Source organism: Castanea sativa, chromosome 4 (genome assembly GCF_040712315.1).
Source record: "Castanea sativa cultivar Marrone di Chiusa Pesio chromosome 4, ASM4071231v1".
Classification (NCBI taxonomy): domain Eukaryota; kingdom Viridiplantae; phylum Streptophyta; class Magnoliopsida; order Fagales; family Fagaceae; genus Castanea; species Castanea sativa.
Window position 1 is genome coordinate 27,120,873 of NC_134016.1, and position 72,089 is coordinate 27,192,961.

The window sequence follows — 72,089 nt, forward strand, 5'->3', positions numbered from 1 at the left end:
CTTAACCTTACTCATCACAAACACGAGTCACAAAACTCACTTGCTTAGTTATGCATAGAGATGTTCATCTAAGTTACAAAAGATACAAAGTTTAGAAAGCTTAGTTTCATTGGCCATTCAAGGTACACAAATACTAATGTACACAAACACACACTGTTTTTGTATTTTTCTAATTTTTCAATTTTTTTTTTAAATTTTTATGAATGAAAAAAAAAATGAAACTGAAAAAAAACCAAACAAAAACATGTCAAATAAAGCAATGCATAAAAACCAGACTATCTCAAAATAAGAAAGCAAAACACACAAGTAATGCAAACACAACAAAAAGAGGGACAAAAAGAGAAAAAGTGACAATCACTTGGAGCCTTTTTTCTTCCGTACTTTGGAGGATCCTTTCCTTGGAGCAAACCCTTGAACCGGTGGTGAAGGGGAAGAATTGAAATCATTCAAGTTTGAAAGGAACATGAGGGCTTTGAGTAGATCTCCAAAAGGAGAAAGGGAGGATGCAAGCTGATTCTGGTTTCCCGACGAAATCATGCTATTGCTTTGTTGAGTGGCTAACCACTTATAGCAATTAGGCCAAGTATGTCCAGCTATGCCACAGTGATGACAGAGATGCTGCTTCTTCTCTTTAGACTTTTGAGCATTACTCTTCTTAGCCCTAGGGTTTTTGGTTTCTTTCTTAGCCCTAGGGTTTTTGGTTTCTTTCTTAGCAAGTTTAGGGGGTGCTTCTAAAATAGATGTACCCTTGTCTATGTTCTCACTAGCTATCACAGTTTTAGCATCATTATTCTCAGATTCAATATTATTAGTAGGAGAAACAAAAATAGTAGTACTAGAAGAAGCAATAATAGGAGAAGAGAAATCATACACTAAACCAGTTCGATCAGAGCTAGATTTCTGCATACTGAGCATCTCATCAAGCTTTGCACTTGAGGTCATTTGCAACTGAGCTCTAACTTGGAACAGTTTTGCCTCAAGCTTCTTGATCTTCTCAGCCAAGAAATTGTTCTCAAATCTCAATGCTCCAATAGTTTGATTTGCTTCATCAAACTTTGTGGAGAGTTATTCTCATTTAAGCTCCACATCACTAAGCTTCTTGGTGGCCAACATATACAGCTTCTCATGTTTTTCTAAGACCTTATATAACTTTGCATAGGCTATGTGGATGTTATCTTGCTCATCCATCTTCTCAAACTTTGATTCCACCAAGTCTTCTTCTTCATCCACATCTTCCACAATCCCCTCAGTAGGAGAGATAGTGGCGGTAAAGGCATTTAGGATTTCGTCATCCTCATTTTCAAAATCATCCTCAGGTTTGGTGTCGCTCAAAGTTGCAACAAGTGCCTTGCTTTTCCCAATAGACTTGAGATAGCTAGGGCGCTCTTATTTCATGTGACCGAAGCCTTGACACCTGAAACACTTGGGTCCTGAGGGAACAGTGTACTGACCGCTATTCCTAGCATCCTTCTTCCCTTTGTCTTGGCTCTTAGACTAAGAAGAAGTTGATTGCCTTCGGCGTCGCTCAAAGTTGCGGCAAGTGCATTGCTTTTCCCAATAGACTTGAGATAGGTAGGGCACTCTTATTTCATGTGACAGAAGCCTTGACACCCGAACCATTTGGGTCCTGAGGGAACAGTGTACTGACCGCCATCTCTAGCATCCTTCTTTCCTTTGTCTTGGCTCTTAGACTGGGAAGAACTTAATTGTCTATGGTCCTTTTTGAAACCCGTTGCATTGGCATTTTTCATGAATTTCTTGAACTGCTGGGTGATGTAGGACTGTTAGAATTAGTGCCCTTAAATCCTATTATATAATGCTATGTAAGATATAATGTATGACATTATGAATAAAATTGTGTATGACTTAATATTGTGATTAATAAAGTTGTTTTATTATTATCTAAAATAATGGTAACATGAATATGAGACATTATCATATAGTCCATGAAATGCATAATATGTGAAAAGTCATAGAAGATATAAATCACAAGTTCTTTGTAAACTCAGAATTTTAGTTAGTAGTCAGTGATGAAATTGGGCATTTCATTTGCGAAAATTATAACATATCAACTAAGATGATTTGTCTTAATCATGGAAATGGAGATTTCTAGTTGGTATTTTGATATGTTTTAAGAGTTAAAACATATTAAACTGGACCGCTGTGAGGTTTATTATTCTCCTAGCGACTATCAAATGAATAATAAATTCACGACTTCTATTTACATGAACTCTTAATCCTGAGAGGATAATGGACCTGATCATGAGGTGTAGGTTGCTTTGATATATCAGGAGTGAGAACTAATGTAACGGTCAAAATCGCAGTATGTTGAGCAGCCACATTTAGTGTTGATGGAACATATATTCTCAAGATGGAATTCATAGTTTCTTAACGGAGATATAAAATATTCCCTTGAGATAAGTTTAATGGGTTCAGTTATTCAGAGTGTTAGGCCTAACCACTTTGGTAAGAAGTTACTTAAGTATATATTTATGAAATTGGATTTCATAAATATATGTTGAATAATTTTAAAGGATTAAACCGGGTACTCAAGGATAAGATGTAGTAATTTACAAAGTGGCAGTCTACATTTATGATTTTGTATTACTACGAATATTTTATGAAGGGGTTCCATGTATAATAAAGTCTTCGGATATAATTTATAAATAAGTCCTAGAGTGCAACTATATTTATATACTGGTATTAAATATAGTTAATGGTAACTTTGGACTTGTTAAGAGTTGACAGAAAAGCCCAAAGCCCATTGGAGCTAGTATCTTATTGGTCCCTTTTGGTCCCACCCCAAGCCACATACTAAAGCCCAATTTGAAAGGCCCAAAAGGCTAGCCCAATTAGATAATTAGTTATAAGGAGAGAAACATACAGAATTTTAATATATGAAAAAGAGAGACATCATTGTGAAATGGTGTGTATGTGAGGGTTGGACACTCTCTCTTTCTCCCTTGAACAAAAAGTGATTAAGAGACCACACATCTTGGGCGTAAAGTGGAATTGGAGTGAAGATTAAAATTATTCCCAGGTGCTTCCGATCTTTGTTTTGAAATTCACCACACCAAGGTATGCTCTCTTGTTCTTGAATTTTGAAACTTACATAGTGCATGTTATTGATTGCGAATGAAGTAGATCCGTTAAATTTCCGTTGTGTATGTTTTGTATGAGGTACAAACCATGATAATTCCTACAAGGACTTTATTTTAGAATCTTCATTGTCAGAAGACTCATTCGGGTCACTGTTCTTGGCCTTTAATGCCTTGCTCTTGCCCTTACCCGACTTGCCAATCCTTGTCAAACCTAACTCATAGGTCTGCAAATTTCCAACAAGCTCTGTCAAAGGAATCTTGTTAATATCCTTTGATTCCTAAATAACGGTGACTTTGGCGTGAAATCTCTTGGGCAAAGATCTGAGCACCTTTTTCAGAATCTTGGGTTTAGGAATGGTTTCTCCAAGATTGAAAGCTGAGTTCACTATGTCCTTGAGCCTGGCATAGAAATCATCAAATGACTCATCCTCCTTCATCTTGATTTCTTTGAAGCTAGTAGTGAGCCTCTAAAGCTTCGAATCCTTGACAGCCTTAGTTACTTCATAGGTTATTTGGAGAATGGCCCATGCTTCCTTTGCAGTTTCAGTGGAGGATATCTTCTTAAACTCCTCATTTGTGACCGCACTGAATAAAGCATTCAATGCCCTGCTGTTGAAGTTTTCCACCTTGATCTTTGCATCATCCCAATCGGCCGGCACTTCCTACGGCTTGGTCCAGCTTATCTCCACAGCTTGCCACACTTTCTCATCTAAAGATTGCAAGAAAGCTCTCATGCATACTTTACAGTATGCATAGTTAGTACCATCAAATAAATGAGGTACAATGAGTGACTGTCCTCTATCCACGACAAACAGGGGTCAATGGATCACACAGCAAAGATTAAAACCTAATCAGAGTGTGCTTGTTCTGATACCACTTAATAGGCCAAGAATGTATTAACCCCTTGTGAAATATTAATTGATTAATTAGCCAAGTTTATTAATTAATCAGATTAACATGCAATGTACATGGCAGCACAACAAATCATCAAATAACTGAATATGCAACAGAAATTAAATGACACGGTGATTTGTTTATGAATGGGGAAAATCTACATGGCAAAAACCCTACCGGGTGATTTTAAGGTTACCACTTCCGAGAATTCACTATTATCACAACAAACCTACCAGTACTTCTATAGTGACAATCTTTCCTTGTATTGCACGGCTCCCAGTACGTAACTAACCAAAAGATGCGCGGGTCTCAGTACGCGACTTGATCACCAACTTGAGAAGGATGTTAGCTGCAAAGCTCTTCTGTTCATCACACGATGAATATCACGAAGTTACTTGGTCACAAAACCCTACGATGTACAAACATAGCAGCTTCTTCAAGAAAAAGGTGAACTAGGGCAAACTCTGCCTCCAGTCACAATTTGCATGAACAAAACTTTGCTCTACACTCATGCAACTTGTGTCACCTTTGATGGCCCTCAAAATAATCCTTATATATGTTTAAGGTTTTGAGAAAAGAAAGCCTAAACACATACTCACAGATTGGATGAAAAACAGCTTTGAAAAACTGAGTTTCATAAACCTTGATGGATAGCCATTTATCGAGATAGCTGTCGAGCCACGAGCTTCAGCACATTTTAAACCTCGATAGATACTAGCTGTCGAGATTTAAAATCCAGCACTTTCTTACTTGATTCTTTGACAGACTTGCATGGCTTTAACACTTGAACTTGAAACCTTATTCCTTGAGGTATTAAACACATCCTAGATCTACCCAATTACAAGTAAAGTGTGTTTTGTCAAAAGATTAGCCAATTACATAAAATGTTGACATATGTTCCTAACATGAATCACATATGTCCTAACAAGTAGGATACAGGTTTATGCTTAAAAATATAGATGAATGGTTGAGAACTTGAGATTATAACAATTGAAAGGAAATTTCAAGTCATTGAAAGTACTATACCTCCAAAAAAATCATGTAAGTATTGTGGAATTATATAGGAAACTAATAAAGACATTTTGGAAGATACTTCTTACGTCTTCACCTATTTATCATCAAAGCTATGTCATTCTTACCTCTATAATTTTTTTAGAACATGTTATAACCTACTATAATTATAAAGAGCAAGTTGCTAGTGTGATTGCACAGATAATATTGTAATGTTTTATATAAGATGATTTTGGAGAATATTGTACATATATTATAGCATAATTATTATAAAACTTTGTGAGCTATGAGTTTATCATAAGAAGCAACCAAACAACAAAACAAAACAAAATTACACATAGGGGTTTTGGAGTCTTAATGGTGATGGCAGGTCAGCTTGACGATGGTGGCGGCTTCTTGGAATCTTCTCCTTCCTTCTCTTACAAATGTTTTATCAATTTCAAGTCTTTTATTTTGGTAATTGTTGACCCCTTGCAAATTAATTAATTACCCAAGTTAATTAATTAGTGAAATTACATGTAATAGCATGATAGCATAAACAAATTACCAAATAACTAAATGCAGCGGAAATTAAATTTGACGCAGGAGATTTGTTTACGAATGGGAAAAATCATCGAGCCAAAACCTCACCGGGTGAATTTAAGGTCACCACTCCCGAGAATCTACTATTATCAATCACAAGTGGTTACAAGTATAAGGAATCTTACCAAACCCTTTGACTTATCCTGAAATACCAACCTACAGTTGAACCCTTACCATAATACCCAATTGGACATGTATTGTAGCAGCACTCTCTCCGTTCAGTGCACAAATCCCAGTACGTGACTAACCAATGATGCACGGATCCCAATACGTGACTAACTCCACTAACTTGAAGAAGATATTTGGCTGCAAAGTTCTTCAATTCATTAACAATGAAGATCAGGAAGCTCCTTGGTTACAAAACCCTTGGCGTAAAGATGCAGTAGTTTCTATAGAAAGAATGATGAACTAGATCACTTTTTGCATTCGGTCACACAATGCATGCATGACGGCCTTTAAAATAATCCTTATATATGTTTAAGGTTGTGAGAATAGAAACCCTACACAAATACATAAGAATATGCGTGTAATCAGATTTGAAAAATCTTATTTTGTAATTCTCTACAGATACAGCTTGTGTCGAGCTTCAACATTAAATTAAATCTCGATAGAAAGGATTCTGTCGAGACTTCTGTCGAGCTTTAATGAACAGCAATTCCTTCACTTGTTTCTTGGTCAGACTTGCATGGCTTTAATACTTAACTTGAACACTTATTTCTTGAAGTACTAAACACATCCTAAATCTACCCAATTACAAGTAAAGTGCGTTTTGTCAAAGGATTAGCCAATTACATAAATATGTCCCTAACAATCTCCCTCTTTGGCAATCTGTGACAAAACTACAACAAAACAAATAATCATGAGAGAAGTCTTAAATCACTAAACTCATAACCACTTGTTGTATTACAAAGTAAATCTATCCCTACTACAAACTCTTGAAAAACTTTGCAAGAAGAGAGTTCTTAGCAAGATAAACTTTTACAACCTGTCTTCTGAAACACATAAACAAAACTCATCAAGGCATCATGTGTGAAACAGAAACAAAGATTGCGTACATAAAGAAACATGTGTATAAAGAGAGAAAAGAAACAACACATGTAGAGATAGGTGAAGAAACACATACATCATCATCATATATATAAAAATAAAGTACAATGTATGTCATAAACGGTCACAAGACCAATAAACAAGAGGCTAATGTAAAACAAAGAAAGAAGAAAATACATGTAAACCTCACAACTGGTGGAAATATGCAAGTGCGCAGAGGAAAAATAACGGATCTACTCCATTCATAAAAGTTAATATGTACTATATAAGTTTCAGAATTTAAGAACAAGAGAGTGTACCTTGGAGCGGTGAATTTCAAAATCGAAGATCAAAATTGCTTGGGAACACTTTCAATCTTCACTCCAATTCCACTAACGCCCAAGATGTGTGGTCTCTCAATCAGTTCCAAAGGGAGAAATGTTAAAGTGTCTAACACTAACATGCACTACTTCGCAATAGTGTTCTTACCAAAATTCTTTATCGAAAATTCTGTATGTTTCTCTTTTTGTGTCTAACCGATTATCTAATTGGGCTGGCCTTTTGGGCCTTTCCAATTGGGCTTAAGTGTGTGGCTTGGAGTGGGACCAAAAGGGACCAATAAGACACTAGCTCCAATGGGCCTTGGGTTTTTCTGTCAACTCTTGACAAGTCCAAAGTTACCATTAACTATATTAATACTACTATATAAATATAGTTGCACTCTAGGACTTATCTATAAATTATATCCCAAGACTTTATTGTACATGCAACCCCTTCATAAAATATTCGTAGTAATACAAAGTCATGAAAGAAGACTGTCACTTTGTAGATTACTACATCTTAATTCCTTGAGTACTCGGTTTAATCATTTAAAGTTATTCATTATATATATTTATAAAATCTAATTCCATAAATATATATATATACTTTAGTAACTCTTTACTAAAGTGGTTAGGCCTAACTCTCTGAATAACAATCTCATTAAACTTATCTCAAGGGAATATTTTGTATCTCCGTTAAGAGACCATGATTTCCATCTTGAGAATATATGTTTCATCAACACTAAATGTGGTTGCCCAACATGCTGAGATTTTGACCGTTACTCTAGATCTCACTCCTGATATATCAAAGCAACCTACACCTCATGATCAAGTCCATTATTCTCTCAGGATTAAGAGTTTATGCAAATATAAGTCGTGAGTTTATTATTCATATGACGATCGTTGGAAGAATAATAAATCTCACACGGTCTAGTTCGATATGTTTTAACTCTTAAAACATATCAACATACCAACTTGAAATCTCCATTTCCATAATCAAGACAAATCATCTTAGTTGATATGTTATAGTCTCCGCAGATGAAATGCCCAATTTTCATCACCGACTACGAACTACATTTTGAATTTACAAGGAACTTGTGATTTACATCTTCTTTGACTAAATCACATAAATCACATACAATGCATCTCATGGACTATATGATAATGTCTTAATATTCATGTTACCATTATTTTTAAATAATAATAAAACAACTTTATTAAACACAACATTAAGTCATACATAATGTCATAAATAATTACATACATAGCATCATACAATAGGATTTAAGGGCACTAATCCTAACAACTACATCCCTCAAAAAGATATACACACTCACCCTAACAAAAATCCTATACTAACTCTCCCCCTAAATACAAGACTACTCTCAAACCCAAAACTACTTCCCCTTTTTGTCATAAATGATAAAGGGCAAGTCACTAAAAGGTCGTCATCTTGTTATCATCGGAAGAGCTACCATCATCCTCATCATCATTAGCAGCATCACCCTTATCAGCCGAGGCCTCTGGATAAGGAGAGGGAGAAGGTGCAAAGCTAGCCATACGAGCCTGTCGGCGGGCAATGCGACCAACTCGGGTGTTCATCTGACACATTTCATTTGTGAGATAGTCAAGGCGACCACCAAAGTTAGCCTCCATCGGCTGAAGCTGTGCCATGATGGCCTCGAGGGTTACACCACCATCTGCAGAGGTAGAAGGAGTTGAAGAAGAAGGTGGAATAGCAGAAGTTGTAGGATCATTTGTCTCCACTCATGGCCACTTCGGTCGAAGGTGGGCCTCGCTTTGCCAAATAGAATCAGCGCTAATGGCACCCATGGAGGTGAAGAAAGGAGAGGAAGGAATGGGATGTGAAAGCGCTGCAAGATCCGCGTGATAGTCAAAGGAAAGATGAGTTTATCACAGGTAGCAGTATCCAAATACACATCTAGAATAGATGTGATGAAGTGAGAGGGAAAGTCGATAGAAAGATCCTCCATTAACAAGAAGAAAATGAGCACGAGGTTCAATGATGGAGTTATCGTGAGACAAAGGAGTAAGAGTGAACGTCATCACCATGTTAAGGAACCTTGGGCCCTTGGCAAAGCCCGAGCATGGGGTGTTTAGCTTACCACCCCATGTGGAAAGAGTCTCACAAAAGTGAGAGAAAAGCTCGTCTTTAGACACTGTCTGGAGATGCTAACAGCTAGGGTAGTCAGGATGCGCTACCTTGGGAACATGTAGTACCTCAGATATAAGATCTGGAGTAACTACGATACGTGTACCTTTGAATGTAGTAGAAAATTTAGTTACAGAGGTATTGATACCATGTATATTGGAGTAAAACTCCTATATAAACATGACAGGGCACCTCAAAGATTTCTCACAAAGAGAATCCCATCCTCGAGTCTGAATGACATTGACAAAATTCGACAAGATAACCTGACATTCTAGATGAACGCCACGTTTCTAGAAGTTCTCAAAGAATTCCTTTTAGGCTTTCTCATCACAGAACCAGATGTGAGAGGGGGGAAAAGAAGAAGAAGACCTAGAACCTTGCAGGGGATTGCGAGCCGAAGTGGATTTGCTTTAGATGCCATAGCACAGTCTATCTGAGAGAGAGAGAGGATAAAAGAGAGAACAGAACACATCACAACTCATAATAGGAAAGGAAAGAAACGTATGCATGAAAAATACATGAACATGTGACGTGCAAAAAAATTAAAAACATCATGGGTAAAACCCAACCCAAACCTACCAGCACTCAAACAAAATAATCAATCACACATCTAAAATGCATGAAACATTGTTATAATGCAATGAGAATGCAATGCATGAGCATATATCACCAAATCAACATAACCCAACCCAAAAATTTCACAAAAAACTAAAACACCCCAAAAAATTTCAAAAACCTAAAACCTAGTTCTAAAAATGCATGAATGCATGAAAATGAAGGGATTTAGGATGCTTACCAAGAGATTTGAGCTTGATTTAGGCCGAAACTTGAGTGGGTATAGAGATTTCAGTGAGAGGAGAGTGTTTAGGGTGAGAGAGAATGAGATTTGTCGAGAAAGAATGAGAAGAGTGAAGTCTCAATCGTGCCTCAGCTTTAAATATAAAACGCAGCTCGATGGATTGAAGATTCTATTGAGGATCTGTCAAACACTAAATCTCGACAGAAATGAATTTGTCGAGGATCTATCGATGGCAAAACACCTCAATGGATCAAGAAGCTATCATGAATCTATCGGTCAGATAGAATGCTCATAAATTTGACTCGATGGATCGAGAAGTTGTCAAGAAGAAACACAAAAATCTCGATGGATTAAAGATCTATCGAGATTCTATCGAGGCTGAAAAAAGAAAACTCAATAGAAATTGAATCTGTCGAGGAGTTGTCGAGCTAGAGGAAAAGGAGTTTTTCAAGGGAGGAAAAACACATAAAGATGAATGCAACAAGCAATCTACTTAACCAAAGATCCAAGCAACATATTAAGCTTTCAAAACATTTCTCGACAGATAAGCATAACATCCACAAATCCAAAAACACACACACACACACACACTTAACAAATCTAACCAATTTTATATTTCAAAATTAAGTTAAGAGAGTTTAGTGAGCATATATTAACACATGTATCCTTGTGATGGCCAAATCACATTGTACCTACACATGTATCAAAAGTAGAAAAGAATTTTGCGTGTTATGTGTGAAAACATACAAGTGTGCACAAGTTTCTCATATTATGACAATTTGAGATATGAGAGAATCAAAAACATTCACACACAATCATAACTGTTTGATGGGAACTATCACTTTCGAGGTACATCATATAACTCTCACATCTCCTAGAAACACGCTTGCAACCATATTTAAAAGCATTTTGATTGTTTTTGCTTTATATTCTTTGCATATTTTCTTTTTGAACATATTATGCATGGGCATATATAGAGAGAGAAGAAATACCCAATTATGTAACTCAAAACATCACAATTTTGCTACGCCGAAGCACACGGATGTTATACATGATTGGCGGGCTTAGTGGTGAGATGGTTATTTATGTCTTTCCCTTGAGATTTTCTAATCCTTCCCATCAAAAAGAGTGATATGAGTATTAAATGTAAAAGAGACAAACTTAATCGTACTCATCACAAACACGAGCCACAAATCTCACTTTCTTAGTTGTGCATTAAAGTGCTCATCTAAGTTATAAGAGATACAAAGTTTAGAAACTTTGTTTCAATGGCTATTCAAGGTACACAAGTACGAATATACACAAACACACACTGTTTTTGTATTTTTTTTTTCTAATTTTTTAATTTATTTTTATATAAAAAAAATTGAAAACAAACAAACAAAAACATGTTAAACAAAAAGCATAAAACTAGACTGACTCAAAAATAAGAAAGTAAAACATACAAGTAATGCAAGATTAAAAGAGAAAGAGAAAGTGACTTAATCACTTGGAGCCTTTTTCCTTCCAAACTTTGGATTTGGAGGAAGATCCTTTCCTAGAAGTGAACCTTTGTTCCAGAGGTGAGGGGGAAGAATTGAAACTGTTCAAGTTTGAAAGGAACATAAGGACCTTGAGAAGATCTCCAAGAGGACCCAAAGATGGTGGGATTTGACCTTAACCACCAGATGATAACACACTATTGCTCTGTTGAGTGACTAACAACTTATAGCAATTTGGACGAGTGTTTCCCGAAGCTCCATAGTAATGATAGAAATGTGGCTTCTTTTGTTGAGACTTTTTATTATTGTTCTTCTTATTCCTAGGGTTTCTAGTCTCTTTCTTTTCAACCTTAGGGGGTGCTCCTAGAATAGATTTGCCCTTGTTTAAGTTCTCACTAGCTATTTTAGTTTTAGATTCATTGTTGTAAGAATTAAAATTATCAGCAGGTGAGACAAACACAGTTGTACTAGAGGAGGATATATTAGGAGAAGAGAAATCATATCCCAAACCGAATTTGTTAGAAGTAGCTTTCTGAAAACTTAGCATCTCATTGAGTTTTGCACTAGAAGTCCTCTCCAATTGAGCTCTAACTTGAAACAGCTTCGCTTCAAGCTTCTTGGTTCTTTCAGCCAAGAAATTGTTCTTAAATCGCAGTGCTCCAATGACTTGATTGGCTTCGTTAACCTTGGTAGAGAGCTCCTCTTGTTCCAGCTCCACTTCACTAAGCTTCTTGGTGGTCAGTCTATACAGTTTCTCATGCTTCTTAGAGACCTTGTACAACTTAGCATAGGTTGTATGTGATGGAAATATGCATGTACGCAGCGGAAAAATAACAGATCCACTTCATTCATAAAAGTTAACATGTACTAAATAAGTTTCAGAATTTAAGAATAAGAGAATGTACCTTGGAGCGGAAATTTTCCAAGATCAAAATCACTTGGGAACACTTTCAGTCTTCACTCCAATTCCACTAACACCCAAGATGTGTGGTCTCTCAATCAATTCTAAAGGGAGAATGTCAAAAAGTGTCTTACATTTTTTGCACCACTTCGCAATAGTATTATTACAATTCTCTACTAAAAATTCTATATGTTTCTCCCTTTGTATCTAACCGATTATCTAATTGGGCTGGCCTTTTGGGCCTTTCCAATTGGGCTTAAGTGTGTGGCTTGGAGTGGGACCAAAAGGGACCAATAAGACACTAGCTCCAATGGGCCTTGGGCTTTTCTGTCAACTCTTGACAAGTCCAAAGTTACCATTAACTATATTTAATACCACTATATAAATATAGTTGCACTCTAGGCCTTATTTATAAATTATATCCCAAGACTTTATTGTACATGCAACCCCTTCATAAAATATTCGTAGTAACACAAAGTCATGAATGTAGACTGCCACTTTGTAAATTACTACATTTTATCCTTGAGTACCCGGTTTAATCCTTTAAAGTTATTCATTATATATTTATGAAATCCAATTCCATAAATATATATACTTTAGTAACTCCTTACTAAAGTGGTTAGGCCTAACTCTCTGAATAACAAACTCATTAAACTTATCTCAAGGGAATATATTGTATCTCCATTAAAAGACTATAAATTCCATCTTGAGAATATATGTTCCATCAACACTAAATGTGGTTGCCCAACATATTGAGGTTTTGACCGTTACTTTAGATCTCACTCCTGATATATCAAAGCAACCTACATGTCATGATCAAGTCCATTATCCTCTCAGGATTAAGAGTTCATGCAAATATAAGTCGTGAGTTTATTATTCAATTGACAGTCATTAGGAGAATAATAAATCTCACACGGTCCAGTTCAATATGTTTTAACTCTTAAAACATATCAACATACCAACTAGAAATCTCCATTTTCATGATCAAGACAAATCATCTTAATTGATATGTTATAGTCTTCGCAGATGAAATGCCCAATTTCATCACCAACTACGAACTACATTTTGAGTTTACAAAGAACTTGTGATTTACATCTTCTATGACTAAATCACATACAATGCATCTCATGGGCTATATGATAATGTCCCAATATTCATGTTACCATTATTTTAGATAAAATAAAACTACTTTATTAATCACAACATTAAGTCATACATAATATCATACATAATAACATACATAGCATCATACAATAGGATTTAAGGGCACACATCCTAACAGTATGGATGTCATCTTGATCGTCCATTTTCTCAAATTTGAATTCCACTAAGTCCTCTTTTTATCCTTTATCCACTGCTTCTAAAACCCCCTCAGTAGGATCCACTGTGGCAATGAAAGCACTCAAGATTCCCTCGCCATCACTGTCATCTGACTCAATCTCAGGCTCGATATCACTTAAGGTAGCAGTAAGAGCCTTACTTTTCTCAATTGACTTGAGATATGTTGGACATTCTTGTTTCATGTGTCCAAAACCTTGACATTTGAAGCACTTTGGTCCAGAGGGAATAGTATACTGACCGCCATCCTTAACATCCTCCATCCCTCTATCTTGACTTTTGAATTGAGAAGAACTGGATTGTTTACGGTCCTTGTCAAAACCTTTCACATTGGCATTCTTCATGAACTACCTAGTGATGTAGGAATTCATCTTAGAATCTTCATCATCTGAAGACTCATCAATCTCATTACTCTTGGCCTTCAGTGCCATACTCTTACTTTTGATTCCTTTCCTAAGTCTAGTCAAACCCAATTCATAGGTTTGCAAGTTGCCAATCAGTTCCGTCAAAGGAATGGAGTCAATGTCTTTTGATTCTTCAATCGCTGTTATCTTGGAATGAGATCTCTCAAGGACAGATCTGAGCACCTTTCTCACGACCTTGGGTTTGGGAATAATTTCCCTAAGATTAAAGGCCGAGTTGACTATGTCCTTGAGTTTGGCATAGAACTCATCAAATGACTCATCCTCTTCCATTTTGATCTCCTCAAAACTTGTAGTAAACCTTTGAAGCTTGGAATCTTTAACAGCCCTAGTTCCTTTATAGGTCATTTGGAGAATGGTCCATGCTTCCTTTGTAGTTTCAATCGAGGATATTTTCTCAAGCTCCTCATTCGTGACCGCACTGAATATGGCGTTCAATGTTGTGATGTTAAAGTTTTCCATTTTGATCTTTGCATCATCCCAATCAAACGACGCTTCCTTTGGTTTAGTCTAGCCAATCTCCACAGCTTGCCACACTTTCTCATCTAAAGACTGCAGGAAAGCTCTTATGCGTACTTTCTAGTATACATAGTTAGTGTCATCAAATAAAGGAGGTATAATAAGAGATTTTCCTCTATCCATAACAAACAGGGGTCAATGGATCACATAGCAAAGATTAAACCCAATCAGAGTGTGCCAGCTTTGATACCACTTGTGGGGTTAAAATAAATTAACCCCTTGCAAATTAATTAATTACCCAAGTAAATTAATTAGTCAAATTACATGCAATAGCGTGGTAGCACAAACAAATCATCAAATAACTAGATGCAACGAAAATTAAATTTGGCACAGGTGATTTTTTTACAAATGGGGAAAACCCCACCGGGTGAATTTAAGGTCACCACTCTCGAGAATCCATTATTATCAATCACAAGCGGTTACAAGTATAAGGGATCTTATCAAACCCTTTGACCTATCCCTAAATACAAACTTATAGTTGAACCCTTACCCCAATTCCCAGTTGGACTTGTATTGTAGTGGCAATCTCTCCGTTCAATGCACGAATCCCAGTACATGACTAACCAATGATGCACGGATCCTAGTACGTGACTAACTCCACCAACTTGAAGAAGATTTTTGGCTACAAAGTTCTACAATTTATCAACAATGATACTCAGGAAGCTCCTTGGTCACAAATCCCTTGGTGTAAAGACGCAGTAGCTTCTACAGAGAGAATGATGAGCTAGATCACTTTTTGCATTCGGTCACACAATGCATGCGCGATAGTCTGTAAAATAATCCTTATATATGTCTAAGGTTGTGAGAAAAGAGAAAAGAAACCCTACACAAATACATAGGAATATGCGTGTAATCAGATCTGGAAATCTAATTTCGTAATTCTCGACAGATATAGCTTGTGTCGAGCTTCTATCGAGCTTTAACATTAAATCTCAATAGAAAGGATTTTGTCAAGACTTCTGTCGAGCTTTGATGAACATCAGTTCCTTCACTTGTTTCTTGGTTAGACTTGTGTGGTTTCAATACTTAACTTGAACACTTGTTTCTTGAAGTACTAAACCCATCCTAAATCTATCCAATTACAAGTAAAGTGCGTTTTATCAAAGGATTAGCCAATTACATAAATATGTCCCTAACAATAGTGGAACAGTGCATTTCATTAAACAATCCACAATATTTTCGTGTCTCTCTATCTCTTCCCAAAGCCTTATTTGGTTATTAGTCCTTAATTTTTTTTCTTTATTTTTTAATACTAATGTGGGTATGCTAAAGACATGAAGAAGAGAGAAAGATGTGGTGTAAACTCAAGTAATTAATGAGAGATTAATGAGATAATAGTAAAAATAAGTTAATGTGATCTTTTGGTAAAAAAAAAAAAAACTTAATGAGAAGAGGTAAAAAAAAAAAAAGCATGGTTTTCAAACCCAGACCGTTTAATGAACTGTTAAAGGGAAGAATTTAAGGTTTTGAAGGTTGGACCGAGATTGAATCGTGATAATGTCATAATTAATTTAAGAATTTGTTTTAAAGATAAATAAATATATTAATTAGTAAAGGTAGAAAAATTGACTAAAATAGCCAAAATAAATGTTGAGATTTATCTTTCAAGTGTATTTTTTATATCATAACTTTCATAAGACAAATAAGAAATTGTTAGGTTCTAAAAGTTTAGAACAATTGGCAAACCGCAAACACAAACTTGTCTGGGTATAGTTCTTAGAGTCTATAGGATTTATTATACATTGCTCAAGGTGTTACAAGTCAGAATACAAGAACATACAAGCTGAAGAAAGAAGAATTCGAAAATTTTCCAAGTTCGGCCGAACGAGACTATGGTTCGACTGATCGAGACACAGATTCTACAGATTTTAATTTTGGCCCAACAATCCATAAGCTCATTATAAGCCCAATAAGTGATTAGCATTTCAGATCTGTTTCACATAGTATTTAAAGAAAACCCTAAGCCACGTTTTTTTATGACTTTGGAGCTCCTCTTTTGAGATCTAAAAGGTGTTGTGCCTTCTTTCAAAGTCACTACCAGAATTTCATCTACATATTATTATAACATGTCAATCTAAAGCTACTGCAACAAGATCATACATAGCTGATGATTTTAACCTTCAAGGGTGGTCTTGGAGTCAAAATTGGAGAGTTTGTATTGCTAAACCTTTGAGTGGGATCTCAAAGTCACAAACGTGAAAGTTTGTGTTTAGCAAATCCAAGATAGAAAAGTCCATGGAATCGGAGCTGCATGTGGTCGTGTTAATAAGTTTTACATGAGGTAGCTTTAGATTTAGGGTTTAAATTTATTGTAATCTTCCATTCTATCATAGTGTATTTGTTTACCTTGAGGATAGCTAGGTTAAATCCTCCCTAGGTTTTTACCTTAAAATAGTTGGTTTCATTGGTTTTTTGGGTCATCATATTACTGTATTCTTTACCTTTCCGCACCAAGTAATATGTTTGCATGTGTTTAACCTAGATCTCATAATTAACCTAAGTAAACACTTGGTTAATTCATTAGGTTAAACTAATATGATTTTCAAGGGATCTAAACCAACAAACATGTGGTATCGAAGCAGATTCACTTTGATTGGATTAACATCCTGAGTGAGATCCTTGATCCCTACTGTCATGGAAAATTTTAAGTGTCTTACTGCTTTTATCTGTGATGTTTTGAATAAAAATGACACTAATGTTTCTGGTGTTCTTATTGATGCTTGTGAAACTCTCCATAGGGAATTAACTAAATATATGAAAATTGCTAAGAAATTCAAGGAAGAGTTAAAATTGGCTTATCTTGAAAAAGAGGAATTGATTGTGAGATTGAATGAATCCAATAAAAAAATGATTTTTTTAGAAATCAATTTTACTCTCAAGATGAGGAGATTAAAAGTTTGGAACAAGAGCTAGCTCAGTCTAAAGCTAAATTAAATAATTTTTCTAATACCAAACTTTTTTTTAATAACAGTTTTGTTTCTGTTTCTGTCATACCCTCATGTCAATGTCCGTGCAACTTAGCTTAGACTAGCAAAAATAATTTGACATGAAAAAGTAATTTATTTCACCATTGGAATCTATAGTTATATTTATATTTCCATATTAATTGTTTCTTTTTTAGGAACATATTCATTGTCTTAATTTTTTTTTTCTATACACACTCATATACTTGTATTACCAATAACATATATGGTAATAAATTAATTATCTTCATCATTTGATCATTATGTGATATAATTATAAAAAATTTAAAGATTATATAAAAATTAAGGAAAAATAATACTTCTTTTTAGAATACTAAATATTTTAACACACACACGAGGAGGGGTTTGGCTTACCTCCGATACTTTTTTAACTGGATATGTCTTTTTGTTTTAAATATACAATGACAAGTGGTAGTGAGTTTTAATCTCTACCTTTTATTTAGTTAGTGGGTGATATGACAGTCTCTCATTAAATCAAAATGAGATTCCTTTTTAAAAAGTACTGGAGGTAAATTAAACCCCACGTAAATAGGAGAGAATGTCTTAAAGAAATTGACAATGGTGTATATCCAAAAGGGTCTAACTCTTGAATACATAACACATGCTTTAATACTTATTAATTGTAAGGTTTATGATTCTTAACTTTATAGGACTTATCATTTGAGAAGTTTACTATCTTGGATAGTTTTAGTGGGAACAATCTATCTCTCTATCTATATAATGAGAATACATTCTATCTGAAGCTGGCATAAAGCAATTCTTTTACACCACCAATAATAAAGTGTTACGTCAACCAATAACTTTAAATGTAATACACTTTTTTTTTTGATAAGCTACAATTCATTAGAAGAAAAAAGAGGAACAAAGAGAATAATCTTCCTTACATAGAGCCAACAAGGCGGGGGGAAGATTGTCCTTATAAAAGAAAAAAGAAGACAAATAACTTAGAGCTAATTTGGCTACACCATGGGCAACACTGTTACAATCACGTTTAATCCAAACAAAAGAGCAAGACTCAAGGCTAGACTGAAATGTAAGAATATTATCAATAGAGGTTTGGATGGTCCAAGGAGGTGGTAGATTAGGGGAGTTCACGGCATCGAAGCAAGTCTTTGCATCACCTTCAACAATAACATGGTTCCATCTTTCTGTAATTGCAAGCTGCACAGACCAAAGTAAAGTTTCGGCTTCTGCCAACAGAGGTGAGGCAATCTTTGTGATTCTGGCCCACATTTTGACGGGGACGCCAGGATGGTCCCTTGCAACTGCGGCAAGAGCAGCATGGGAAGAGGATAGTGCTGCAACCACGTTAATTTTGATCAAGCCAGGAGGCGAAGGAGACCAAGTTGGTTGAGGAACACTGATAGCAGCAGGGGGTGCACGTGCAAGTGCTATGGAGTGCTCATTGAATTTTCTCTGAATGGCAAGGATGGGAGGTCCGCAGGTCTGTTGCTGTGAGACTAAATTTCTAATACTCCATATTTCCTCCAAAATCAGTGCCATATTGAGGGAAACCGACCACTTCTCTCTGGTTAGGCAGAGAGCTTTTCGGGGCTCAAGGATGAGCTTGACAATATCCACCGGAGTGGATATATTCATTTCACCTGCTTTGAGGCCCCAGCAGGTAGCAAACCATAAGGCTTTAGCCATTGGACAGGTAAGGAACACGTGGCATGGCGATTCCACCTCTTCATTGCAGATAACACAATTGGGATCATTGATTACCATGCGTCTCGATAGGTTGTCCTTCGTGGGGAGAATGTTGGCAGCAATCCTCCAAAGGAACATTTTGGTTCTTTCTAACACATTGAGCTTCCAAATGTTTTTCCAATGATCCTCTGATGATGGTTGAGGAGTGGATGTTGCTCGGATAGCTTGGTACGCTGACTTTACTGTAATACAACCTTTGGAGTTTGGCACCTAAACCAATTTATCATGTCTATGTCTGATAGGGATTGGTAAGGACAAAATAGCTTGGGCAGAAGGGGGATCAAATAACTCTCTAATAAGGTTAGACTTCCAGCAATGGAGAGTCAGGTAAAAAATCTGGGACACCATGATGGGATTATGAGCAAGATTCTCCTCCCTTGGTGTGGGGATGAAGCCATGAATCCAAGGCACCCAAGGGTCCTTCCATACATTGATAGAGGTGTCATCCCCAATTGTGTAGCATGCTCCTTTGACAATTACTTTCTTGGCATTTTTGATAGCTTTCCATATGGGAGAGGCAGATTTAGTCGGTTCTGAATGGAGCCAATCCTTGCTGGTTTTGTATTTAGCTCTTAGAATATTCATGCAAAGACTATCTCTTTTGGAGGCAATCTGCCAGGCTAGCTTGGCAAGGAGGGCAATATTGACATCCTTAGCTTTTTTAAAGCCAAGTCCACCCTTGTTCCTTGGGTGGCAGAGCTTGTCCCAAGCCCTCAAAGCAAGGAAATTTCCATTCTGGGTTTTTGGATTCCACCAAAATCTTTGAGTGATGGAGTCAAGGTTGTCACAAAATTTGTTTGGGAAATTGAAAGTTGACATGGAGTATATGGGGATGGTTAATGCTACAGAGTTAATGAGGGTCCTCTTGCCAGCCCACGAGAGGCATTTACTTCTCCACCCTGTGAGTCTGGCTTCAAGCTTGTGTTGGAGGTAAGCAAAGTCTTTTGAAAGAGCTCTACACATCAAGAATGACGCTCCTAGGTAGACTGCATCTTTTTTTAGGGCCTTGATTTTGAGAATGTTTTTGATGTTTCTACGTGTGGATCTTTGTGTATGCTTAGAGAAGAAGATCCCAGACTTGCTCCTATTGACTAATTGACCAGACCGCAAGCTGTATTTCTCAAGAATTCCTGATATAGTTGCTACATCTTTTCTAGAAGCTTTGGAGAAAAGAACTATATCATTAGTGTACATCATGTGAGTGAAAGTTGGTCCACTCATGCTGGATGCTGTGGAGGTTTTTGCTTCTGAGCTTTGATTCAAGCAATCTGGAGAGAATTTCTTGCGCCAAAATGAAGAGGTAAGGTAAGAGTGGGTCCCCTTGCCTAAGGCCTCTGGCCGGTTTGAAACTTTCTGTTTTACCACCATTGAATAAAACCTGAAAAGAGATCGAGGAGATGCAAGATATAATCCAACTTGTGAAGGTCTCATTAAACCCCAAATGAAGCAGGACAACTTGTATGAATCTCCAGTTTACTCTATCGTGAGCTTTTTGTAGGTCTAATTTGATTGCCATGAGACCTGGTTGGTTTTTCGAGTCTTAAAACTGTGGAGGATCTCTTGGACAATGACCTGATTCTCTACAATCCATCTATTGGGAATAAAAGCTGATTGGGCTGGAGAAATAATTTTGTCAAGTAAGGGTCTAAGCTTGGCCACAAGGAGCTTGGAGATGATCTTGTAGATGACGTTACAGAGGTTGATAGGTCTGAAATGTTGAGAAGAAGTGGGATTAGAAATTTTGGGGATAAGAACAATTAAAGAACTGTTTACCTCTTTGGGCATGGACCCTAATTGGAAGAAAGATGTGACAGCTCTGATGACGTCGTTCCCAACAGTGGTCCAGAGATGCATATAGAAGATCACAGGGAAACCATCAGGGCCTGGTGCCTTTAGATCAGACATGCTAAAAAGGGTTGATTTGATTTCCTCAGGCGTTGGAGTGCGGCAAAGCTCAACGCTCTCATCTTCAGTGATGCTTGGAAGGATTAGATGATCAAGGTGTGGAGGGACATTAGCTTCCTCTTCCTTGAAAAGATTTTTGAAATATTCAAAGAAGTGACTTCTGATGGAGCTTGAATCAGATATCCATAAGCCGTCTTCAACTTTGATAGCATCTATGTTATTGCATTTCCTTCTAATGATAGTTGAGAGATGGAAAAACTTTGTGTTTTTTTCACCAAGCTTTAACCACAATTCCCTGGATTTTTGGCGCCACAATACTTCACTTCTTAGCAGCCATTTGGAGAGTTCAGATTGTAAGGAGGACTCAAGATTAGCCACATCCTCTAAAGGAGGTTTGTCCAGGATTTCCTTGATCTTTTGAAGTAGGGAGTTGATTCTGTCTTGGCATTTGCCGAAAACTTCTTTATTCCATTTTTGCAAAGCATCCCTGGTAGAGGCTTGTTTTTTGTAAAGTTTCGTAAAATCTAAGCCCTTGACATTATCCTTCCAAGCATCCTCGATGACAAGGATGCAGCGGTTGTCTCTGAGCCATGTCGCTTCAAAGCAGAAGGGGCGATGAGCAAAGCTGGATTGAGGATTTGTCTCAAGGAGGATAAGGGCATGGTTTGAGCTAATAGCTTTGAGGTGGGTAATGGATGCCCTTGGGTAAGCCAACCTCCAAGAAATATTGGCAATGCCTCTGTCTAGCCTTCTTTTGATAGATGTATTCCCCCATTTACCCTTCGCCCATGTGAATTTGCTACCGGTGAATCCGAGGTCGATGGCTCCAAATTCGAACATGAGCTCTTTGAGATAGTTAGAGGCTGAAGAACTTCCTCTTTTGGAGCCTATGGTTTCGTCCTCATTGAGGACAAGGTTGAAGTCCCCCAAGCAGACCCAGGGACCTTGATGGGATTCTAGCAGCGCAATGAGATTTTCCCAAGGTTTTTTCCTTTTGGAGAAATAGGGAGGGCCCTAAAAACCAACAAAGAGCTAGTCACAAGCAGAATTAGACACCATAACAGCCATGAGGTCTTTACTGAATTCGACCTCTCTAATGGATAGCTCCTCTTTCCACATAATGTAGAGACCACCTGCTTTTCTATTTGCTTCCACGACTAAAATATGGTCAAACTTAATAGATTTTTTAACAAACTCCATTCTTTTATTCAATGCTTTGGTTTCGAACAAGAAAATTAAATCGGGCTTGGACCCATTTATTTGAGCCTTTAAGGCTCGAACTTTCGAGGCATTGCAAATGCCGCAACAGTTCCAACCTAGGATCTTCATGGAGAAGGTGGGGGCATGATAAGGCCCGCCTCCTCAGCCAAAATAGGAGAAGAAAAAGATGCATCAGTAGTGGAATTAATAGATTGAGAGAAGAGTTGTGTGAATACCTTCCTGTTATAAGCCTCATCCTCAAATTTTTGTCCTTCCTTTAGGATGAATTGCTCGAGACCTTATTAAGTGAAGGGGATAAAAAATGGAAGATGGATATTCCCATGAAACTTGAAGGGACGGAGCTCATGAAGACGGATAGGGCTTGAAGGGACGCGACTATGACGGTTACTTTTTGCTGAGTACCCGTCATGTATGTATTAATTGTAGGTTCCAGGTGGCATGTGATTTGATATGCTTCAGATGAACTTTTACGTTATCCCCACGCAAACGTGCGCACTTGGACTTCTTGCGGCACACGTTTGAGAAGACTCCTATATGGAAATAAACTTGAGAAGGAAGTTGTATCCTAAAAGAAAGGTGATTTCACTCAATATAAATACCTCAGAAACCCTAAGTATGAAGGTACGCACACTATTCTTAACTCCGGCACTCTAGGGTTAAAGAAACAAGATTCTAACTTGACCTTCGGAGGGTTTTTGGCTGGCACCACACCGGTGCTCTCTTTTAGGTCTTTTATTTTTCTTTTTACAGGTGTTGCTTTCGTTTGAAGAGCGCTTGCAACTCACTGGTGATATTTTCGGCATCATCATTAAGGGATGAGTGTCACTGTGTTGGGGTCAAAGAACAGTGGTTTCGGCCCCGAATCAATTTTCCTGAGCCGCTTCACAAAACACTCCAGCTCTTCATTGGAGATTTTCCTTTTCAAGTGATTGGGTGAAGGTAGGTTGTCTCTTGTGTGGCTGTAGTTAAGATGTGGAGATAATGAGGATTCTGGAGTTGTGGATGTTATGTGTTGGGGGATGGTAAAGTTGTTTATGGCGTCAGAGATGTTTGTGTGGATGTGGGTGTTTTTGGGTTGGGCTATAGTTGTGTTGGGGTTGGGCTTTGGATTAGCGAGAGATTGGGTTGGGTTTGGGTTTTCGGCTTGGGCAAAAGCTGTGTTTGGATTGGGATTTGGATCAGCGGGCAACTGGGTTGGTTGTGATGCTTCTTGGTCATGAGAGTTTAGGCTGACTTGAACAGGGATTAATCTAATGAGGTTTTTAAAGATTTGAGGTGGATTATTATTAGGTGGGCCAACATGGTTGAGTGACTCAGATAGGGAAAGGGGAGGGGATAAGGGCGTGTATCTAGCTCAGCTAAATTGGAATTATTCTTTGAAGTAATATCACTTGCTTTCCTCAGGGCACTTGGACACCCAAATGATTGCCATGTATTACCATTGGAGTGAGGTGCATAGCTATGTACTATTGGTGGTCCCTTGGTAGGTTGAGGGGGTGGTACTGGAGTCTTATCCGTTGGAGCCAATGAAGATGGTGGCGGTGGATTAGAGTTGGCAGGTGTGGCTGTTTTTGACGGTCTCAGTGGTGGAGGGGCGTTGCTACTAAGTATATCTTCGAAAGGTGTAGCATTGTTTCCTGGTCTTAAGCAATGCCCAGCAACTTTAAAGCGAATGCCATTGGGATTACAGAGCAAGAAAGGATTACCTTCACAAGTCTCCTCCTTATGACCGATGATTCCACATTTGTAGCAAATGTTAGCTAGCTTCTTGTATTTTAGCCCAATCCAAGAGTCGGTATTGTTGGGACGGGGTAGAAAGAAACGAGGGGGAAGGGGCTTGTCGATTGGGATCTCTATTTAAACACGCAAGAACCTCTTCCAGGCACCTCCAGAATCCCCTATGAGATCCACATCTAAAACCTTTCCTATTTAGGCACTGCTCTTTTTTAGGTTGTCCTCTGTTCTCTATAAGGTTCAAGGACCATGGACTTGAACCCAGAAAGCTGAGGTGGTGAAATCTACTTCTTGCCAAGTGATATCTGGATTCCAAATTTTTAGAACCAGGTGTCCTCCTCTACAAGACCATGGCCGTTGTTGGAAAACTTTATGTTCATCGACTTCATGTTGGAAGGAGAACATGAAAATGTATTTGTCAATGCGCTTCACCTCCATGGGATAGACTGGTTTCCAAGCTTTGGAGGTGATATCTTTGATGTAGTTGAGACCAATGGGTTTTAAAGATATGAGCTTAGCTAGAAGAGTGAGGTTTGGTGCGAGTTCTTGGCTGGGAGGGAGCTCTAATCTGAGATCTTCACATGAGAGTGTTTTCGAGCGACATGCGAGGTTTGAGAGCTCCATTAGAAAGGTGGAGGAAAGACTTAAACCGATGAAACCAATGAAGAGGGGAAGAGAGGGCCTGCAATTTGGGACAAAATGGAGGAAAAAAAAATCAGGGGAGTGGCGTTATAGGGATGGAGAGAGGGGAGAGAGTACTATAGGAGTACGGAGAGAAAAAAGGGTAAATGTAATACACCTTATTACACACGAATATAACCCACATAATATCCCAAATTTGTTCCCAAACTCAAACACGTCCTTCTCTCTGATCCCTTTCATCTCTGTTTCTCTCTCCCTCTCATCAAAACCTAGGGACGGTCTTCTCCTGCACTCACACCACCTCCGATCTGCCATCACCCAACGATGATGCTCCAACAACCGGCTGTGCATTTCAGCCACCCACCTTTGTTTATTAGATTAGGTAAAATTTTAATATCCCTTTCTTTAATTGAATTTTTCCCTTTCCTTGCTATAGATATCTAGTAATTGTAGTAGGGTATGGGCCTCTCTCATTTCGATTTCTCTCTCTGATGTCTTTTTTTTTTTCCTGAAACCCTTCAAGTCTTATTTTGTTTCAGTTTTGATCCTTTTGATAACTGGGTTTTATTATGGACTGTAAATCTTGATAATTTTTCTTGGGTTTGAAAATTGGGGTTGTTGGGTATAGCCAAACAAAATTATTAAGAATAAATTCCAAATTTTAGAACATTGACAAAATCTTTTATTTTTAAGTTATATGCTAATCAAATTTTATATAAAAGTTCGACAACTATCTTTGGAAGGCATGACTAATTTGAATGCCTAATGCAAGTTCTCTGTTGAATTTAACGCCATATGCAATTTTTTTTTTCCTTTCCTTGATTTCTTGTTTTTGTCCTATTGGTGCTCCCTGTTGCGTTTATCAATTTACAACCATTTATAGGAACTCATGCCTAAGCCAATCTATGAATCTTTGTGCACATGTCCTGGCCAATCTGTTCAAAGGTTGTGTTTTTTTTTTTTTAGTAGACAAACGTTGTGATGTTGATTTAATTGAGGCAAAAAATAATTTTTTATTGTTCCGTTTGACACATCAACTTTTTCCATCCAAAAGATAACGGCAGAGACTAAATTAACACAGCACAGAAAAGGTTAGGGACTAAATTGACCAAATTAAAAGGTTAGGGACTAAATTAAAATATGATGTAAAGGATAAGGACCAACTTTGTAATTTACCCAAAATATAAAGTAAAAAAAGCCAAATTGAGCAACTATATTTGACTAATGAGAGAATTTGATATCAATGACAGTGACTTCTAATGGTCTTTTTAGTGAGAAAAAATAGTTATGCCTCCTAAAATACAAGAAATTGAACAAAGATTTTATTTCCTTAAAGCTGCTGCAGAACTCAATTAGTCCTACTTGCTTCATTGCTTTTGGAAAGATATTACTGTCATGTACTATCACTATAAATTCATAGCAATTGATATATACTGTGATTTCTTGTTTTGTGTTACAGGCCTTGGGTATTGTGGTGAGTGAAGAAAAGAAGACAAAATCATACTCATATTGTTATATCCAAAGTACCAACTCAAAAAAAAAAAAAAAAATCATATTTAATTCAAGCAAGCATAAAATTGTGCATAATCTATGTTAATAAACAGTCATCTCCTACACATTATGCCATGGACTTGAGTATTCAATTAATCTATGTAAGTAATCATATTGAATTAAAATTCAAAGTGTTAGGATTTGTGCCCTTAGATCCTATTGTATGATGCTATGTATGATATTATGTATGACATTATGTATGACTTAATATTGTGTTTGATAAAGTTATTTTATTATTATCTAAAATAATGGTAACATGAATATGAGACATTATCATATAGTTCATGAGATGCATTGTATGTGATTTATGTGAAAAGTCACAGAAGATGTAAATTACAAGTTCTTTGTAAACTTAGAATTTATAGTTCGTAGTCGGTGATGAAATTGGGCATTTCATCTGCGAAGACTATAACGTGTCAACTAAGATGATTTGTCTTGATCATGGAAGTGAAGACTTCTAGTTGATATGTTGATATGTTTTAAGAGTTAAGACATATTGAACAGGACCACTGTGAGATTTATTATTCTCCTAATGACTGTCAAATGAATAATAAATCTCACAACTTCTATTTGCATAAACTCTTAATCCTGAGAGAATAATGGACCTGATCATGAAGTGTAGGTTGCTTTGATATATCAGGAGTGAGATCTGAAGTGACGGTCAAAACCTCAGTATGTTGAGCAGCCACATTTAGTGTTGATGGAACATATATTCTCAAGATGGAATTCATAGTCTCTTGATGGAGATATAAAACATTCCCTTGAGATAAGTTTAATGGTTTCAGTTATTCAGAGAGTTAGGCCTAACCACTTTAGTAAGAAATTACTAAAGTATATATTTATGAAATTGGATTTCATAAATATATAATGAATAACTTTAAAGAATTAAACCGGGTACTCAAAGATAAGATGTAGTAATTTACAAAGTGGCAGTCTACATTTATGACTTTGTGTTACTACGAATATTTTATGAAGGAGTTACGTGTATAATAAAGTCTTGGGATATAATTTATTAATAAGGCCTAGAGTGCAATTATATTTATATAGTGGTATTAAATATAATTAATGGTAACTTTGGACTTGTCAAGAGTTGGCGGAAAAGCCCAAGGCCCATTGGAGCTAGTGTCTTATTAGTCCCTTTTGGTCCAACTTCAAGCCACACACTAAAGCTCAATTGGAAAGGTCCAATAGGCCAACCCAATTAGATAATCAGTTAGTTATAAAGAGAGAAACATACATAAATTTTATCAGAAGAGATTAGAAAAGAAAAAGAAACGGTGTGTGTGAGAGTGTGAGACACACTTTCATTCTCCCTTTGAAAAACTGATTGAGAGACTACACATCTTGGGCGTAAAGTGGAATTGGAGTGAAGATTAAAAGTGTTCCCAAGTGCTTCTAATCTTTGTTTTGAATTTCTCCACACCAAGGTACGCTATCTTGTTCTTAAATTCTGAAATTTACATTGTGCACGTTATCAATCATGAATGAAATAGATCATTGTTTGTTGCTTCCGCTGTGTGTTTTGTATGAGATACAAAACCAGATTTTTTCCTTCAATTGGTATCAGAGCCAGGTTTTCATATCATGATTGTATAGCGTGTGATTGAATTTTAGAATTTAAGAAAACTGTTATCGTCGTGTTTTTCAAATTTCTGCATAAAGATATTGTTCCATAAATTTTGTGTGCATTGATAAATATATGTGATGTATTGTTCTGCATGTGCACGGATTGGTCATTGATTCTATAACCATTAATGGAAGAATATGATTGAATGTTAATGCTTTATAGCCATTGAAATATGTATGGGCACATTCAAAATGATAACCACTTTTTACATTCTATCCATGTTCCATACGTATGGGTAGGTGGTTATTGAAATGGATGGTAGTTATTTAAAAAAATAACTACCATTTCATTCACGGCATGGATTTTTTTTTTAAATTTCTTTGCACCTCTTGAATGGATTGCATGGCTTGGTCTTTTAATTGCATGGCTTGTATATGGCTTGCATGGTTTGTATATTAGTTTTTCAAGGCTAATAGTTTATACAAATTGCATGTGAAGAACATTGGTGCATTTTTTACTTTGTCTTAATTGCATGTTTTGTCCTTTATTGCATGATATGTGCCTTGGTTTATATACAATGCATACGGATTGGCCATTTTGCATGAGACAAAGCCTACTTTATGAATTGTCTTGGAGTACAATTCCTTGATGGCCCACCGTGACATATAATAAGACAATTCAATGGCATATATAAATATAAATATAAATATATATATATATATATAATGTAATAATTATATATTATATATATTAATTTGTATATTATATATAATATAATATAATATGAATTTTTATATATAATAAAGATTTTTATTACGTTATATATATTTATATATGTTAATGCTAGTTTAATGAAATTTATTCCTAATTAGATTAGGATTATTTTTCAACGTGTCTAGCATTACTCTAGTTCTTGACCTTAAAAACCTTTAATTTAAAATATCTAGTGGGAGAGAGATACAAGGGTTGGATCTCACGACCTCCATTGTTGGTTCATAGTAGTGTGAAATAGATACTTTGTCTTTACCTCGAGCTTAGCATTCCATGCGGAGAGTATTTATTTCATGGTCCTACAAGATTGAATTTCTTGGTTTATAGTGGTTTGATAAACACCTTGTCTTAGCTTCGAGCTTTGCATTTCATGCGGAGGGTGTTTTATCATGGTACTACAAAATAAGCCTGTTAAAGGGATGAAATGTGATTACACATGATTCTAGACAATGATATACACTAGACTAAGTATTATAGTATCCTCTATGCTGAGTTCTTATTATTATTATTTAGAGGCTAAATATAAAACGGCATATTATTAGTGTTTGATAAGAGTTATCATGATAGCACTAATAATGAGAATAGTTCTCAATCAATCATAGTATTTTATGTTCACTCTATGCTGAGGGATATTAAATATGAGATTGTGTTGTCTTTGCATATATTATTTTATGGTTTTATTAAGGTTCCATATTATATGTTTTTATGCTAAATTGATAATGTCCAATTTACTTATTATATTCATGTTTATTATTTTCAGATTTTATCATGGCATCATTTAGCCCACTTGTTTCTATTCTTAACCAAAATAAACTGACTGGATCCAACTATGTTGACTGAAAAAGAAATTTGGACATTGTTCTTACTGCTAAAGAGCACAAATATGTGCTTACTCAACCATGTCCTAACTTTCCTTCATTAGATGCTCCTCTTGAGGAAAAACAACGGTATGATCGTTGGCAGAAATCTAATGAGATGGCCAAGTGCTACATCCTAGCATCTATCTCAAATGTTCTACAGTATTAAATGCAGGATGTAGAACTTGCTTCGGACATAATGCATAGTCTGAAGGAGATGTTTGGTGAGCAAGGCCGTTCTGTAAGGCAAGAAACCATGAGGCAAATTTATAATACCAAAATGGCTGCAGGAAGTTCAGTGAGGGAGCATTGTCTTAGGATGATTGCTAATCTGAACACATTAGAAGTTTTAGGTGCCGACATTGATGGAGAATCCCAAGTGGATATGATACTCCAGTCACTACCAGAATCATTCAAGGAATTCAGACTCAATTATAATATGAACAAAAAGATTTATTCTTTCTCTGAATTAATGAATGAGTTAGTGGCGGCGGAAGACATCCTTGGTACTTCTAGTGTTGAGGCCAATGTGGGTGAAGCTTCTACTTCTCAATCTAAGTCGAAAGGCAAGGGTAAGAAGAAGAAGAAGAAGGACTTCACTAAGAAAGATGGTAAACAAATTGCCTTAGGAGTTGCCAACAAAGGAAAGAAAACCAAAGGAAAGTGTTTCCATTGTGGTGAGAAAGGACATTGGAAGAGGAATTGTCCAACATACAAGGCTGCCAAGAATAAAGGTATAAAAAGTTCATTTCTTCTTGAAATATGTTTGGTACAGAATCCAACAAATTCCTGGTGTGTGGATTCAGGTTGTACTAATCATATCTGCAATTCTTTGCAGGGGTTCTAGGAGACCAGAAAGTTGAATGAGGGAGAACTATTTCTTACTTTGGCTGATGGGAGCAAGATTCCGGTTGAAGCTGTTGGAGTGTTTAATTTGTGTTTTAAGTCTAGAGTTTTAATATTGGAAGACTGTTTGTATGTACCTAATGTTCGTAGGAATTTAATTTCTGCAACTTACTTAGGTAAACATGGGTATTGTGTTATCCTGAAAGACAATGTTGTAATAAAGAAGGATAAAGTGTTTATCTGTTCTGGCAATATTGTGGATGGTCTTTCTATTTTAACTCCTGATAAGCATGAATTATACAATTCTAAATTAGATAGTAACTCTCATGTGAAATCATTAAGGTTTCCTTCTACTAGTGATGCATATCTATGGCATTTGCGTTTAGGTCATATTAATTCAAGTAGGATTCAAAAACTAATCAAAGATGGACTTTTACAGCCCATGGACTTTGATGGTTTTCCAGTTTGCGAATCTTGTTTGGAAGGTAAGATGACCAAACGACCTTTTAATGCAAAAGTTAGAAGAGCACAAGATTTGCTAGAACTAGTACATTCAGATGTATGTGGTCCTATGTCAATCCAAACAAGAGGTGGCTATGAGTATTTCATTACTTTTACTGATGATTACTCTAGATTTGGTTATGTGTACCTAATGAAACGGAAGTCCGAAGCCTTTGAAAAGTTCAAAGAGTTTAGGGCTGAAGTTGAAAATCAATTGGGTAAACACATAAAGGCCATTCGATCGGATCGAGGTGGCGAATACTTTTTTGGTGATTTTAAGGATTACTTGACTAAAAATGGGATTATATCCCAGTTGACTGCATCTGGAACTCCACAACAAAATGGTGTAGCAGAAAGAAGGAATAGGACTCTTTTAGATATGGTTAGGTCCATGTTGAATTATTCGACTCTACTAATTTCTTTTTGGGGATATGCCTTAAATACTGCAATGTATCTTCTGAATTTAGTACCTTCGAAGTCTATTCCTAAAACACCTGTAGAGTTGTGGAATGGGCGTAAGCCTAGTATGAGACATCTCCACATTTGGGGTTGTCCAGCACATGTGTTGAAAGGAAAGTCTGACAAGTTACAGTCTAAAACGGAAGTGGTATTTTTTGTAGGGTATCCAAAAGGAACAGTTGGAGGTTTATTCTATAGTCATAAGGATAATAAAGTGTTTGTTAGCACAAATGCCAAATTCTTGGAAAATGACTATATGAATAATTTTACTTCGAGAAGTAGAGTTATCTTGGCTGAAATGAATGAACCTGTAGTTGAAAAACCAATGGATGAAACTAGGGATGATGTGGCTGTATTAGATACACCACAAGATACTACTCATGAGATGTCTAGTACACAGGTGCCTCGTCGTAGTGGGAGAATTGTTCAGCCTCCTATAAGATTCATAGGTTTGGGAGAAACTTATGAGGCTATCTCAGAAGAGGCTGAATTGGATCCTTACACTTATGATGAAGCAATAAATGATATAGATGCACATCATTGGGTCCAAGCTATGAAATCTTAATTGGATTCTATGAATTCAAATCATGTATGGGATCTTGTAAAGGCGCCTAATGGCATTAAACATGTTGGTTGCAAATGGGTTTACAAGAGGAAGAGAGGGATAGATGGAAAGGTTGAAATCTTTAAAGCAAGACTAGTGGCGAAAGGATATACACAAAAAGAAGGTATTGATTATGATGAAACTTTTTCGCCAGTAGCCATGCTTAAATTTATCAGAATTCTCTTATCTATTGCTGCTCATTATGATTATGAGATTTGACAAATGGATGTCAAGACTGCATTTCTTAATGGCAATCTTGAAGAAGAAATATACATGTTGCAACCAGAAGGTTTCATAGCGAAGAACCAAGAGCATATGGTATGCAAGTTGAATAGGTCCATTTATGGACTTAAACAAGCATCTAGGTCATGGAACATCAGATTTGATCAAGCAATCAAGTCATTTGGTTTCAAACAAAATCTTGATGAACCATGTGTGTACAAAAGGCATCGAGACAAAGTAGTAATGTTCCTGGTGCTTTATGTTGATGATATTCTACTCATTGGGAATGATGTAGGGGTAATGTCATCGGTTAAAGTTTGGTTGTTAAGCCAATTTGATATGAAGGACTTGGGTGAGGCTAACTTTATTCTAGGGATCAAGCTTTGGCGAGATCGTAAGAATAAGATGTCAGGCTTATCACAAGCTAGATATATAGATAAGGTCTTAGAACCGTTTAGCATGCAAAACTCCAAAAAAGGATTACTTCCTTTTAGACATGGAGTTCCTCTGTCTGATGACCAAAGACCTAAGACTCAAGAGGAAGAAAATATGATGAGACAAGTTCCTTATGCTTCTGTAGTGGGAAGTCTCATGTATGCCATGCTTTGTACTAGACCAAATATTTGTTATTCAGTTGGCATGGTCAACCGATATCAATCAAATCCAGGACCAAAACATTGGCAAGCTGTAAAGCATATTCTCAAGTATCTTAGGAGAACGAGAGATTATATGCTTGTTTACCATAGTGAGGATTTGATTCCCATTGGTTATACAGATTCAGACTTTCGTCAGATCTAGATTTCAGAAAATCCACTTCAGGATGTGTTTTCACCTTGGGAGGTGGAGCCATAAGTTGGAGGAGCGTTAAGCAATCTTGTATTGCGGACTCCACCATGGAAGCCGAGTACGTTGCTGCTTGTGAAGCAGCAAAGGAGGCTGTTTGGCTCAAGAAATTCCTTTCTAATCTTGGTGTTGTGAGAATGGAGCAAGTTCCCATCACATTGTTTTGTGACAATAGTGGAGCGGTTGCACAATCCAAAGATCCAAGGAATCACAAGAAAGGAAAGCACATTGAGAGGAAGTACCACATCATTCGAGACATTATTGCTCGTGGAGATGTTGTGGTAGCAAAGATTGAAAGTGCAAATAATCTAGCAAATCCCTTTACCAAAGCCTTGCCTCAAAGGATTTTCGAGTCACATTTGGAGGGAATGGGAGTTAGATTAGTGCACAATAGTCTTTAGTGCAAGTGGGAGATTGTTAGGATTTGTGCCCTTAGATCCTATTGTATGATGCTATGTATGATATTATGTATGACATGATGTATGACTTAATATTGTGTTTGATAAAGTTATTTTATTATTATCTAAAATAATGGTAACATGAATATGGGACATTATCATATAGTCCATGAGATGCATTGTATGTGATTTATGTGAAAAGTCACAGAAGATGTAAATCACAAGTTCTTTGTAAACTCAGAATTTATAGTTCGTAGTCGATGATGAAATTGGGCATTTCATCTGCGAAGACTATAACGTGTCAACTAAGATGATTTGTCTTGATCATGGAAGTGAAGACTTCTAGTTGATATGTTGATATGTTTTAAGAGTTAAGACATATTGAACAGGACCACTGTGAGATTTATTATTCTTCTAATGACTGTCAAATGAATAATAAATCTCACGACTTCTATTTGCATAAACTCTTAATCCTGAGAGAATAATGGACCTGATCATGAAGTGTAGGTTACTTTGATATATCAGGAGTGAGATCTGAAGTGACGGTCAAAACCTCAGTATGTTGGGCAGCCACATTTAGTGTTGATGGAATATATATTCTCAAGATGGAATTCATAGTCTCTTGATGGAGATATAAAATATTCCCTTGAAATAAGTTTAATGGTTTCAGTTATTCAGAGAGTTAGGCCTAACCACTTTAGTAAGAAATTACTAAAGTATATATTTATGAAATTGGATTTCATAAATATATAATGAATAACTTTAAAGAATTAAACCAGGTACTCAAGGATAAGATGTAGTAATTTACAAAGTGGCAGTCTACATTTATGACTTTGTGTTACTACGAATATTTTATGAAGGGGTTACGTGTATAATAAAGTCTTGGGATATAATTTATTAATAAGGCCTAGAGTGCAATTATATTTATATAGTGGTATTAAATATAATTAATGGTAACTTTGGACTTGTCAAGAGTTGACGAAAACGCCCAAGGCCCATTGGAGCTAGTGTCTTATTGGTCCATTTTGGTCCTACTTCAAGCCACACACTAAAGCCCAATTGAAAAGGTCCAATAGGCCAACCCAATTAGATAATCAGTTAGTTATAAAGGGAGAAACATACAAAATTTATATCAAAAGAGATTAGAAAAGAAAAAGAAACAGTGTGTGAGAGAGTGTGAGACACTGATTGAGAGACCACACATCTTGGGCGTAAAGTGGAATTGGAGTGAAGATTAAAAGTGTTCCCAAGTGCTTCTAATCTTTGTTTTGAATTTCTCCACACCAAGGTACGTTATCTTGTTCTTAAATTCTGAAATTTACATTGTGCACGTTATCAATTATGAATGAAATAGATCTTTGTTTGTTACTTCCGCTGTGTGTTTTGTATGAGATACAAAACCAGATTTTTTCCTTCACAAAGATCTACAACCACTGTAGGACACTTTCCCTTCAATCACACCACATTCGGCCATACCCAAGAAAAATTATCAAGTTTTATTGTCCATAATAAAACCCAATTATCAAAAGGATCAAAACTGAAACAAAACAAGACCTAAAGGGTTTTAGCCAAAAAAAAAAAGATATTGGAGAGAGGAATCAAAATGAGAAAGGCCCATACCCAACTACAATTACCAGAGATCTTAGCAAGGAAGGGGAAAAAATTCAATTAAAGAAAGGATATCAAAATTTTACTTGATCTAATAAATAGAGGTGGGTGGTTGAAATGCACAGCCGGTTGTTTGAGCATCATCGTTGGGTGATGGCAGATCAGAGGTGGTGTGGGTGTAAGGAGAAGACAGACATTGGGTTTTGATGAGAGGGAGAGAGAAACAGAGATGAGAGGGATTAAAGAGAAGAACATGTTTGAGTTTGGGAACAAATCGTGTGTAATAAGGTGTATTAAATTTAATGTTATTGGCAGAATACCTTTAAAACTTGCTACAAAATCATATATCCATATCTATATATGTTTAGAAATTGAATTATAACCCTATTGAAAATTCTCCTCTGAGTAGGAGTTCTTCTTCTCACTTCGGGTGAGCCATTTTATATCACTCCTCCTTTAGGACAGCAGTAATAGTCTTTTCTTCGCCTTACCTACTATTCCTATAGTCGGTAAGGCTATGAATTCTGATTTTATAGAAAGGTTACAGAACCTAAAACTCACGATGGAGGAAGGAGAGGAAATAACAGTCCGATCCATGCAGAGAGAGAAAATACTGGAGGAGTGGTCGCTTAGTCTTATTGGCAAGTTCCTGTCATCTAGACCCTTTAATCAAAGGGTGGCGAAGAATGTGCTGCGTTCAGTTTGGAAGATGGGGAATGACCTGAGAATAATGGACATCGGTGAGGGATTATACCAGTTTAAATTCTCCATTGAGAGCCAGATTAAATGGGTCCTGGACAACGGCCCATGGAGTTTTGAAAATCAGCTTTTGGTGTTCAGACGATTGGAGAATGGGATGACGCCGAGATCAGTAACTTTCACCACAGTTCCTATATGGGTGCAAGTATGGGGTCTGCCATTCGATCTCATTAACGAGGAAGCAGGGAGAGATATTGGGAGTGGCTTAGGCCGTGTGGTGGCAGTGGATTCAAAAGCTATTACGGCTGACCAAGCCAAATTTCTTAGAGTTCGGATTGAACTCCCATTAAACAAGCCACTTCGCCGAGGCAGTTCGGTGATTAGCCCGGAGGGAGATAAATCATTGGTGGCCTTTAAATATGAGAGACTGGTTGGATTGTGTTTCCGGTGTGGTATGTTGGGCCATGAGGAAAAATTTTGTAAGGTTCTCTTGGAGACAGGGGAAGACGAGAATCCTTATGGTGAATGGATGAAAGCGGGTTATAGGGGTAGTCAAGGGAACATGAGGAGACGTCCACAGGGTGTTCCATAGAGACACGGAAGGGCTGATAGGTCTGATCAAGGAGAAGGCCCACCACCAGCGGCGACAAAACCAAATTCAAACTTAGGAGCATTGGTCATTTATAAGGCAGCCGAAAAATCCGGGATTAATGAAGAAGGAATAAAAAGCCCACCTGTGGGGGAAGAAAATCAATCCGTAACAGATTCGCATTTAGTGTTGATTGACTCTACAAGTAAGGAAGAAGATATATATGGAATGAATGCAGATATCTTTGAAACCGAAAATCAAGGTAATGACCTCTATAGTGTTCCTATTGAATACAACACTTCCTCTACTACTTTCCTAGCAGAAGCACACGTTAAAAGTAATCAGAGTACATGTTGGCCACGTGTCTCACCACGTGATGAGGTGCTATACATGCAACCAACCAACCCCCAATGTCAGAAAAAAATAGTAACAACTAAGAAAGGGCTACGTAAAAGTGAGAAGGCCAAAATGGTGGGTACGTATGGAGTGGAAAAAAAGATAAGGCATAAACGAGAGAGTAGAGCTTGGGAAGATAATGAAGCTCCTGAAAATACAGAGTGCAAGAGGGCTAGGCTGGAGGTCAAGAGTTCAACAACTAATCCAACAGCGGAGGCTGATTTTCAGCCCCGCCGATCACAATGAATGTTATAAGTTGGAACTGCTGGGGGCTTGGGAACCAACGTGCAGTTAATGTACTCTTTCATGTGGTGAGAGAAAAGAGACCCAAAATTATCTTTCTCATGGAGACTAAGCAGACGGTTAAAGAAATGAGAAAGGTGAAGGAGGAGTTACACTATCAAGGAGGATTGGTTGTACCTTGTGACAGAAGTTGGGGAGGAAGACGGGGTGGTTTAGCAATGCTTTGGAAGGACGAAATTCACCTGCATATACATGAAGGAAAAATTCTTGTTTTGTATCTCATACAAAACACATAGCGGAAGCAACAAAAAATGATCTATTTCATTCATGATTGATAACGTGCACTATGTAAATTTCAGAATTTAAGAACAAGATAGCGTACCATGGTGTGGAGAAATTCAAAACAAAGATTAGAAGCACTTGGGAACACTTTTAATCTTCACTCTAATTCCACTTTACGCCCAAGATGTGTGGTCTCTCAATCAGTTTTCAAGGGAGAATGAAAGTGTGTCTCACACTCTCTCACACACCGTTTCTTATTTCTCTTCTTTCTTCTAAAAAAAATTCTGTATGTTTCTCCCTTTATAACTAACTGATTATCTAATTGGGTTGGCCTATTAGGCCTTTCCAATTGGGCTTTAGTGTGTGGTTTGGAGTGGGACCAAAAGGGACCAATAAGACACTAGCTCCAATGGGCCTTGGCATTTTCCGTCAACTCTTGACAAGTCCAAAGTTACCATTAATTATATTTAATACTACTATATAAATATAATTACACTCTAGGCCTTATTAATAAATTATATCCCAAGACTTTGTTATACATGCAACCCCTTCATAAAATATTCGTAGTAACACAAAGTCATAAATGTAGACTGCCACTTTGTAAATTACTACATCTTATCCTTGAGTACCCGGTTTAATCCTTTAAAGTTATTCATTATATATTTATGAAATCCAATTTTATAAATATATACTTTAGTAATTTCTTACTAAAGTGGTTAGGCCTAACTCTCTGAATAACTGAACCCATTAAACTTATCTCAAGGGAATATTTTATATCTCCATTAAGAGACTATGAATATCATCTTGAGAATATATGTTCCATCAACACTAAATATGGTTGCCCAACATACTGAGGTTTTGACCATCACTTTAGATCTTACTCCTGATATATCAAAGCAACCTACACCTCATGATCAGGTCCATTATTCTCTCAGGATTAAGAGTTCATGCAAATAGAAGTCGTGAGATTTATTATTCATTTGACAGTCGTTAGGAGAATAATAAATCTCACAGCGGTCCTGTTCAATATGTCTTAGCTCTTAAAACATATCAACATATCAACTAGAAGTCTCCACTTCCATGATCAAGACAAATCATCTTAGTTGATACGTTATAGTCTTCGCAGATGAAATGCCCAATTTCATCACCGACTACGAACTATAAATTCTGAGTTTACAAAGAACTTGTGATTTACATCTTCTATGACTTTTCACATAAATCACATACAATGCATCTCATGGACTATATGATAATGTCCCATATTCATGTTACCATTATTTTAGATAATAATAAAATAACTTTATCAATCACAATATTAAGTCATACATCATGTCATACATAATGTCATACATAATATCATACATAGGATCATACAATAGGATTTAAGGGCACTAATCCTAACAATACAAACCTATTCACCGCACCATATCGATGCTATTATTTTGACAGACACAAGTGCTCCATGGCGGATCACTGGATTTTATGGTTACCCGGAGGAGTACCACAAACCTAAATCATGGAACTTGTTGCGCCATCTCCACTCTAGGATGGCGATGCCTTGGCTATGCATAGGAGACTATAACGAAATTCTATCCTCTGATGAAAAACAAGGACGGGTTGAGAAGGCATTCCCACCCATGTTGGCCTTTAGGAATGCACTAGCCCACTGTGGGTTGTTTGACTTGGGATATCAAGGAAGCAAGTTCACGTGGAATAATGGTAGACTTGGGGGTGAGTTTGTTCAAGAGAGGATTGATAGAGCCTGTGCAAATGGAGATTGGTGCATTTTATTCCCACAAAGCCAGGTAGTACATCTTCCTGCATCTTATTCAGACCACATCTCGATCATGGTGGCAATCCATGCAAACAATATTGGTAATAGGAAAAAGAATGCTCCCAGGAGGTTTGAGGAGAAATGGGCGTCCCACCAAGAGTGTAGAAATATTATTGAGGGAGCTTGGCGGCAAACAGTAGAGGTGGGTAGCCCAATGTTTTGTTTATTTCAGAAGATTAAAAATACAAGGTTGGCATTGCTTAAGTGGGAAAAGGTGGCTTTTGGCAACATGAAAGCCTCCCTTAAAGAAAAACATCGTGTATTGGAAGAGCTTACTTGTAGAAATGATCCATCACTATTGGAGCAAATAAGAGAAACGAAGGCTGAAATAAATAATATGTTGCACCAAGAGGAGTTGGCATGGCGCCAGAGATCTAGAGTAATATGGCTTCCGGCTGGTGATAAAAACACAAAGTTTTTTCACCAAAGAGCATCCCAAAGAAAGCGTAGGAATCAAATTGTGGGGGTTTTTAATACAGTGGGGGAGTGGTGTACAGATGAAGGCCGAATTGCAGATGCAGCAGTGGAGTATTTCTAGAACTTATTCACTTCAAGCCAACCTGAAGAAGGAGATTTTGCCCGAGTCCTTGAAGCAGTGGACCAAAGAGTCACAGATGAGATGAATGGCTCACTATTAGAACCATATACGGGCGAGGAGGTACGGAGAGCATTATTTCAAATGCACCCCTCAAAGGCCCCGGGGCCGGATGGTATGTCTCCCTTCTTTTTCCAAAAATTTTGGTATATAGTTGGACATGATGTTACTAGAGCTATCCTTTCTGTCCTTAATTCGGGATTTCTATTACAAAAAATGAATTACACTCACATTGTCTTGGTGCCAAAAAAGAATGATCCAAAATATTTAGGTGACTTTCGGCCCATCAGTTTGGGTAATGTGATCTCACGCCTCCTCTCAAAGGTCTTAGCCAACCGGTTGAAGCTGGTTCTGCCACATGTGATCTCCGATGCTCAGAGTGCCTTCATCCCGGATAGAATTATTACAGATAATACTACTGTAGCCTTTGAGTTGCTTCACAGAATGAGGAATAGACGGAGGGGTAAAGATGGTCAGATGGCAATAAAATTGGATATTAGCAAGGCATATGACCGTGTAGAGTGGCAGTTCTTAAGGAAGATGATGATTCGATTGGGGTTTGATGAGAGATGGGTGGCACTTACAATGGAGACAGTTCTTTCCACCTCATACTCGGTTCTCATAAATGGTGAACCCAAGGGCTTTATCAAACCCACGAGAGGAATTAAGCAAGGAGACCCATTGTCCCCTTACTTGTTTCTTCTGTGCGATGAAGGTCTTTCAGCCATGCTAAAGAGAGCCGAGGAATAGCAGAGGATTCCAGGCATTTTATCCTGTAGGGGGGGAATCCATGTATCTCATCTCCTTTTCGCCAACAATTGTCTATTATTCTGCCAAGCTAAAGTTGAGGAATGCCAGAATCTTCTAAACCTCCTCCACACCAATGAAGTTGCCTCCGGACAGGCTATAAACAGAGGAAAAACAGCCTTATTTTTTAGCAAAAACACGAGAGCCAACATCAAATAGACTATACAAAGTATGCTGGGAGCTTAAGTTTTCCATGACTGTGAGCAGTATCTTGGGCTGCCTATGATTGCTAGTAAGTCTAAAACTAGCACCTTCAAAGGCGTGAGGGAGAAAATTGCAAAAAAAGTAACCGGGTGGAAGGAGAGGCTTATCTCAAAGGCGGGAAGAGAAATCCTCATTAAAACGGTCGCTCAAGAGGTACCAACCTATACGATGAGCATCTTTAATATACCTAAGCAAATTTGTGAAGATATCAACTCTTTACTGGCACGATATTGGTGGGGACAACTACGGGATGAACAGAGAGTACATTGGATGAGTTGGAAAAGACTGTGTAATCCGAAGAAGATGGGAGGGATGGGGTTTCGTGATTTGCATGCCTTTAATCTAGCATTACTCGTGAAACAAGCTTGGAGTTTGGTTCAGGAAAAGGACTCTCTGTTTTTCTGTATCTATAAGGCCAGATATTTCCCAACCACAACGTTTTTGGATGCTGAGGTGGGACACAATCCATCTTACGTGTGGCGAAGCCTTTTGTCGGCAAAGGAGATTCTCTTGGCTGGGTCAAAGTGGCAGGTTGGTAACGGCAGAACCATAAAGATTTTGTCCCATAAATGGCTTCCTCACCCCCCGAGGCTAAATGGAGTTGTATCAGAGGATATGTGCGTGCATGAGCTCATTAATCAGGAAACAAGGTAGTGGGACCGAGGGAAAGTGGCTTCTCTGTTTAGTGAGGATACTCGTCAAGAAATTTTGGCGTTACCACTCACGAGGATGGAAGAGGAGGATAGAGTAATCTAGAAGGAAAATAAGGAACAGAGTTTCTCGGTCAAGTCAGCGTACCAGGTGGCTTTAAGGTTAGCCCATCAGTCAATTGGTGAGAGCTCGCATACTCGGTGGAATAAAAAAGTCTGGAAGCTCATTTGGACTATTAATGTACCCCCAAAAGTAAGGAACTTTTTGTGGCGGGCGTGTTCAGACATCTTACCAACCAGGGATAATTGGAAAAGGAGGAAAGTAGCAGTGGACTCACAGTGTGAATTTTGTAAACAACAGCTTGAGACAGTTGGCCACGTGCTGTGGGAATGCCCTTTTGCCCGTAATACATGGGCTTTGGTAAGAGGTAGAATACAAAAATGTCCTAATATGGCTACAGATATTTTTATGCTGCTTAAAGGGCTCCAGGAAAGACTGCAACGGGAAGATATTGAGGTATAGGCTGTCACCGCATGGGCCCTTTGGAATGCTCGTAATAAGTTCTATTTTGAAAAACTGCAGATGCAGCCAAAAGCAATTGTTGATGGTGCTTTAACCTTGCTGTCAGAATACCAGAGACTGATGGAAGTTCAGAACAGTTCCTGATCTTTTGAGTTTTTTAGTCTTATTTTTTTGTTTTGTTTTGTGTGTAAACCCAGCTAGGCCCTACGGGCGGCTTGGCTACATGGGTTGGTATGTGACTCACACTAGAAAGTGTTTCCATGTCTATTCTCTTTTCTGTATTTACGTGGAATTAAGCAATAAAATTCTATCGTTTTGTTTTTTCAAAAAAAAAAAATTAAAGTTATTGGCTAACGTGGCGCTTTATTATTGGTAACATAAAAGACCTGCTTTATGCCAGTTTCGGACAAAATGTATTCTCATCTATAATATATTATAAAAGTTTGATTTCACAACTTATGGATGCACACAATGAAAACAATTGACACAATATTTTATCTACTTAGAATCTATAATATATTATAAAAGTTGGATTTCACAACCTGTGGATGCACACAATGAAGACAATTGACACAATATTTTTTCTATTTAGAATCTATAATGTATTATAAAAGTTGGATCCCACAATTTGTGGATGCACACAACCAAGATAATTGTCACAATTTTTATCTATTTAGAATGATGAGAACAAATAGTGCCACATGGCAAGCAACAATTTGTCCATCTATAAAACATCTACCTATTTATAATATATATTATAAAAGTTGGATCCCACAACTTTTTTTTTTTTTTGTGAAACAGATCCCAAAACTTGTGGGTTCACACGATGATTACAAGTGGCATAATTGTTTATCAATTTGGAATGATGAGAACAAATAGTGACACATGGCAAGCAAAAATTTGTCCATTTATAACACATGTCAATACATTTAATCTTAATTTAAAGGTACATCCATTATAATAAACTAATATGTAACCTGTGTTTACAGACGAGAATGGTCAATTGTAATGATAACAATTTTCATAATATTGTTTTAGACTACAATTTTTTTTTTATAGGACTACAATTAAAAATTAATTTGGGTTTGATTTGAATTCTAATTTTACTTCTACATGCTATATATATATATATATGATTATATTTTTGTTCACTTTTAACAAAATAACAAAACGCTAAATTGAACGCATTGAAAACTATAGAAAATGAGATTTAAAGAAATCTTAGGTTTATTTTTCTTATTTTGTTGAATATTTAAAAGAGATGATTCGCATCAAATTAAGCTACCATTCAAACTACAGAATTAGCTAGAGATGGCAACAAATCTACCATGTAAGCTTCTTTTTCTTTTTCTTTTTTTTTTCTTCTTTTTTTTTAGAAGATTATGTTATATGCAAGCTGATATAGAAGTTTCACTTATCAAGTCTTATTAAAATTGGCCAAGACCAATAAATTCTAGCTAAAAAAACAAGTTACGTTAGTCAATTAAATTGCTGCTGCTAGAATGTATTATATGATGGAAATATGCATGTGCGCAGCGGAAAAATGACGGATCTACTTCATTCATAAAAGTTAACATGCACTATATAAGTTTCAGAATTTGAGAACAAGAGAGTGTACCTTGGAGCGGTGAATTTCAAAACCGAAGATCAAAAGCGCTTGGGAACACTTTCAATCTTCACTCTAATTCCACTAACGCCCAAGATGTGTGGTCTCCCAATCAGTTCCAAAAGGAGAAATGTCAAAGTGTCTAACACTACTTACAGCACTTCACAATAGTGTTCTTACAAAATTCTCTACAGAAAATTCTGTATGTTTCTCCCTTTGTGTCTAACTGATTATCTAATTGGGCTGACCTTTTGGGCCTTTCCAATTGGGCTTAAGTGTGTGGCTTGGAGTGGGACCAAAAGGGACCAATAAGACACTAGCTCCAATAGGCCTTGAGCTTTTCTGTCAACTCTTAACAAGTCCAAAGTTACCATTAACTATATTTAATACCACTATATAAATATAGTTGCACTCTAGGCCTTATCTATAAATTATATTCCAAGACTTTAATGTACATGCAACCCCTTCATAAAATATTTGTAGTAATAAAAAGTCATGAAAAAAAAAACTGTCACTTTGTAGATTACTACATCTTAATTCCTTGAGTACCCGGTTTAATTCTTTAAAGTTATTCATCATATATTTATGAAATCAAATTCCATAAATATATATATACTTTAGTAACTCCTTACTAAAGTGGTTAGACCTAACTCTCTGAATAAAAATCTCATTAAACTTATCTCAAGGGAATATTTTGTATCTCCGTTAAGAGACGATGAATTCCATCTTGAGAATATATGTTCCATCAACACTAAATGTGGTTGCCCAACATACTGAGGTTTTGACCGTTACTCTAGATCTCACTCCTGATATATAAAAGCAACCTACACCTCATAATCAAGTCCATTATTCTCTCAGGATTAAGAGTTCGTGCAAATATAAGTCGTGAGTTTATTATTCATTTGACAGTCGTTAGAAGAATAATGAATCTCACACGATCCAGTTCAATATGTTTTAACTCTTAAAACATATCAACATACTAACTAGAAATCTCCATTTCCATGATCAAGACAAATCATCTTAATTGATATGTTATAGTCTTCGCAGATGAAATACCTAATTTTCATCACCGACTACGAACTACATTTTGAGTTTACAAGGAACTTGTGATTTACATCTTCTGTGACTAAATCACATAAATCACGTACAATGCATCTCATGGACTATATGATAATGTCCCAATATTCATGTTACCATTATTTTTAGATAATAATAAAACAACTTTATTAAACACAACACATAATAACATACATAGCATCATACAATAGGATTTAAGGGCACTAATCCTAACATTATAGAGATTTTAATCCAGTCCCTAAACTGTAGTTTACATATTTGCTTGCCCTTGAGCATTCCTTTTTTCCAACTTTGCTAGCATCTCTACCAATTTACAAAATAGTATGCAGATGAACCATGAATTACGCATAGTGATTATGTGGAGTAAATTGATGGAAATTGATGACTCATGCGTGCGAAAAAAACCAACATTTTTATGTGTATGTATTCTGCAATTGATGTAATTTATGATATTAGAGTTTTATGGAAGCACTACAAAAAAAGGGGCTATCCCAGCATTTTCAAAACCAATGGGATAGCCCCAGAAAGCGCTAGGATAAGGTCAATTAAGTAAAATTGATGATGTTGACTACAAACGAGTGTAAAGAACTGATTTGAAAAAGCAAATAGATGGACTTTGAATTAGAGTCTGTTTGTAGTATTTAGTGTTCTATCTCACTCAATCTTGCCTACAAAACTATGGGTTGAATGTTGTTTTGCAGGTAAGTTATGCATGCATATCTGAAGAAGTGCAGCAATACTTTCAATCATGTGGTACAACAAACAGGGCGACTAACATGACATAAATATGGCCAACCAAAGCGTTTTTGCTTTTGTGGAACAAATTACAAGCTAAATTACATGGTCGTCATTTCTTTTTTTAATTTATAAAACACATAGTAGTCATTTGAAGGAAACCTTTATTGTTGTTAACAGAAAAACTAAAACAGACAAGCAAATGGCTAAAACTAAAACAGAACATATCAAATCGGCATCAACAACTCATTCAAATCACTCAAAAACAAGATCTTAGGCACAAATCAAAATTGAAAGAATATCTTAATTTTTTTAAGGGTGAAAAACAAAACCTAGAACACACACCTTACGAATTTTGTAATTCTTCTCCCATGATAATTGGGCTGCTTGCCCTCCTCCCTCCTATGGGTGCAAATCCCCAATCCCCAATCAAGAATTGCAGATTGTCATGTTCCTCTAAATGGAGCCTTTTTTAGTAGAAGCTAAACTCAAAACTTTTCCCTTCCAATTGAGAGTGTTAAAGATATATTAGACATATTAGCTCAATATAATAGACCTAAACCCACTCCTACTTGTACTAGTAGTCTAGGGTTTAGTCACCTATATATACTCATGTTAGGGTTCATTATAACACAGGTTATTGTGCTACACTCTTACATAATAAAGATGTAGCCCTTAAGAGATTCATTTGTAGATGTAGGCCAACAAAGCTAAACCACGTAACCCTCGTGCTCTTAGTGTTCCTATTTTATGCTTCCCCTTCTACATCCACTCTAGCATATACAGCATGTTATAATACATCACATTGGCTAATATATTTAATAAAGAGAAAGAGTAGACCTCCAATTATCTAATGGGCTCTTTGATGATTTAGCAGTACAGTAATTCAACGGGCATGAAGACTTAGAGATATGAAGAGTCATTCAGTTCAGAAGGAGAAGAGCCTATAGAAAGAGTGTGTGCGTTTTATGTTAAAGGGTAAACTTCAAGCAAATCTCTCATATGCTCTTCCAAGACAATTAATTATGTCCCCTAAAAAAAAGACAATTAATTTTGTACATGATTTGAATATGATATTTATGGTGTAGCCCTACATAAATTTAGGCACATGGGAAAACATTGGACTTCAATTTTAGATTTTAATTGAACACCAAGAAAGATAATTACGTTGTGGTCCCCAAATAAATTTAGACACAGCACAAAATTGTACTCTAATTTAGAATTCTAATTGAAATATGATGATGCATATAAAATCAGTAGGTTGAATGCTCCAGGCTTCAATAAGCTAGTAATTACTTGGAAGGCCTAAAAAGAAAGAAGCACAAGATTAAAGGTGACTGGGGTGAACCAGCCAAGAACCCTCCGATGCTTAAGTTAGTTTTTCTCTCTAGAACTCAAGAATTCCAACTTTAGGGGTGGTGGAAACTTACCTTCACTTGATATGGATGAGTCCTTTTATAGTAAGGGAGTGATTACTTGTTAAGTAATTTCCTCAACATGGATGGAAGTTAGAAGGTTCAGACTTATCTTCCATAACTGCAATAGAAGTTAGAAGGTTTAGTCTTATCTTCTACAACTGCCATTAGAGGTTAAGAACTTAGTGGGAAGTTAGAGCAATAAATAAGGATTTTGCTCATACTTCATAATAATAGAACGTGGTTCGGATTATAAGCTTTTGGATATAAATTGATCCAGAAAATTTCTAAGTGTTGGGAGGTCGTCCAGGCGTTTTGATGTTGGACGACCTTCTTACACTTTGGACGATCTTCTTACTCTTCGACAACCTTCTCGGATTGGGACTACCCTTTTGGCCTTGGACGACCCTATGGATGAACAGGAGATGGTCCAATTTTTGGTCCACCATCAATTGCCCCTTTAGTCCAAGGGTTGTCTTGGACACTGTAGGAGAACTTTGATTCACCATTTATGTTTGACGCATGTCAATATTTTAATAGTCAGTTGGTGCGCCACGTTTCGCCCTTATGTAGGTAGATTTCTATTGCTTCAGATTACACCATGTGTCACAATCTTATTGATTGACTTGTCGCGTCGATTCACTTTTTCGAGGTATATGCCACGTGTCAGCTCCTGATTGGTCTGCGTCGCTTCGTTGACCCACCTCTGGGCCAATAAATATGTAAATTCTCTCTCCTACCCTTTCACTTTTCTAATATTTTCCTTTCTGTCATCTTATCCAAGAGTTTCGTCTAATCATCCTCGTCTGTAGTCTCTCGTCAGGTACTTACTTCCCTTCTTCCTTAGGTTTTCGTATTTAGGAAGTTCTATACATTTTTATAAATATGTCTGCATCTAGTGGTAGTACAGAGAAAGCTATAGACGAGTATTAGGACATGTCTTCTGGTAGTAGTGGCAGCTATGAAAGTAGTAGTGAGGGTAGTAGTAGTAGCGGTAACAGCAATTCCCAAGACAAGCATTAGTCATTTGGGGTTCCTGGTTTTCCTTTAAAGGAATTCCAAGAGATGCAACGTAGGATGGCTTTTGGGGTTGAGGCTAGCTTGTCCAGAAAAAGTAAATCACTAAGTCCTCCTCTTCGTCTTGAGGAGGACAAAACTGTTATTTATAGTTGTGCTCTTGAGGTGGCATCCACCCTAGATTCAAGTAAGTTGGTAACCCTTGTAGGTAGATACCAAATTCCCGATGATTTTAGGCCTCGTCTACCTGAAAGTGGAGAATGGTGTTGTTCTCCTATTTCTGGTTTTGGCGTATATACTTCCTACTTGTTAGCATGTCTTAGGTTTCCTCTCAATTCTTTCTGTAAAGGTTTCTTCCATAGGTTAGGTCTTGGACCAAACCAGCTCAATCCTAATGGATGGAGGACAATAGTAGCCATGCAAGTGTTATGGTGTGAGGTTTTTGAGGGGAACTTTTCAATCACAGTGCACGAGTTCCTCTATTGCTTTAAACCCTCAGAGATTAAGCAATCTATTGGTTTTTACCAGTTTTTGTCCTGGGGTCCTCAATTTAGTTTAATTAAGGGTCGTAGTTCTTCTAATAGGATATGGAAGGGAGAATTTTTCTTTATTTTTGGAGATTGTGATGGGGACCCAATTGATGTAAACAATACCCATTTTCCTCCTTTTACCAGTACCTTAGGTCATCTTCGTCCTAAGGGTATGTCCTTCTTTCCTTTACTTTGTTTGTTTTGCTTAGTGTTTTCCTCGTCTAACTTTGTTTTATGTTTGTGCAGCCATTACTTGTTCACGTTTAGACAAATTTCATTTGGATTACATTGACTGAGCCCATGCTTATCTAGAGAGGTCTTTCCACAGCCTAATGACTTTGCGGCGTCTTACTGTTTGGGGACTTGGTCCAAAGCCTACTGCCCACGAGTTGACCACTCGTTGAAGTAAGTGTCGTCTATCTTCATTTCATCATCATTATTTTTTTTTAATAATCCTTTATTATTCCTTATGACAGGGTTAACCACCATGAAGGAAAACAAAGGAAAAAAATGTGGCAAATGGTAATAAAGAAGATGAGGATGTTCAGATTCAGGACGATCCAAGTCCCTTGTCCGTCGAAAAGTCTACTGTCCAAAAGCTTGTGGTCCAGAAGCTTGCCGTCCAGACTTCTACTGGAAGAGGTAGGGCATTCAAGCAATGTTGACCATAGAGACCTCCCAAGTAGTCAAGGTTAGAAGAAGCCAAAGTCTGGCAAGAGCCCTCGTCCATAAATTTGACTTATAGCTTGCATTATCCCTCTTCCATAGGTTGGACAGTTCTTTATTCATCTTTAGGCAAGACATTTCTAGCATTTTCTCATCCAAATATTGGAATGTTTGGCTAGTTAAATTTATCCATGGATTTCGAATAATATTGTGTGCACACTCTACCTCATCCATTAGTTAGATGAATATGCCTTAGGCTTATTTTTCTTTGCTTTATCTTTATTTAAGGAAAGCTTATAGACGTTAAATCCCCGCGTCTAGAGATTTTACTCGTCTTGGGCCTTTAGCCTTTTTGTGGATTAGTTTGAATGAAAATAACATGAGAATTAGAAATTCACACAACAATATATACATTGGAAATCCAAACTGTATATACACAACGTAAACATCGTCCACAAGCATGGCGCATCCTTAGAAGCTAGTGTCTTGAAGGAATTGAAATACTTATGTACAAACAGACTAAGTTCACGACTTCGTCCATCACAAATTCATCCATTGACAATGCACAAGTTGGAAGCTAATGCACTTTTAGGGAATTAAAGTACTAAAAACATGTAGTACTAGAAATAAACAAAAATAAATATGAGGAAAGTAACACATAACTTCAACTTCGTCCATGATGATGCTCGTCCAGGATGATGCTCGTCTAGGATGATACTCGTCCAGGTTGACTCTCCACTGATAGTATCTTCTAAGATGCTCAACATTCCAAGGGTGCTCTAACCTTCTTCCATCTAGGGCTTCCAAATAGTATGATTCTTGCCTTTTGCAATTGATAACCCTGTAGGGCCCTTCCCAACTTGGCCACAGTTTTCCATGGGCCAGGTTTTTGGTTGCCAAGGAAACCCTTTTTAGGACGAGGTCCCCAATGTTGAAGCGCCTAGGTTTCACCATTGCATTGTATTGTCTAGCCATGAGGTTTTTATACCTTACTGTCCTTTGCTCTGCATCCATCCTTACCTCATCACTTAGATCGAGGTTAAGATGAAGTTGTTCTTCATTCTCCTCGTCCTGATACTTCATCACCCTATAGTTAGCCATGTACACTTCTGCAGGTATGACTGTTTCACTTCCATAGACTAGTTTGAAAGGAGTTTCCCCTGTGGGGGTCCTCACAGTTGTCCTGTAAGCCCATAGAACACCTGGTAGCTCGTCTGGCCATACTCCTTTTGCCCCCTCAAAACGAGTCTTGATTATCTTCAACAAGAATCTGTTTGCAACTTCTGCTTGTCCATTTGCTTGTGGGTGGGAGGGTGAGGAATAATGATTCTTAATTCCCAATTGCTCGCAGAATTCTCTAAAGGGTGTGTTATCAAACTGTCGTCCATTGTCTGACACTAGTACCCTAGGTACCCCAAACCTATGTACAATGCTCTTCCAGACGAAGTTTTTGACATTTTATTGTATGATCTTTGCTAAAGGTTCAGCTTCCACCCACTTAGTGAAGTAATCAATCCCGACCACCAAAAACTTCATCTGCCTAGTTCCAATTGGAAAGGGACCCAAAATATCCAATCCCCATTGTGCAAAAGGCCATAGGGCCATCATCGGTCGAGGGATGTTGCTGAAGTGTTGACATTGATCACACACCTTCACATAAGCTTTAGCATCTACTTGAATGGTCGACTAGTAACAACCTGCACAAGTAACCTTGAGGACGAGTGCTCTTGATCTTGAATGGTTTCTGCAGGCTCCTTCATGAACTTCTCTTAATACATAGTTCGCTTCATCTAGAGCTAAACACCTTAGGTAAGGACATACTTAGCTAATCAGATCCTTAGCTTTCTCGCCTCGTCTCTTTCTTCTAAAAGCCTTCCATCCCTTAGGTAAACTACTATTGGGATCATCCAATTCACTTCACCTCCTATTTGTTGCACCTTTGGAAGATCTATGCTAGGCATGTATTGGACCTCGTAAAGCTTGTCCACCTGTTCATCTGCTGATGCTTCCTTTGCTAAAGCGTTTGCTTCCATGTTTTTGTTCCCTTGAGATTTAAAGGAAACTAGCTTCCATAAACTTCTTAATAAGACGTCTTACCCTATTGAGGTACCTCTTCATCTGTTCTTCCTTTGCTCCATATGTTCCATTTATTTGGCCTATGATCAACTAAGAATCTCCTTGGATGACTACTGAGTCTGCCCCTAAGGACTCAGCCATTTCTAGCCCTTTAAGGAGGCCTTCATACTCAACTTCATTGTTGGTTGTTTGGTACTATAGACGAGCTGCATACTTCAACTTGTCCCTTTCTGGGGATTTCAGTATAACTCCTATTCCTCCTGCATATAGTGTGGACGATCCATCTACATAAACGACCCATGTCTTTGAGTCATCCACCTCGTCTAAGTCACCTTGACTTGGAGTGAACTCCGCAATGAAATCTACTAGAGCTTAAGCCTTTATTGCACTTCTAGGTTGATACCTTATATCAAACTCACTAAGCTCTATGACCCATTAAATCAGTCATCTTGTGGCTTCCAATTTGTTCATTGCCTTCTTGAGCGAATGATCCGTCATGACATTAATGATATGAGCCTAGAAGTAATGTCTTAGTTTCTTGGAAGCCATTATTAGTGTAAAGGCTAACTTTCAATCATTAGATATCGTCTTGTTGCCCGCTTAGTGCTCGGCTTGTATAATACACAAGCTTCTGCAATTTCCCTTCTTCTCTGATTAATGCTGAACTTACTACATATGGGGACACTATTAAGTATAAATACAACTCTTCACCAAGTATGGATGGACTTAGCAGGGGAGCTATGGTAAGATAGACCTTAAGATCTTGGAAGGCCTACTGGCACTCGTCCGTCCATTCAAATGCCTTCTTAAGAACTTTGAGAAAAGGCAAACACTTATCTATAACTTTTGAAACAAACCTGTTTAGACCTGTAACTCATCCAGTGAAGGACTGGACTTCCTTGACATTCTTTGGTGATTCCATGTTCAATATTACTTGGATCTTATCAAGATTCGCTTCAATTCCCCTCTATGAAACCATGAACCTTAGGAACTTCCCTAACAAAACCCCGAAGGCACACGTACTTGGATTAAGCTTCATGTTGTATTGTATAAGTGTGTCAAAGGTCTATTGTTGGTTATCCAAATGTTTCTTCTTGTCCAAGCTCTTCACCAGCATGTCATCAACATAAACTTCTATATTTCGTCCTATCTGTGGACGGAACATGTGATTGACCAACCTCTGGTAAGTTGCCCCTGCATTCTTCAAACTAAAGGGCATCACTTTGTAACTAAATAAATCTTGACTAGTAATGAAGGATGTCTTCTCTTGATCTACCTCATCCATCCTTATCTGGTTATAACCTGAGAAGGTGTTCATAAGGCTGAGTAATTGATGACCTACTGTTAAGTCCACCAATTGGTCAATGCATGGCAATGGATAACTATCCTTAGGGCAAGCCTTGTTCAAATCAGTGAAGTCTACACACATCCTCCACTTGCCATTAGCCTTCTTGACCATCACCACATTAGCTAACTAATTCGGGTAATAGACTTCCTGAATAAATTCTATTGTGGTTAGCTTCTAGACCTCTTCTTTGATAGCATTATCTAGCTCAGGAGCGAAGACTCTCTTCTTCTAACGAACAGGCTTGAAAGATGGATACATATTCAAACGATGAGTAATGACACTCAGGTCGATCCCTAGCATTTCTTCATGACTCCACGCGAACACATCAATACTCTTCCTTAGGAATTGGATGAGGTCTTAATTCGTTTTTTCCTCCACACTTGTTCCAATTTAGGTAAAAACTTCTCAGGGTTACCCTCGTCTAGAGGAACGTCTTCTAGTACTTCAGTGGGCTCTGCAACAACCTTTCTCTCCTCTATGTTCATCATCTCCACATGCTCGTCCATAGCCAACATGGCTAAGTAGCATTCTCTAGTAGCTAATTGATCTCCTTGTACTTGTCCTATTCCATAATCTATTGGAAACTTGACAAATAAGTGGTAGGTAGATGTTACTGCCTTCCAATTGTTTAAAGTTGGTCGTCCAATGATGGCATTATAGGAAGATGAACAATTTAAGACGAGGAAATTTGCTTCTCTAGCTATTTGTCGCAGATATGCCCCTACCATGACGGGTAGAGTAATAATGCCCACTAGTTGTACCTTCATTCCTCCAAATCCAACGAAAGGCGAATTCACTGGACAGAGTCAATCTCATTCAAGCCTCATATGCTAGAAGGTGGGGTAATATAAAATATCTATTGAACTCTCGTTTTCTAGCAGCACCCTTCTAGTAATGTAGTCTGCAATAAGCAAAGTGATGACGATTGTATCGTCATATGGGTGATGGACCCTTCCAACTTCTTCATCCATGAAAGTAATAGCCTGCCTGTCTGCCCCCCTCGTCCTTGGTGGTCGTCCAGAGAGTTGGATATTCTACACCACCTTCAAGTATGTCTTCCTTGACTTAAAAGATTGCCCTGCTGAAGTTCCTCTTACAATAATTCTTATTTCTCCAAGTGAGGGCCGTGATGGCTCCTCTACCTTACCTTTCAACTTCCCATCTTTCTGATCTCATCCAAGAAAATTCCTTAACTTTTCCTGCCTGATAAGATTCTATATCTACTACTTTAAGTCATAGCACTCGTCCATGTCATGCTCCTGATCTCTGTGGAAGCGGAAATACTTATTTTTATTGCTCTTGTTAGAATCTCCCTTCATCTTCTATGGCCACTTCAAAGATGGGCCATCCTTGATCTACATAAGCACTTGATCAAGTGAAACATTCAAGGACGTGTAATGCTGACTTCATCCTGAAGACAAACTTGCCTTCTTGTTATCTCTATCCTTCTTCTCTCCTGTTCAGGCATTGGTTGGACGAGGGCCTTATTTTGGATGACGATGGAACTCTATTTCCATCCGTTTTGCTCTTTTCCTATTCTTGGCAATGATCGCATCTTTTGCATTCAAAAAGCTCTGGGCTGAATGGATGAGTTCAGCCATGGTCTCTGGTTCTTGATCATAGAGCTTGTGGTTGAATAAATCTGAACTAACTCCATTGTGGAAGGCTGCTAACAATAGCCTATCATCCATCTCGTCTACCATCAAGGCTTCCCTATTGAAAGGAGTGATGAAGAACTGCAAACTTTCATTATCCCCTTGCTCTATGGTCAGTAGGCTAGACGAGGAACGCTTATAGCTTTGACCTCCAATAAAGTTATTTACAAATAACTTACTCAACTCTTCAAAAGAACCAACAATGTTTGGAGGTATCTTGCTAAACCACACTTGTGCTGGCCCTTTAAGGGTGGTTGGGAAAGCCCTACACATTATCTCATCTGGAACCCCTTGAAGGTGCATAGTGGTCTTGAAGGTAGCAATCTGATCACATAGGTCACGTGTTCCGTCATATGAATCCAACGAAGGCATCTTGAACTTGGAAGCCAGGGGATGACTATCGATGGAAGCTATGAACCAAGTCATCTACAAGATTCGTCCTTCTCATATTTTCCCTCATCTCGTCCATGGCTTTCCTCATTTGATCCATCTCCTTTTCCAAAAATGGCACCCTACTCAAAGCGGTACCCCTTGAGTGATTCTCTTGCTCCACATTTTCTCCTTCTCAAACTTCTTCACTCTGAGCTTGTCCTTTCACACACCGTTCATGACATTGCCTTCTTTGGTTGATCTCCCGAGTCAACTCTTGGTTCTGACGGGTTAGCTCTGCCATGGCAGCTGCTACAGACTACATTTGTTGGATGGAAGGCAGTTGCATAACAAGTGTAGACTGGTGAGTGCGGTTGGGGTGGCTGGAAGAGTTTCCACTCTCCTGGTGGCCTGGACTAGTGGCCATTGACCTTGTCTGGTGTTGGTAAATCTAGTTTTGTATCTCATACAAAACACACAGCGGAAGCAACAAACACGGATCTATTTCATTCATGATTGACAACATGTACTATGTAAATTTCAGAATTTAAGAACAATATAGCGTACCTTGGTGTGGTGAAATTAAAAAAAAAAAAAAGATTAGAAGTACTTAGGATGTTATAAATAATTAAATTGTTTAATTATATGAGACTATTTATAAATGAACTAATGAGACATTATCTTAGTCTATGAGATGCACTGTATGTGATTTATGTGATTTAGTCACAGAAGATGTAAATCACAAGTTCTTTGTAAACTCAAAATGTAGTTCGTAGTCAGTGATGAAATTGGGCATGTCATCTACGAAGATTATAACATATCAATTAAGATGATTTGTCTTGATCATGGAAATGGAGATTTCTAGTTGGTATGTTGATATGTTTTAAGAGTTAAGACATATCGAACTGGACCACTGTGAGATTTATTATTCTCCTAACGACTGTCAAATGAATAATAAATCTCACGACTTCTATTTACATCAACTCTAAATCTTGAGAGAATAATGGACCTGATCATGAGATGTAGGTTGCTTTGATATATCAGGAATGGGATCTATTAGTCATGGTCAAAACCTCAGTATGTTGGGCAGCCACATTTAGTGTTGATGGAACATGTATTCTCAAGATAGAATTCATAGTCTCTTAACAGAGATACAAAATATTCCCTTGAGATAAGTTTAATGAGTTTGGTTATTCAGAGAGTTGGACCCAACCACTTTAGTAAGGAGTTACTAAAGTATATATCTATGGAATTGAATTTCATAAATATATAATGAATAACTTAAAGGATTAAACCGGGTACTCAAGGATTAAGATGTAGTAATTTACAAAGTGGCAGTCTACATCCATGACTTTGTATTACTACGAATATTTTATGAAGAAGTTGCATGTATAATAAAGTCTTGGGATATAATTTATAAATAAGGCCTAGAGTGCAACTATATTTATATAGTGGTATTAAATATAGTTAATGGTAACTTTGAACTTGTTAAGAGTTGACAGAAAAGCCCAAGGCCCATTGGAGCTAGTGTCTTATTGGTCCCTTTTGGTCCCACTCCAAGCCAGACACAAGAGCCCAATTGAAATGGCCCAAAAGGTTAGCCCAATTAGATAATCAGTTATATATAAGGAGAGAAACATAAAGAATTTCTAAGAGACCTTTTCATAAGTGTTTTCATACAAGGAATGAAACGGTTTGTATGTGAGTGTTGGACACTCTCCTATTTTCTCTTTAATGAAAATTGATTGAGAGACCACACATCTTGGACATTAAGAGGAATTGGAGTGAAGATTAAAAGTAGTCTCAAGTGCTTCTAATCTTCGGTTTTGAATTTTACCGCACCAAGGTACGCTTTCTTGTTCTCTAATTCTGAAACTTACATAGTACTTGTTATCAATTACGAATGAAGTAGATCCGTTAATTTTTCCGCTACACATGTTTTGTATGAGATACAAACAAGTATTTTCCTGTATTTTCTAACACCTTATTGTCATGGAAACTTTTGATTGTTTTGATTTGTATGATCTTGTGTTAAATGATGATGATGATGATATTCAAGATGCCTATTAGAAGCTTTATAATTTTTGTATGAAATCTCTTGAATGTTTTACAAAATTAAAAGCAAAATTTATAAAGGCCAAACTTGAAAAAGATGACTTGATTGCAAAATTGGATGAAGCCAATAATTTGAATGAGAATTTTAAAAATCAAATTTCATCTCAGGTGGACAAAATTAAAAGTTTGGAAGAGCAACTAGTTGAATTTGAAACTGAAGTTGAAAATTTAATTAGTGTCAAACTTGTTGTTGAGCCTAACTTAAAAGAAAAGGATTTTTATATTCCTCCATTTAAAAGGAATAATGAAGAGTTGAAGGCTAATATTGCTAGGATAGACAAAGGTAAAAATTTTGATGTTAACGCTAAAATTTCTAAACCTATGTCTAAAACTCCTCCTAGATTGAATAAAAATTTTGAATTTGTCCCCACTCGTCATCATTGTCATATTGTTGGTCATATTACGCCAAATTACCCTAAGTTGAGGTCTCTGTCAACCTATAAGGTTAGACCTCCTTCTAGGAAGGCGAGTAGCTCTAAAACTGCTCATGTTTGTAGCCATTGTGGTGTTTCTTGACACATTCATCCTAATTGCTTTAAGTTGTATCCTCAAAAGCAAGTGTCCAAATAGTCACAAGTTTCCTCTTAAGGACCTACACCTTTGTTTGGAGAATTATTAATAGCCTTGAGTTTTTTAACTCAATTTCAGGAGAATCTTAATTCTTTTATGTCCTTTAGTAGATATACTAGGACACGTGTCTTTTCATCTTCACAGCCAAAGACTCGTGTTGTGTGGATGAGAAAGGAGCTTGAGACTTAATTGTCTTTTTTGTTATCCTCTGCTTTAATTCTTTCTATCTAAAGTAGGACGTTCTTTGCTCGATTTATTACCTGTTTTTGGAATCATGCATTCATGCATCTGCATCTTTCTTTCATGCTTTCATATTGTTTGTCTATTTTTGTTTGGCTGTTTAGTTTTTATTTTGTTTTGTTTTCAAAATAAAAAATGAAAGAAAAAAACAATTAGAAAAATACAAAAACAGTGTGTGTTTAGTGTACATTGGTACTTGTGTACCTTGAATGGCCACTAAAACAAAGTTTTCTAAACTTTGTATCTCTTGTAGCTTAGATGAGCATCTCTATGAACAACTAAGCAAGTGAGCTTTGTAGCTCGTATTTGTGATGAGTAAGATTAAGTAATTTTTTGTACTTAACACTCATATCACTCTTTTTGACGGGAAGGGCTAGAAAATCCTAAGAAAAAGGCATAAATAACCATCTCACCATTGTTGCCCACCAATCATGAAATGACATTAGTATGCTTCAACATAGCAAAAGTGCAATGTCAAAAGCTTAACATAATTGGGTATTTCTTTTCTCTCTTTTATATGTCCATGCATGATATGCTAAAAAGAAAATATGCAAAGAAAATAATAAAGCAAAAAGAATCAAAATGCTTTAAAATATTATTACAAGCGTGTCTTCTAGGAGATGTGAGAATTATAGGATGTACCTCGAAAGTGATAGTTCCCATCAAGCAGGTATGATCATGTGTGAGGTAAATTGATTTACTCATATCTCAAATCATCATAACATGTAGTAACTTATGCAATCTTGCGATGTTTTTGACACACAACAGGCAATAGTCTTTGCTACTTTTGATACATGTGCATGTACAATGTGATTTGGTCATCACAAGGTGTACTTGTGTTAATGTATGCCCACTAAACTGTATTGACTTGTTTTTGAAAAATAAAATTGGTTAGACTTGATTAGTGTGTGTGTTTATGGATCTATGTGCTTAACATTTTTTTGTTGAGAGAAGATTTTAAGAGCTTAAAATGTTGTTTGAATCCTTGGTTGAGTAGCATGCTTGATTGCATTCATGTCTATATTTTTTTCTTCTTTGAAAAACTGTTTTTAAGCAATCTTGACAGCTACTGGACAACTCTCAATAGCTAAGCTATCTATTGAGTTCTTCAGCTTCTTTTTATCGCAATCTCGATAGCTTCTTGATAGCTTCTCGATCCATCGAGAAAGTTTCTGCTTCCTTGATAGATGTTCGATAGCTTCTCAATCCATCAAGGTTGGCTTCTTCTCGATAGATACTTGACACCTCTAGATCGATCGAGATAGCCTTGCATGCATTTCATTTTTTTTCTTTGTCTTGCAGGTCTATGGTTCATTATTCTCCTCGTTCTCTCTATATCAGTTTTCTGTTTATCTTCGGTCAAGTCTTTTGGCTTTTTACGCCATTTGACAATCGTGTTAAAAAGGGGAAGAAATTTTAGAATTGAATGTCATTCCTAAGGGGGGTAATAGACTTAGGGGGAGAACTTCATGTTAAAGGGAAGAAAGTTTTTGTTGTAACTAACTTAGGGGGAGAGTTAGTTTGATACACTTTGATATTGAGATATATATATTGTGTAGTGTATCCTATGGTTTTGTAACCATTTACATACATCATGTGTTGTTTCTATATTTGATGAAAATGTATGTGTTGGGGTTTATGCCCTAAAATCCAATTTATTGGCATGTCATTAATAATTAAATTGTTTAATTATATGGGACTATCTATAAATTAACTAAGGGGACATTATCTTAGTCCATGAGATGCATAGTATGTGATTTATGTGAAAAGTCACAGAAGATATAAATCATAAGTTCTTTGTAAACTTAGAAGTTTAGTTCGTAGTCAGCGATGAAATTGGGCGTTTCATCTGCGAAGACTATAACATATCAACTAAGATGATTTGTCTTAATCATGAAAATGGAGATTTCTAGTTGGTATGTTGATATGTTTTAAGAGTTCAAACATATTGAACTGGACCGCTGTGAGATTTATTATTCTTCTAACGACTGTCAAATGAATAATAAATCTCACGACTTCTATTTACATGAACTCTTAATCCTGAGAGAATAATGGACCTAATCATGAGATGTAGGTTGCTTTGATATATCAGGAGTGAGATCTATTAGTCACGGTCAAAACCTCAATATGTTGGACAACCACATTTAGTGTTAATGGAACATGTACTCTCAAGATGAAATCCATAGTCTCTTAACGGAGATACAAAATATTCCCTTGAGATAAGTTTAATAGGTTTAGTTATTCAGAGAGCTAGGCCCAACCACTTTAGTAAGGAGTTACTAAAGTATATATTTATGGAATTGGATTTCATGAATATATAATGAATAACTTAAAGGATTAAACCAGGTACTCAAGGATAAGATGTAGTAATTTACAAAATGGCAGTCTACATTCATGACTTTGTATTACTACGAATGTTTTATGAAGAGGTTGCATGTACAATAAAGTCCAGAGATATAATTTATAAATAAGGCCTAGAGTGCAACTATATTTATATAGTGGTATTAAATATAGTTAATGGTAACTTTGGACTTGTCAAGAGTTGACAGAAAAGCCCAAAGCCCATTGGAGCTAGTGTCTTATTGGTCCATTTTGGTCCCACTCCAAGCCACACACAAGGGCCCAATTGGAATGGCCCAAAAGGCTAGCCCAATTAGATAATCAGTTATATATATAAGGAGAGAAACAGATAGAATTTTAATATATAGAAGGTTTTTTCATGAGACCTTTTCATAAGTGGTGTGAGACATCATTCTGAAATGGTGAGTATGTGAGTGTTGGACACTTCTATTCTCTCCTTGGAAACTGATTGAGAGACCACACATCTTGGACATTAAGTAGAATTGGAGTGAAGATTAAAAGTGTTCCCAAGTGCTTCTGATCTTCGGTTTTGAATTTCACCGCTTCAAGGTACGCTTTCTTGTTCTCTAATTCTGAAACTTACATAGTACATGTTATCAATTGCGAGTGAAGTAGATCCGTTAATTTTTTGTTGCGCATGTTTGCATGAGATACAAACAAGTATTTTCCATGCATTTATCCAACAATATGTGTTTCACTCTTTATCTCACATGTGTTGTTTCTTTTCTCTCTTTATACACATGTTTCTCGTTTATTTAACTTGTCATTATTTTGCACATGGTACCTTGATGTGTTTTGTTTAGTGTCTTTCAAGAAAGACAAGTTAAAGCCAAGTCAAGATTCCGATCCTTCTTCTTACAGCAACTTCCAAGGTTCAGATCTTTTAGACTAGGCTTATTTATTTTGTAAATCTTGAGTAGAATGTATTCTAGGACATTCATTGTACTCTTGTGGTTTTGTCACAGATTGCCAAAGGTGGAGATTATTAGGGACACATTTTTATGTAATTGGCATATCCTTTGACAAAACTCACTTTACTTGTATTTGGGTAAATCTAAGTAGGTTCAAGATGATCATTACAAGTGGTTAAATTGAAGACATGAAGATTACTCAAGAACTGCTCAAGAAAAGTGCAATCTGCAAGTCTCGATACCTCCTTGACAGAAGCTCGATCTATTGAGATTCATTAAAGCTCGACACATGTCTGGATATATTGAGCTTATGAGATTTAGACTATAGCCAGCAACATTTTTATTCTGAAAGGCTATTTGTTTATGGGTTTGTATAATCCTCATAGGACAAGGAAAACCCAAAGTTTGTGGGTTTGTACAATCTTTATTGGACTAGGAAAGCCCAAGGTTTGTATAAACCTATTTGGAATAGGAGAGCCCATTAAGCTCTTATTTAAAGGAGGTGGAAAAAGAAAAACCTAACCCTAGAGAGCTTCATAAGGTTTTCTTTTTGAAACCCTATTCTCCTTCTACAGAAGAAAGAGTTCTTACTGCATTTCTTGTACGCCTTTAGGTTCTACAACAAAGCAAAGTCTCTTGCACCAACATTGAAGATCTTATTGGTGTTTCTATGGAAGTTGCTGCAAATCATGTACTGGGTTACTGTGGAGTCAGTCATGTACTGGGATTTGTGCAAAGGAGTAAGCCGTGTACTGGGATCTGCGCATCAATTGGTTAGTCACGTACTGGGAGCCGTGCATTGAAAAGGAGAGCTTGTCACTACAGAACAAGTCCAATTGGGTATTGGGGAAAAGGTTCAACTGTAGATTAGTATAAGGTACTGAGATTCCTTTACTTGTAACCGCTTGTTGTGATAATAGTGAATTCTTGGGAGTAGTGACCTTAAAATCACCCGGTGGGGTTTTTGTCTCGGAGGTTTTCCCCATTCATAAACAAATCACTGTGTCAACTTTATTTTTCGCTGCATTATATTTTAGTTAGTGATTTGTTTGTGCTGCCACATACATTGCATGTAAATTTGATTAATTAATAAACTTGGGCACTTAATCAATTAATTCATCACAATGGGTCAATACATTCTTGGCCTATCATACCTTTGTCTGAGTTTTTACTAGTACTAGGCTTGCTTGATGGTGGCAATTTCTCTCTATTCTTCAAATAGATCTAGGTTAGTGGCAAGGAGCTGCTGTTTTTACTAATATTGAATTGACTGGTCCTCATCGTTGGGAACCCTATCTCTAGGGGGATGACTGGCTCGGAGCCATATGTCTTGGAAAAAAGCATTTCCCCAATAGATCTCCTCAAAGTGTTACGATATGCCCATAGGACATGGGGTAACTCGTCTACCCACTTACCATTTGCCTCATCTAATCTCTTCTTCAATCCATTAACTATAACTTTATTGGTGGCCTTGGCTTAGCCATTGCTTTGAGGGTAGGCCGGGGTAGAATATATATTCTTTATTCCTAATTCACAACAGTATCTTCAGAAGGCTTTGCTATCAAATTGAAGGCCATTGTCCAATATGAGAGTGTGCGAGACCCCAAACCTTGTAATTATATTCTACCATGTGAATCTCTTCACATCTTGATCTCAGATATTGGAAAGGGGTTTTGCCTCAACCCACTTGGTAAAGTAATCTGTCCCAATAATGAGCCATCTTTGATTTCTAGTTGCCTTTAGGAACGGACTGACATGTCCAATCCCTACTGCGCAAAAGGCCAAGGGTTGGAAAAAGGGTTGAAGATCCCTCTTGACTGATGAATATTTAGAGCATATTTTTGGCATTGATCACATTTTTTAACAAACTCCTGGGCAGATTTCTGCATGCTAGCCACCAATAACCTTGAGTAAGAACTCTATGTGATAACGACTTTCCTTTAGTACAATTACCACGAATTCCCTCATGAAGCTCTTCTAATAGGTCCTCTACTGCCTCGAGGTGAACGCATAGCAAGTATGGGCCTGAGTATGACCACTTGTATAACTTCTGTTCTTTCAAAAGATAATACCGTGGTGCCTTTCGACAAATTTTCTCAGCCATGGTTCTACCTTCGGGCAATGTTCCTTCCTTTAAAAACAATATTACTGAGTCCATCCAGCTTAGGCCAACATGCACTGTGTTGACTCTTACAAGGATTTGGCTATCACAACTTGGTGCTAATAGGTTCTCCACCATTATGATCCTCAGTAGGCTTTTGCCAGTTGAAGTGGCAAGGGTTGCTAGTGAATTAGCATGGGTATTCCTACTCCTAGGCATTTCTTCTATAGAGAATATCTTGAAACTGGACTATAACTACTTCACCTGGCCTAAATACCATTGCATCCTCTAATCCTTAGCTTTGAACTCCCCTCTCACTTGCCCCACTATGAGCCACGAGTCACAGAACACCTTAACTGCTCTTCCTTTAAGCTTTTTGATAGAGTTTAGCCCAGCCTGGATATCTTCATATTCTGCTTCGTTATTTATGGCCTAACCGTTCAATCTTAGGGATTTCTTAATAGTGACATGGTCTGAGGAAACCATGACTATTCCAACTCCCAAACCTTTCTGACTAGAAGCCCTATCCACATATAACTCCCAAGGCAGTAGAGGCGAGATTGCCATAACTATTGCCTCCCTTCCAAGCATACCATCCTCTTCTTTATCACCCTTCTCAACTTCCTAAGTGAATTCTGCCACCAGATCAACTAGAACTTGTCCCTTTTATGGCTATTAGAGGCAGGTACTTGATGTTAAACACCCAAAAAATGGTTCCCCACTTTGCTACCCTCCTTGTATAGTCTGACTTCCGAAGTAATGCTTGCAGGGGCAACTGGGTGAGAATGATAACTGTGTGGACCTGAAAGTAATAGGGCAGCTTCTTCATGGCATGTATGATGACCAGGATGGCCTATTTCTAAGGGCAAATATCGGGTCTCAACTTCCTGAAGGGACTTGTTTACATAATAGACAGGTTTTTGTACCCCCTCTGCTCAAACCAAAACTAGGCTTACTGTATGTGTTGTGACTACTATATAGGCATACAAGACCTCCTCTTTTTCAGGCTTGGATAAAATCAGTAGATGAGCCAAATATTCTTTCAATTCTTCAAAAGCCTTGCCACATTGCTTGGACCAAGCAAAGTCTTTCCACTTGTAAAGCAACTGGAAGAAAGGCCTACATTGGTCGGCCAACCGAGATATAAATCTATTCAAGGCCAATGTTATTTCGGTTAAATGCTGCACTTCCTTGGGGTTTCTGGGTGGATGCAGATTATGAATAGCTTTGATCTTATCAGGGTTAACCTCTATTTCTTAATGGGTGATCATGAACCCTAAGAATTTTTTGGATTCCACCCCGAAAGAGCATTTAGAGGCATTCAAGCGCAGCTTGTGCTTCCTTAGGATTGAGAAGACTTCATCTAAATCCCCCAAATGCTCGGATACGTACTTACTCTTCACCACCATATCATTTATATAGGCCATTGCGTTCTTACCTAGCTAAGTTTTGAACATCCTTATCACCATTCTTTGATAGGTGGAGCCAACTTTTTTCTCGCCAAATGGCATTACTCGATAATGGTAATTCCCGATCAGGGTGAGGAATGCCGTCTTTTCTTGATTTGATAATGCTAATGGGATTTGGTGGTAGCCTTGGAAAGTATCTAAGGAACTCATCCGAGGGTGGCCAAATGTTGCATCAATAAATTGATCAATTCTAGAGACCAGAAAGGGATCTTTAGGGTGGCCTTATTTAGGTTGGTGAAATCCATGCACACCCCCCACTTGCCTGACTTCTTCTTGATTACCACAATGTTGGCCAACCACTTAGGATAGAAAACCTCTTCGATGGCCCCAACCTACTTAAGCTTGCTAACCTTCTCTTTTACTGCTTCAGCATGCTCCTTAAAGGATTGCTGAGGTTGCTGCCTTCTCGGCGTTATGGCTGAGTTTACGTTGAGGTGATGGCATATAAACACCGGATCTACTCTTAGGGCCTCATATATGCTCTAAGAAAAAATGTCCAATTTTTTCCTTACAAAGATCAATTGCACCTCCCTCTTGGCCAGTGGTAGTTGCATTCCTACCTAGAACTATTTTTCATTGTCCTTCCCAAAGATGACTTTCTCCAACTTCTTACATTGTGCTCTAGGTTTTTACCATTTCTTCTGAAGCTTCAGATGCCCCAACTACGGATTGCTATGAAGCATGGCCTGGACCAAGAAGGTTTACTTATAGTGCTTAGTGCCTGACAACAGTCACCATACATTGCCTCACCATGGTTTGGCATCCCAACAGCTTTCCGATGCGCCCCTCGGTTGGGTACTTCACTTTCACATGGAAAGTGGAGGACACTACCCCCATTGCATGAAGCCATGGCCTTGCCAAAATTGCAATGTAAGGTGAATAGGCATCAACTACAATGAAGTCTACCTCAACTACTTCACTCCTTGTTTGCACCGGTAATCTAATCATTCCTTTGGGGGTCATGGTTTTTCCATAAAATACAACCAATGAGATATCATACCTGCCGAGGTTCTTAGGTTTTAATCTTAAAACCTTTTACAAATCTGGATACATGATCTCAGCCCCACTTCCCTAGTCTACCATTACTCTTTCCACTTCAAACCCTCCTATTCAGAGGGTGACCACAAGAGCATTATTGTGGGGCTGGAAAGTACCCATCTTATCGACCTTGGAGAAACCTAGAATTGGCTCCTTTTTGGTCTTAATCCGCTTAGACTCTCTACCCACTTCTTTCACACCAGACTACGGTGAAATGGTCATTACCCCAGATGAGGAACCAAACTCCCTTTTTGGAGCAACAGAGATAACGTTGATAATTCCAAAGGGTGGGCGTGGTGCCACATCCCTTTGTAAACCCATTCCTGATTGCTCTTCTGGTCCCAAAGGTTGGTGCATGAACTGCTTCAATTTCCCTGCCTTGACTAGCTATTCCAAAAAATCACACAACGTCCTACAATCTTCGGTTGTATGACCTCAATCCTAATGATATTGGCAGTATAGGTTCTGATTTTGCTTTGTGGGGTCCTCTCCCATCTTATTTGTCCATTTGAAGTAAGACTCATTTTTTTTAATCTTTTCCAATACCCGATATACAAGCTCTTTGAATGTCGAGTTAACATGAGCATTGTTCTGAGGGGCTTGATTGAAAAGTATATCCTCAGTCGGCTAGGTCCATATCTGTCTGGTCGAGGGTCCATTCGCTCGAGCATAAAGACCTTTGCCTTACCCTTATTTTGGGATTGGTCGTCCTCTACTCTTTTGTGCTCTTCTAAGCAATCCATCAACTGGTACATATCCCAAGTAGGCTTCATGGTAAGGGATTTCCACAAATTTGAGTTCATGGGTAGCCCCACTTTAAAGGTTTTGACTGCCACATCCTCAAACTCCCCATCAACATTATTAAAGAGCTCCCAATATCTATTTGAGCAAGTCTTCAAGGACTCTCCTTCCCTCATAGCCATAGAGATCAAAGAGTCCAAAGGTCTCGGGACCTTACTACAAGTCAAGAATCTGGCAACAAACACCCTGGTTAGCTCCACATAGGATCCTATTGAACCCTCTTTAAGTCCATCAAACCATCACATGGTGGTGGGACTGAGGCTTGAAGGGAAAACCTTACACATAAGGGCTTTATTCTTGAAATGAATAGCCATCCTCTGATTGAAATGGCTCATGTGCTCCACGGGATTAGTTATTCATTGTAGATTGTAAAAGCTGGCTGGGTAAAGAGACGGGGTAGCTCAGCCTCTTCAATATAGCTGGTAAAAGGAGACCAAGAGATTTGACGCAAGGCTCTACTCATGGCGTCATTTCCCATATTCTCGGGGGGTGGAGTTCTGATCCTTTTACGAAGATGTCTGTCTTTGTCCTCCGAATGAGAGGGTGTCACCAAAACTTCACTTGGCAGGCTTTTGGTTCTCTGTCTATAAATTTGCTCTCCTTCTGCACTAGAGTCCTGGAAAACTCGACCCCTAATCTCAAATGATCAATTATTATGCCTACAAGTACCAAAGTCTCCCACATTATCATCACACACACAACATATAAATCCAAATGCAAATTGAATCTAAAAACAAATAAATTCAAAGAGATAATTTTTTTTCTTAATGTCCAAATCATTTCTTTAAGTCATTATGCTTAGTGGTGGGTCAATCATTAAGCATGAAGAACTCAAAAAATTGTGGCTCTTGCTCTCCATAGCATGCATATCAAGTTGGATGCACCCTTGCATCTCCAACAAAAAGATTAATCCAAAGTATAACAGTCAAAGTTAACATTAAACTCAAAAAAGTAACAATCATTTGTGTATATAAAAATAATAATCAATCTTTAGCTACAAAATGATCATTCAACCTCAATTTCCATATACAAAAGAAAGAAAGCAATCTATGAAAAACATAGCATTAAAAAAAATTGAAGATCAAGATTTTAGAGAATTCAAATGAGAGAGAGAGAGAGAGAGAGAGGTAAGTACTTTCGATAGTAGAGATATAAAACAAATAAACACTTTTTCCCTTCACAAATACCAAGCTTGTTGGTTATAAGAGAGATAAAAAGAGCACATATAAATATGAAAATATGTTGTGGAAGAAAAAAAAAAGAGTTTTTGATACAAAGGTGTTAAGGGTGTAGAAAGGTTGGGAAAGAGGAAGAGGCTATGTATGTTTTGGTAATTGAAAAAATGTATTTGTAACTGACAAGTTGCATACTTAATATGATGATTTTTTTATAATAATAACTCATCCAATCCAATGTGATAGCATAATAGTTAGTATAATGAATAAAAAAAGACTTTTGGCCTACCATATTGGTTTTTGGAAATTTGAAACTTTCCATATTCATTATTATTTATTTATTTATTTATTACTAAAAATTTTTGTGGAGAAAAGATAATAGCCTACTATAAATGAGAATTATATTTTTCTATTCCAAATTTTCATATTCATTGTCAATAATATATAAAATTAGAAAGTTATGTTTTTTTTTTTTTTTCTGAAAAAGGAATGGTTAAAATTGATTAACAAATAATAATAAATACACAATTAATCTTAATATTATTAAACACAAAATATTTATAACCTACCAATATATATATGATTAGATTTTTTTTTTGGTGTGAAAAGTAATTAATGGACATTGAAAGCAATAAAAAAAGATGACGTGTCCTTGTTTTATGCATTGATTAAGGGAAACATGTCATCATTGTGTGCATCCTCTAATTTGGGATTCAAAGAAGTAAATATCAAATAATACAAATCATTTAGTCTTAAGTCTTGACATCAATATTACATTTCTTAAAAAAACAAAAACATCAATATCACATCACACAACAAGAAGATTTTATAATGTAATAAATTATTACATTTAGAATCTTAGTTACCACAAATGACATATCTTAAGTCTTAAGACTCTTAACCAGAAATCATAAGAAAAAAAATTTAAACAAAAAGAAAAGAGTCCATACCTGAGATGGGTAGAAATGAAAGAAATGGGCAGTGGAAATGAAGGAAATGGTCCTGTATCTCAGTTGATGAGTCCTTTCCTGCAAAACAGCAATAGACTCTAGACTAACGATGCATTTTGAATCCACAAATGGAAATGAAGGAATAGAAACCACATGCTAGCCCAACTTGCTCTTAAGATAGGAAACATGGAAGGTGGGATAAAGCCTTGATTCTGGTGGCAAATCCAACTTGTAAGACACCTTGTCAATCTTCTGCAAAATCTGGAAAGGGCCATATTCATACAGTATTTTGTCCACCCTCAATTTGCGTGCCGAAACTCGAAAAATCTAAAATGTTAGGACATATGTGGTTCACATAATAAGAACATATGTCATTGTTTTATGTAATTGGCTAATCCTTTGACAAAACACACTTTACTTATAATTGGGTAGATCTAGGATGTTTTTGATACTTCAAGAAACAAGGTTTCAAGATCAACTATTAAAGCCATGCAAGTCTGTCCAAGAAACAAGCTAAGAAGTGCTCTTCATTAAAGCTCGACAGCTGGCTCGATAGCTGCATCTATCGAGCTTTAAGAAGTTGTTCTAGCCCCATGGCTCGACAACTTCTCGACAGCACCTCGACACCTCTAGCTGTCGAGATTTAAGAAAAACAGTTTTTCAGTACTGTTTTGATTCTAATCCGTGGACATGTCTTTAGGCCTTCTTTTCTCATAACCCTAGACATATAAAAGGATTATTTTAAGGGCCGTCAAAGTAACCACAAGTTCCACAAGCATTGAGAAAATTTTGTTCAAGCAATTTGTGACCGGAGACAAAGTTTGCCCTAGTTCATCTCTTTGTGAAGAATTTGCTGTGTCTTTGCACAAGAGGGTTTTGTAACCAAGCATCTTCTTGTTCTTCATTGTGAGGATGAATTGAAGAACTTTGCAGCCAACATTTTTCTCAAGTTGGTGATTGAAGTCACGTACTGGGATCCGTGCAATTCGTTAGTCACGTACTGGGAGCTGTACATTGAAAAGGAGAGATTGACACTACAGAACAAGTCCAATTGGGTATTGGGGTAAGGGTTCAACTATAGGTTGGTATAAGGTACTGGGATTTTCTTACTTGTAACCGTTTGTTGTGATAATAGTGGATTCTCGGGAGTGGTGACCTTAAAATCACCCAGTGGGGTTTTCGCCTTGGAGGTTTTCCCCATTTGTAAACAAATCACTGTGTCAAATTTATTTTTCGCTGCACTTTGATTTATTGGTGATTTGTTTGTGCTACCACGTGTTTGCATGTTAAATTGATTAATTAATAAACTTGGCTAATTCATTTTTGGCCTATCATAAAAATATTATTTTCTCTCCATGGGGCTGCGAGAACATCTAGAATGATGTGGCGTAACCCGTTCGAACACCGGAGCACTCAAAGTGCCTCTTTCAGCCAAAACACTACTAGTCAACCCTGGGTTGACTGAAAGATAAACAAGGCCCAAATCCTCACAAAACACAATATTTCATGATTTTACATCAAACCTGAACTTCTCGAAGATTTTCAGCAACTTTGAGCAAGTTTAACCCAAAGTTGACACTTAGTAGGCCCTAGAAATCTTAATTTAGATCTGGCCATTAGAATAGGTTAAAAACAAATCCATTGCGACAATAATCAAATTCTCATTCCAATGACTATTCATGGGTCAAAATTAGAGTTAAAACGGTTGAGATATTGAGAAAACTGTGAAAAGGGTGTCAGCAAACTTCCCGAGGTCATAACTTTTGATCCAACAGTTGGAATTTTAATTTTTTTTTTTTTTTTTTAGTATTCTGAAAACTAGACATCCAAAGCTTTCTAGGGTCACCAAGATTGCCTCAATCTGAGTCCGGGAAGACCTCTAAATGCACGTCCGAATTTCGAACCAAAAAGAGCAATAGGACGAATTTGCTGATGTCATGATGACGTTAGCCCAACGCACCTTGTTGGGCCATTGTGCCTTGGAAAATGTACCAAGGGTAATAAATAGCCCCTGGCACCCCAAATTGGACCAGAACCAAAAAAAATGGTTTTTGGGAGTTGTTTGGGCATTTTCGGGGCATTTTTCCTCTCTTCCCAACACATTTCTCCACCAAAAACACAAAAAAATACATCAAAGTTTCTTGATTCTTCTCTCTTCGCCAAAAACACAAGGTATTGGTCTTACCCCTAATCTTCCTCTCCTTGGCTCTATACCTTGGATTTGAGGTTTAGGGGTGTGGATGTAGCTTTTTGGCTACAATCCACATCCCTTTCTTTCTAAAGCTTTTTTCTAGCCTTTTTGTAGTTCTTTTTTGCCTTAATAACATGATTTATTGCTTTATCTAGTATTTTTCTTGCTTTATCGTGCTTCTAGCATGTTCTTAGTTTAGATCCATGTTCTTCCATGCTTGTTTTCATGTTATTTGTCATTCTTGCATGCTTTATGCTTTATGCCATGTTTTCCTATGCTTTGTCCCTCTTTTTGTTTTATGTTGATGTTAGGGTTACATGCTCACATGCTTGTATGATGTTGTTGGCTATGCCATGCTTAGATCTACATGTTTACATGCATGTTTCTATGCCTTTATGTCTAGATCTATGCCTTCGCATGCTTGGATTTTTGTTCTCCTATGCTTGTCTACATCCAAACAACACCCATGAGGCCTTGTTCGAATGTAACCATTCAAGAGGCATCTCTCGATGTTGGGTTGCTCCGTTCGTACCCTCCCCTTTTCCACTCTACGCGATGCTATGCTCACCATGCTTGTTTGTGCCACTCGTTGGCTTTCTATGCATCTTTACACGCTTGCTCAGATGTCCATGCATGAGTCTTGCTTGCTAGTGTGTCATCCCTGCTTCAACACAATGAAGTTATGGACTTTTGATCCAAACCTACATTTATCCCTCACAGACACCACCTTTTGTTTGCTTTCTTGCTTATTTGCCTTCTCACTTGTTTTCTTGCTCTCTTGTTTCTTTGCTTGCCATGTCTATCATGCCAATCTGTTTTATGCCTCTTTCATATGCTCTTTGCATTTTTTCCTTCCATTGCTTTTCTACTGGTTTCTTGTCTTTACCTTTGCATGTACACACATGAAGTGAGGACGCATGGAGCTAGGGCACGGTCTCCCAAGCGCAAGAAAATAGGGCGAGGATGCGAGCATGTGGATACAAGCCAAGCAACTATGTTCAATAGATTTAGGGGTCTGGCTTCTCCCATTTGGAAATGTACTCTTTTAAATCCACTTCATTCCTCCCTCCTTTCTCTCTTAGATGGGTTGTATTAGGTATATCATGCCATGTACAATTCGCCCTCATCTCTAGAGTATGGCAACCCCTGTTTAGTTTCTTGCACCTATATTTTGGGCCATGCTCTAAGGATGTAGGCATTTACTTTCCTACTCTGTGTGCTTGCATCATGCATGATGTATGTATATATATATATATATATATATATATACCTGCTCACCCCCCCTTCTAGTGTGATTATCACAGTCCATGTCACCTAAGGCAAAGCGATGCCTAATTTCTACTATGAAAGTAAGGTGACATTGTTAGGACATATGTAGAACTTGTTATGAACATATGTCATTTAGAATTGGCTAATTCTTTGACAAAATGCACTTTACTTGTAATTGGGTAGATCTAGGATGGTTTATATCTTCAAGCAACATATTGTTCAAGTCAAGAGTTAAAGCCATGCAAATTTGTTCAAGAAACAAGTGAAGAAGTGCTATATTTTAAAACTCAACAGCTAGCTCGACAGATTGTATCTATCAAGGTTTTAAAGGAAATTATAGCCCGATGCTCTACAGTAGCTCGACAGATAACCTATCTATCAAGAATTACAAAATTCAGATTTCTAGATCTATTTTTCTCGCATATCCAAACTATTTGTGTAGGGTTTCTTTTCTGACAACCCTAGACATATATAAGAATTATTTTAAGGCTCGTCAAAGGTGATGCAACTTGATGCAAAGTGATTATTCACTCAAATTGTGACAGGAGACAATTTGCCCTAGTTCATCTTTCTCTTGAAGAAGCTGCTGTGT

The 72,089-nt window shown here is 37.3% G+C and overlaps 3 protein-coding genes across 3 annotated transcripts; 1 reads left to right on the top strand and 2 right to left on the bottom strand.

Annotated features, from left to right (window-relative positions):
* Positions 1 to 18,394: 18,394 nt before the first annotated feature.
* Positions 18,395 to 19,279, bottom strand: LOC142632646 (uncharacterized). Its single transcript, XM_075807015.1, has one exon. The coding sequence runs from the start codon at positions 19,277 to 19,279 to the stop codon at positions 18,395 to 18,397; it is 885 nt and encodes a 294-aa protein (XP_075663130.1).
* Positions 19,280 to 19,471: 192 nt separating this feature from the next.
* Positions 19,472 to 20,629, bottom strand: LOC142632647 (uncharacterized). Its single transcript, XM_075807016.1, has one exon. The coding sequence runs from the start codon at positions 20,627 to 20,629 to the stop codon at positions 19,472 to 19,474; it is 1,158 nt and encodes a 385-aa protein (XP_075663131.1).
* An 18,117-nt stretch (positions 20,630 to 38,746) lies between these two features.
* LOC142632650 (uncharacterized) lies at positions 38,747 to 39,571 on the top strand. The gene has a single exon (XM_075807018.1). The coding sequence runs from the start codon at positions 38,747 to 38,749 to the stop codon at positions 39,569 to 39,571; it is 825 nt and encodes a 274-aa protein (XP_075663133.1).
* Positions 39,572 to 72,089: the final 32,518 nt, after the last annotated feature.

Excerpts from the sequence above, each read along its gene's own strand:
- LOC142632646 (XM_075807015.1), bottom strand. The coding sequence starts at position 19,279 with ATGGTAATCAATGATCCCAATTGTGTTATCTGCAATGAAGAGGTGGAA.
- LOC142632647 (XM_075807016.1), bottom strand. The coding sequence starts at position 20,629 with ATGGTGGTAAAACAGAAAGTTTCAAACCGGCCAGAGGCCTTAGGCAAG.
- LOC142632650 (XM_075807018.1), top strand. The coding sequence starts at position 38,747 with ATGGCGATGCCTTGGCTATGCATAGGAGACTATAACGAAATTCTATCC.